Source organism: Rhinopithecus roxellana, chromosome 5 (genome assembly GCF_007565055.1).
Source record: "Rhinopithecus roxellana isolate Shanxi Qingling chromosome 5, ASM756505v1, whole genome shotgun sequence".
Classification (NCBI taxonomy): domain Eukaryota; kingdom Metazoa; phylum Chordata; class Mammalia; order Primates; family Cercopithecidae; genus Rhinopithecus; species Rhinopithecus roxellana.
In genome coordinates this window covers 32380397-32451866 of record NC_044553.1, presented here as the reverse complement: position 1 = coordinate 32451866, position 71470 = coordinate 32380397, and the positions used below count along the sequence as shown (strand labels likewise).

Below are 71470 nucleotides of genomic sequence, written 5' to 3'. Positions count from 1 at the left end.
TAGTCTTTAGACTGAGGCACGAGAATCACTTGAACCCAGGAGCTGGAGGTTGCCATGAGCTGAGATTGTGCCACTGCTCTCAAGGCCTGGGCAACAGAGCGAGACTCCAGCTCAAAAACAGAAAAAAAAAAAAAAAAAAAAAAAAAAGAAGTAAACCATTAGAATGGGAAAAACTGTGACAACCTTGACAGATAAAAAAATTTACTAATAAATATGTAGAGATCAAATATAGATACATAAAGAGAACATATTCGGCTGGTGCAAAAGTAGTTGTGGTTTTGGCATTAGTAGTAATTATGTAAATTAACAGTAATGGCAAAGACCGCAGTTACTTTTGCACCAACCTAGTTGTCTGTATAGGCAAAGGCCACCTTGACAGGCAGTGTGTATAAGAGGAAATCATTGTTAAGCATTTTAAAGGAAAATATTTTGTTTCACTAATAACTAAAGAAATGTAAATTAATCCACTTTGGTACTACTGTTTTGCAAATGTTCAATCAACAAGCTCTTTAAAACCTACCATTTTGGGCCGGGCGCGGTGGCTCAAGCCTGTAATCCCAGCACTTTGGGAGGCCGCGACGGGTGGATTCCGAGGTCAGGAGATCGAGACCATCCTGGCGAACACGGTGAAACCCCGTCTCTACTAAAAAATACAAAAAACTAGCCAGGCGAGGTGGCGGGCGCCTGTAGTCCCAGCTACTCGGGAGGCTGAGGCAGGGGAATGGCGTGAACCTGGGAGGCGGAGCTTGCAGTGAGCTGAGATCTGGCCACTACACTCCAGCTCTGGGCGACAGAGCGAGACTCCATCTCAAAAAATAAAATAAAATAAAATAAACCCTACCATTTTAAAAGTCTACCATTGAATGACTTAGGAACACATTTTGACGCTTTGTTGGGTGGCTATTGATTTGTGCAGTCTTTCTGGAGAACAATCTAGCAACATTCATAAAATAGGGCATTAAAATGGGTTATATCCTTTGGCCAAATTATTCCTCTTATGAAAATTCTTCCCATGGATATATTAATTAAAAGTAATTGCAAAAACCCAATTACTTTTGTACTAACCTAATAATTCAAGGGAGGAAAAAACACATCGAAGCAAATGTTTGCGTAGGGCAAGAACACTCGGGGTGAGGAGAGGGAGGCACGCCCTATAGTGGGGAGAATCTGAATTACCTGGAGGTGTTTTGGGGTTTGTTTTGGTTTTGTTTTTTGCAGCCTACACCTGCCTTTCTTCTTTCCCAAGTTTTCGATTTTGTCCCTCACTCTTGCCTAATTCTATTGGTTAGAAATCCCACTCTACCATTCCATCTGTAACTTAAAACTTTATAATTGAAGTGTTAAATGTATTTTTAAAATTTATTTTAAATATATTCCCAATCTCTGCCTTCATTCTCCGGGCCTAAATGTACCATTATCCTCACATCTAGCACTATAAAATGATTTTCCTGCTTTGGCCTTTATATATGACTATGATTATTTTATACCTGGCTTCGTTTACTCAACATTATGTTCATAAAATCCATCCATCCATATTGTTGCCATTTGTAGCTGCAGGTTCTGTTGGCTTGTTTGTCTGTTTTTCCGTTAGATATTCCATTGCGTCAATATACTACCATTTATTTTTCCAGCCTATTCTTCGTGGGCATTTGAATTGTTTCCAGTTCTTGCTATTCCCTGCCAATAATGCTGTTATAAGCAATCTTGTATGCTTCTTAGTGTCCATGTACTCACATTTTTGTTGGACATATAACAAGGAGTGAAGTTGCTATGACACAGAATACCCCTATGCTTTAACTTTTTTCTAGAGAATGCCAAACAATTTTTCAGTTATACCAATTTGCACTTTCTCCAGCAGTGTATGAGAGTACCCGCTACCCCCCATTTTTGCCAACTTGGCAGGCTGCAGTGCAGTGCATCTCGTTGCGGTTTTATTTTGCGTATTTCCCTAGGGCAAATTTAAAACAACTAAAGTGGGTGGCACGCCCTCTAGTGGGTAAAATCTGAATTACCTGAATGATTCTTTACAGAACATACAGGCTTCCTGGGCTTTCCTCCGCCTTCTCCTCCACCAGCAGTCTCGAAGAATAAAAAGTTGAACATCTTTCACAAATTTATTGTGCATTTGATATCCTCTTTTAGAAATTGCCCCTTTAAGACTCTTGCTTATTTTTCTACTGATTTTTTAACAGCCCCATCGCTAAGATTTTTTATGTTACATTGTAAGAGTTCTTTATAGATTCTGACAAAAGTGCTTTATCAGTTACATGTGTTTCTGCTCACCACCTTTCCACCTATAACTCTTAAATCAGCTGATTTTCACCTCTATAAACACGAGGCTCAATCCAAGTTCAAGTTTGTCATATTCAAAATCGACCAGGAGATGGCGCCCTAGCCTTGCGTCTGAGCCTTCCACAGGCTGTGCCTGGATTTAAACTAAGCCTTCCAAAACATTTTGTAAGGGATGCTAAAGAGATACTGAACTTACAACCACTGTAAACAGATGGTATATAGCTAGAGCTGGCCTCTTGGTGAGAGCAACATATTAATATTTTAGGGGAAAGTGTCCAAAATAAAGAAATAAGCCGGGCGCGGTGGCTCAAGCCTGTAATCCCAGCACTTTGGGAGGCCGAGACGGGCGGATCACGAGGTCAGGAGATCGAGACCATCCTGGCTAACACGGTGAAACCCCGTCTCTACTAAAAATACAAAAGACTAGCCGGGCGAGGTGGCGGGCGCCTGTAGTCCCAGCTACTCGGGAGGCTGAGGCAGGAGAATGGTGTAACCCCGGGAGGCGGAGCTTGCAGTGAGCTGAGATCCAGCCACTGCACTCCAGCCTGGGCGACAGAGCGAGACTCCGTTTCAAAAAATAATAATAATAAAAAAATAAAAAATAAAGAAAGAAATAAAAAGCTCTTTATCACAAGGCAGGAAGCTGGGGTGAGGTTGCCCAGAAACAGGTGAGGACCCAGTAGAATCCATGGAAACGCTCTCTGAGAAGTAACCTACGGGCCGATAAAGAAAGCAGCCCTACCTCGTAGGCCCGGGGATGGCTGTTTCACCGTTTACAAGGGCACCCGCCAGCGCAGTGTCTCAGAAGAGGGTAGAACAGGGGTTTGGTGTTTTTCCACCTCCCTTCCTTTAGTCCTCTTCTTCGTTTTGTTTTCATTCGTTATATTTTGTGACTGCTTGAAACTTCCGTCCTCCTGCTTCCTCCCAGCACCCCCGCCCCGCTTGCTGAATGCATGAATGAATGAATGGCAAGGTCTTAACCTTCTTGAGCTTAGAAACCAGTGCACATAAACCCCACGCTCGAAGGAAGACCCCCGGGGAGAGCCCTAGGTGTAGAGGAGTCTCCTCCAAGAGGGGGCTCGGGCTGGGCTGGGCTGTGCGCTTGAGAGAAAGGAAAGGCATCTGCGGCCGAGGGCCATGAACAAGGGGCCGAGGCACACTGTGGGCATGCTAGGAAGGCGACCCCTTTTCTCCAGCTTTCACAATTGCCTGGCAGGAACCACTAGGTGGACATCGTGAGTGGTTCATCAGCAAGAGCACAGTAACATCAAGCCACAGATTCCACTCATTTCCTGGGGTAGACGGGGCAGGGTTTTTACCGCTATGAGTCACCACCCTGATGCCTCCAAGGCCTAGTGCAAAGAGGAGCACATGCGGAATGTGGTGAATGACGTCATCACTGCTGTTCATTCTCACTGTTCAGAAATGGCTCCCGGTTGAGTTGCATCCCCAAAGCTTTCCTCTGTTTCACCTCTGTTCAGACCCAGTGCAGGCCCCTTGCAGCCCACGGGAATAAAGATGCCTAGAAATAGGCCGTGGCCGCTTGTTCTCTTTTGTTTTCTTCACCGGGGATGATGGAGTAAGCCCACTGTCTGAGCAATGTGGAAATTCCAGCCCTCACGGCTTCACACCTTCAAGGGGAAGGACATTGCACCATGAAACTTCCTTGCTCTAGGCCTGCCAGGGTAGGTTTCCGGGGGGCTGGGTTCTGGGCCGGCACCAGGTCCCCAGGTCCAGGCTAGGAAAGAGCCGGTCTGCTGAGTGGGAGGGGCTGCCTGGGGCCAGGCTCTGCTCCCACTGGGGTTGACCCACACAGGGATTCTGAGACCTGCTGCCCACAACCTGATGCCCAGACTGACGATGTCCAGACAGAGGGAGGGTGGAAGATGGATGCAGGGAGAGGATACAGCCCTGTGAACGTGTCTCTTGGAGTCTGGGCTTTGGAGCCTCTTCCTTTCTTCCTGGCGCTAGTGGTTTGCTGGATCCAGTTTGTACTGCTTGCAAGAGCTAATTGTGGAATTTTCAGAAATTTTGCAGAGCAGTTGTTAAATTGTCATCATTTTAAAAATTAAATTATATTATAACAACTTATGAGAAAATAAGGTTTTGTTTTTGTTTTTGTTTTTGAGACAGAGTCTTGCTCTGTCACCCCAGCTGAAGTGCAGTGGTGCAATCTTGGTTCACTGCAACCTCCACCGCCCGGGTCCAAGTGATCCTCCAACCTCAGCCTCCCGAGTAGCTGAGATTACAGATGCATGCCACACACCCATCTAAATTTTTTATTTTTAGTAGAGACAGGATTTCACCATGTTGCCCAGGCTAGTCTTGAACTCTTGAGCTCAGGTGATCCTCCCGCCTCAGCCTCCCAAAGTGCTGGGATTACAGGCATGAACCACCATGCCTGACTGAAAATAAATTATTTAAAAAGCAATAAATACTCAAAATGTATCACTTCCTAATTCTTGTAGTCCGTTTTGCAATTATAGATATTCCTGAGGCTACTCCTGTCCATTGGGTCTGTAGAGTGGAAATATCGTATGGCAGGTGCTACTGCACACCTCTTCTCGTTCTGCCTTCAGTAGCATCATGGTGGTTGCCTGAAATTGTCCGTGGTGGGAGTATTTGTGTCATAGAAATCAGCTAATGCTGCACTGCTTTCCCCCAGAGCCTGTTGTTATCCATTTAGCAACACACCACTGCACCTGGGCCACAGCTCCCAGAACCTGAATGTGCAGCAGCTGGGACAGCCATCCTTGGGCTTTCCACCTGCTCTGCCAGCTCTGGGCCTTTTTCTCAGCCAGACCAGAGGGAAGGGAAGCAGGAGCAGGGAGGCAGTGGGAGGGAGGGGTGGTATCATGCCCAGGAAACACCCTTGAGCCCACTCAGAGCACAGCTGGGAAGAGCCTGGCTCACTTGCAGGGTGGCAAGACCGATCGGGGGTGGGGCGGAGGCAGGGGAAACCGGGGTTATGAGGAGGGTGACAAGGTTCGTCTGCAAAAATGAAAGAAGTTCAGTGATGGAGCTGAGGGCAAGTGCGGCAGGCTGGCGGCAGGCCGTGCGACGACGCAGCGGGGAAACCACAGGATTTTGCATTCTTCTGACCACAAGAGGAAGGTGAGCCAGAACCCAGCAGAAACAAAACCCCAAGGCACTGGGTTGTTCATAAAGTGCTGGCCCCTCTCCCAGGCCCCTGGTCACCCTGCTGGGTAACGGCACAGGAGAAGAGGCAACAGGACCTCCGGGCCTGAGGTGGCCCTCCCAGTGTGTCCCCGAGTTCCCTGGCCACTCAATTCTCTGCCCCCTCCTTAACAGTTTTTTCTCCAGGTCACTCCCAGCCCTCCTCTCCACATCTCCAGGATGTTCCATTGCCCAGGGACGGGCAGGAGACAGATGCCTTTCTCTATCTCAACTGCCAAGAGGCCTTCTTTCCTCTTGTACTAGTCCTCCTCAGCACAGACCCTTCACAGGTGTCAGGCTGGGGGACGATCAGGTCTTTCCCTTCCCACGAGGCCATATTTCAGACTATCACATGGGGAGAAACCTTGGACGATACCTAGCTTTCCTAGGCAGAGGTCCCTGCCACCTTCCGCAGTGTATGTGTCCCTGGGTACTTGAGATTAAGAGAATGGTGATGATTTTTAACAAGCATGCTGCCTTCAGGCACTTGTTTAACAAAGCACACCCTGCACAGCCCAAAATCCATTAAATCTTGAGTCACCACAGCACGTGTCTCTTGCAAGGACAGGGTTGGGGGTAGGCTCACAGATTAACAGCATCTCAAATACAGAACAAAATGGAGTCTCTTATGTCTACTTCTTTCTATATAGACACAGTAACAGTCTGATCTCTCTTTCTTTTCCCCACACCCAGGATACTCTCAAACTCCTGGCTTCAAGCAATACTCCTGCCTCGGCCTCCGAAATTGCTGGGATTACAGGTATGAGCCACTACACCTGGCCCTGAAATGATTTTTTTCTTTTGGGTGCACTATGTCTAAGACATTGCATTTACTAAACAGTAATTTATCTCTCACCCTTCTGAAAACAAAGCTGTATACACAAATTCCAACCAGAATTTCATTCACTAAACACTAACTGAGCAGTTACTATGCTCAGAGTAACTGAGCAGTTACCCTCATGTGCTGGGCATGAGAGCTGCAAAGGTGAACAGGGCCCCCCCTGGCCTTCCTTCCCTGGCCCACTTGCTGGGGCGAGTCCCATAATAAGACAATCAATCAACAATGCCCTGAGGTAAGGATGACAATGTGGGCGTGTACACCATCCTAGGGGACCACAGTGGGAAACCTGCCAGGTCTAGAAGCCTGGCGTCCTCCCAGCCACCTCTGTCTCCCTCACTCCTGGCATCCAGTCACTCCCTGCACCCCTGAATCAAGTCTCCTTAAACTCTCAAATCTGTGCTGGCCCCTCCAGAGACACCACTGACTTTAGGTCTCAAGTGAACTCTCTGATCCCGGCCGTTCTCCACACCAAAGCCAAAAAGGGATTCGTAAAGGGCAAAAATGACTGTGTCATTCCTCTATTTAAAACCTTCGGTGGGCCGGGCGCGGTGGCTCACGCCTGTAATCCCAGCACCTTGGAAGGCTCAGAAGAGTGGATTGCTTGAACTCAGGAGTTCGAGACCAGCCTGGGCAACATAGTGAGACTCCATCTTGATAAAAACAAAAATAAAATCATTTATTATTATTATTATTATTATTTGAGATAGAGTTTCACTCTGTTGCCCAGGCTGGAGTGCAGTGGCACCATCTCAGCTCACTGCAACATCCGCCCCCTGGGTTCAAGTGATTATCGTGTCTCAGCCTCCCCACTAGCCGGGATGACAGGCCATGCCTGACTAATTTTTGTACTTTTAGTAGAGACGGGGTTTCACCATGTTGGCCAAGCTGGTTTCAAACTCCCCAAGTGATCCACCCACCTCAGCCTCCCAAAGTCCTGGGATTATAGGCATGAGCCACTGCACCCAAAATTCTAAATGATTATAAGAAAAAAACCCAAAACCTTCAGTGGTTCCTGTTGGCCCTGGGATAATGTCCAAACTTATTAGCATGACTTCACAGCCCCTTCTGATCTCACCCACGTGAGGATTATTTCTTTTACTTGTTCCTGTGACACCAATTTAAGTGAACACTTGCTATGTGCTAGGCCAGTGGCTCCTGACTTTTTTGGCACCAGGGATCAGTTTCATGGAAGACAAGTTTTCCACTGACGAGGCAGGATGGTTTCAGCATGAAACTGTTCCACCTCAGATTATCAGGCATTAGATTGTCATAAGGAGAGTGCAACCTAGATCCCTCACACGCACAGTTCACAGGAGGGTTCAAGCTCCTAGGAGAATCTAATGCCACTGCTGATCTGACAGGAGGCGGAGCTCAGGTGGTAATGCCAGCTGCCTCCTGCTGTGCACCCGCTTCCTAACAGGCCAGGACCAGTACTGGTCCTTGGTCTGGGGGTTGGGGACCCCTGTGCTAGGCATCGTGCTGGGTGCCAGGATGCAGCAGTGAACATACACACTGTACCCGCTCCTGGAGCTTGTGGTCTAGCAGGGGATACAGACACTAAACAAACAGTGACACAGATCATTACAATTGTGTGAGTGCAGGAAAAGGAACATTTCCCTGTCAACTTCCTGCTTCAACCACAATAAACTACTCACAGTCCCTGCCTCCTGGCCCTGGCTCAGGCTGGCCTCTCTCCTTCAGTTGGCCACATTTCTCCAGCCCTCTTGGTCTCAGCTCAAGGTTCTCCTCTCTAAAGGAGTCTTTCCTGAACCTCCTAGGCAGTTCCATGGGGTTCTGCTCCCACCCTGGGTCTGGGTCCTACTGAGCCCAGCATGGGGCTTGGCATACTAAATGCTCAGTAAATGTTTGCCGCGCGAATGGTGAACAGGTCCTCTTAATCCATGTGTGAGTGTTTGCTTAAAAAAAATAATTAGGCCGGGCGCGGTGGCTCAAGCCTGTAATCCCAGCACTTTGGGAGGCCGAGACGGGCGGATCACGAGGTCAGGAGATCGAGACCATCCTGGCTAACACGGTGAAACCCCGTCTCTACTAAAAAAAAAAAAATACAAAAAACTAGCCGGGCGAGGTGGCGGGCACCTGTAGTCCCAGCTACTCGGGAGGCTGAGGCGGGAGAATGGCGTAAACCCGGGAGGCAGAGCTTGCAGTGAGCTGAGATCCGGCCACTGCACTCCAGCCTGGGCGACAACGCGAGACTCTGTCTCAAAAAAAAAAAAAAAATAATAATAATAATAATAATAATAATAATTATAGAGATTTTTACTTTGATTTTATATCTTCACAAAAGGTTGGTCCTGGGTGCTGGGTGCTTATAAAAGTAGAGAGAACCATTGCTTCAAATAGAATCCTTGTGAACCTGGGGACTTTCAGGGACTGTGACTAAGATGTGGGGATTGAGGGGTCCCCAAGATGCCTCAGGCCAGCAGGAGGTGTGTGGGGGCTAAGGGGAGGTGAGCCCGCTACCCAGCCTCAGGTAGCCTGTGCTATGGCCACCAGCTCTTCTCTGGGCTCTTGGCCCAGACACCCGACTGACCTCCCACTGCCATCCTCTACCCTTCGGCAGAAGCCTGGGGTCTGCCCTGGATTTAGCTCCTGTGGGCTATACAGTGCTGGGGAGGAGAAGAGCAGCTGGGATCGGGGTCAGGGGGGCCTAGGGCAGCTGTACCCTAGCACTTTTCCCGGGGCCGCCCACCTGGCTGAGGCTGCTCCGCTCCTCTCTGCTGGGTGAGGGGAGGAGCTCCACGCCCCCACCTCCTCAGTATCTGCCGGGGTTTGAGGCTGCACCAGGCCTAGGAGCAGCAAAGGAAGGTGAGCTCCGCCACCCACCCACTCTGAAAAAGCTGCTGCTCCCTCCAGAAGAGACTTTGTCCTGTGTGGGAGTCCCCACCCTCGGCCCCTTATCTACAAAATCCACACCGCTCCCTGAACTTCCTTCTTCCTTGGAATTAGAGAGTTGAAAGATCACCCGGCCCACTTCATTCAGTTTACAGAAGATGACACTGAGGTCTTGAGTGAGGGGTTAAGTACCCAAGATGTCACAGCAAATAATGGCAGAGTCATGATTTCTAACAAACAAACAGAAGAGGCAAGTCCCCTGCCTGGCGGCAGCCGGGGCCCCTCTGCTACGCCTGCTCCTGCTCCCCTGCCTGTTTCTCATGGACTGCCCCATCTTTTGCCTCTAGTTTGAGCTTGAAAGTTACACCTCCAGTGAACGAAACTCACAGGATCATTGCCATCCAATCTTCCTCCTCCTCCGCACCCACTCTCGGCCCTCTGCCCTTCTCACCCACAGGTGGGAGCAAAGCTTGGTCAACCTGATAGGCCTCTTCCAGGCAGGGACAGGAGAAGGGACAGCACAGCAACTCTGAGTCAGGACTCCTTTCAGTAAGGCGTGGTTGCCAGGACGGCCTGAGAGAAGGAAACCAGCCCAGGTGCTCTCTGTTTACCTTCTCAGCTCACAAACACGACCAGACCCTCCCTGGCTGGCAGACTGCCACTCGCCCTCTTGGGCCTTTCTGGGCTCGCAGGTACTGTTTCCTCAGCTCCAGGACCCTTCCCTGCCTGTCCACCCAGCAAGCTCCTTCTCCTTGTATCCTCCGCACTAACACTTCCCTGCTCCCTCCCCTTCTCCTCTTCTTCCTTTGTGCCTTGGTGGCACCTTCTGAGACAATGTTACAAGCATAATAAAACAACAAGGTCATAAATCTGTGTCCTCCGCCAGACTCTCCTCAATGACAGTAATTGTGTGTTTATCTTTACATTCTCAGAGCCCAGTATATAGGAAGCACTCAGTAAAGGAAAACATTGCTCAACAAATCAATATATGGACTCTGGATTTCTTCCAGAGCTCAATTGGGAAGCAAGTTGTAATGTCACGTAAGGATTCCCTTCCGATTCATTTATTCATCAAATAATTATTGAATACTGCTACGTGCAGAGGATGGTGTGGACAGGGTACGGGGAGCGGGGAGTGGGAGGCTGGGGTGGACTCAGGCTCAACTTGCAAGGAGTTTGCATTTTGAAAGTACAGACAAGGCAGAAAAGAATTTGAGTTACAAGAAATGGCTAGCATTTACTGACCACCACTGTTATAAGCAGATTATTGCATTTAACTGCACATTAACCCTATAAAATAGGTACTTTTATTATTAGCCTCATTTTACAGATAAGAAGATTGAGGCTTGCAGAAGTGGAGAGACGTGGCCATGGCACAACTAGGAAGTCACGGAGGCAGGATTTGCACCCAGGCATGGCCCGGACCCCACCAGAATTAATGATGGTGGAGAAGCAATTAACTTCGCCTCAGGAAACTGGGAAGTCAAGGAAGGCTTCATCAAAGAGGGGGCAGTTGAGATGTGCCCTGTAGGACAAGCAGGATTTCCATAGACAGGAAAGTAGCATACCCCAAACTATAGAAAGATCTGGTGTAAGAATTTTAGAGTTTAAATTAGTGGCCCTGAACCTTGTCTGCACACTGCAAACCCCTGGAGGACTTTTAAAAAGCATGGATGCCCACAGGTCCTGCCCTAAAGATTCTGATGTGATTGGTCCAAGAGGCTCTAAATGGGGAGGCAGGAAGGGGCCTGGTGTAAAGTGTGTAAGGTGACACCTACCTGCAGCCCGGACGTTCCCTGGATGCTCCGGGTTCTGTTTGTGGAGCTTTCCTGTCCCCTTGGTAGGGGCCCCAGACAACGTGGGCAGGGCTGGTGCTTCCTCCCTGGAATTCATTCCTTGTCTGACCGTTTGTGACCTTCCTGTGGCCTGGAGTTGCCAAAGATTCCTTGCTGGGGAAATTCCTTGGTTTCCTTGCAAGGGCGCCTGGGTTCTGTAGAAGGAAGGCACCCAGCTTGCAGTAAGCAGGAGCCGAGACCTGCAGGTCAGAGTGAAGACAGCTGATCTGAGGACCCTGGGCAGTCAGTCTGTGTGCTACAGACCTGACATGGGATAGGAGGGGCTGGGACCCCCTCCTCCGCATCCCAGCAGGCAGGCTCCGTGGGGCAAGGGCGGCTGTAGGGAGAGGGCACCTGGCTTCACCGTCACACAGCTTGATACCCTCAGAACAGTGACAACCCCCAGAGCTGGGGGAGCCAGGCCGTGTGGCTGCAGCAGGCAGGGGCTGGATTTCCCCTACTCAGGCCCAGGCAGTGACTCAGGGACAAGTGTTGAAAGCAGACAGTGACCTCAGCTCCCTTGCCCACTGGGGAGTGTCACCGTGCCCCAGAGTCCCCTCAGGAGCACAGACAGCCTGGGGACCAGTGAGATGGAAGTTAGCAGCGTGGTGTCATATGGGGCACACATGACTCTTGCCCTCACCAGCTGGGTGCCCAGAGCTTCCTGTTCCTCATAGAAGTGACGTGAGCATCCAAGGAGGTGACGTTCATGAACATCAGGAAGGTGCATAAACAACTACAACCCCGTCGGTGCCTGCTGCAATCCATGTATTTATATATTATTGTTTTTCACATTTTAATCGGGTCTTATATCCTTTAAGTTTTTTTTTATTATAAATGCCACTGTATTTCCTTTCGAAATACTCCTCAAACTAGCCAGGCGTGGTGGCTCTTGTCTGTAATTCCAGTACTTTGGGAGGCCGAGGTGGAAGGATCACTTGAGGTCAGGAGTTAAAGACCAGCCCAGCCAACATAGTGAAACCCTGTCTCTACTAAAAATACAAAAATTAGCTGGGCGTGGTGGCGTGAGCTTGTAAACCCAGCTACTCGGGAGGCTGAGGCATGAGAATCACTTGAGCCTGGGAGGTGGAGGTTGCAGTGAGCCGAGATCCCACCACCGCACTCCATCCTGGGCGACAGAGCACGACTCCGTCTCACAAAACAAAACAAACAAAAAAAAAAAAAAAAAAAAAAAGAAGAAGAAGAAAAAAGAAAAGAAAATAAATACTCCCCAAAGTGAACCTCTAGGGTACAGTACCTAAAGCTCTGGGTACATATTGCCAGGTTGTCCTCCAAAAAAGTTGAACTAAGTTGCAGTGCTCCTAGCAATATATGATTTGTACCTATTTCCCTATGGCTTTGTCAATGGTAGGTTTCATATTGTTAATTTATTTTTGATAATGGATGTGCAGTGTGGCCTCCAAACAGTTTGAACGGACATTCATGTAATTTCTATCATTGCATAGAGGATCCATCTGCCTACTACAAAAGTTGCTCCTGTGGGCCAGGCGCAGCGGATCACATCTGTAATCCCAGCATTTTGGGAGGCAGAGATGGGCAGAGACTGTTTGAGGCCAGGAGTTCAAGACCAGCTTGGGCAACATAGTGATACCTCATGTCTACTATAAATTTTTAAAAATTATCTGGGCATGGTGGCACCCACCTGTAGTCCCAGCTACCCAGGAGGCTGAGGCAGGAGCATTGCCTGAGCCCAGGAGTTCGAAACTGCAGTGAACTAGGATCTCACCACTGCACTCAAGCCTGGGAGACAGAGTGAGATCCTGTCTCAAAAAAATGGAGGGAAGGAAGGGAAGGACGGGAAGGAGGGGAAGGAAGGGAAGGAGGGGAAGGAAAGGAAGGAGGGGAAGGAAAGGAAGGAGGGGAAGGAAGGGAAGGAAGGAAGGTGGGTCTTTCTGGAATGTGGTCCCTACTAGATGGTAGGTGGGTGGATCAATGTGCAAGCCTTCACCTCAGGGATGCCTCCCTGAAGCCCAGGCAGGCCTCTTGCCTACGCTTCCACAGTCCTGTGACCCTTTCCTTCAGTCACCTTCTCATAGCTGTCATTTTATGTGCATTTGGGAAACTGATTAGTTTATTTCTTCCCCCACAAGACTGTAACCCCATGAGGACCTATTATTTGGCTCACCATTGGATCACTTATCACCTGGTGTGTGCCTGGCAGACAGTAGGCACTCATTTAAATATTTGTTGAAGTGTTACAGCTCTTTTAGAATTTGTCTAGCACGCTTTCTGGTTTTTGCTGGAAAGCCCCCCTCCCCCAAGAAAAGTAATTTAAAAAATGAAACGAAATAAATACATATATACATAAATATTTGTTGAATAAATGAATACTTAAAAATCTCATGAGTAAGTATGCCAGAGCTCAACTGTGGTATGTATCTTTGCAAAAGGATTTGTCACTGGGTTTAATCAGAAGCGTTTAAGGAACACATACCACGTGCCTTGTACGCTGAGGCATGGGGTGGGGGCAGCATACAAAAGTGAGAAGACAAGGTCTCTGCCCTGAAAACACAGGCTGGTGGTGAGTCTGCCCTTAAAACACAGGCTGGTGGTGAGTCTGCCCTTAAAACACAGGCTGGTGGTGAGAGCCATGTGTCTGCTGTGGCTGCTGTGGGGTCTTGCCCTGTTCTCCCTGTAAAGGAAGCTTTGGGGCAAATGAAGCTGTTTACCGATGGTCATGGCAGGATGCAGTCATCTAGGACATCGTAGCCCCCAGGATCAGAACAAGTGTGGCCATCCTAAGTCATAGTCTCCCACAGTGATTTAGAACTAGAGAAGCGGGAAGTTTGGGCACTGGGAAGGATCTCGGAGATGCGCTACCACTTAGCTTCATCCTAGACCCCCAGGCACAAATCCCAGCTCTGCTGATTACAGGGCCCTGGCAGCCAGGCAAAGCACCCGCCTCTCAGCATTCACTGAAAAAGCCTCAAGGGCTGTGGGAGGATTCAAAGGTGCCTGGCACACAGTAAGCACTGACACATGTTAGCTGGTGAGTGATTTCCCCAAGGTCCTGCAGATCGAGAGGAAAACCCCCGTCTCCTGATCTCACAGCCCTCAAAGCCATGCTCATAAAGCTTTTGGTGTAAGTATTCCCATCAAGAGGAAGATGTTTTGGTTTTTTTATGCAAAGCAGCTTCAACTGAAACTGACCTCACCATGGGCGTCTGAGTTTGTTTTTGGAGAGGAGGGAGTGAAGGAGCCACCTCTCCAGGAACTGCGGGGACACACCCAGGTTGCCCAATCCCTCAGGTCAGTGGAGCCAAGTGCCTGCCAGGCCCCTTTCTGGGCTGGAGGGCCCTGGGGATGCCTTCCTCAGTGCCAGCTCCTCCACAGTCATGGGTCTGCAGGGGACAAACCCGGAGAGAACCTTCCCCAGGATCAGCACAGGGCGAGGTTATCACAGGCAGGCCTGGAGTGACCCTCGGGACCAGCAAGAAAACCCACATAGGCCACACTGTCTCTCACCACCCAGGACAGGGCAACGACTGTTCCCACTCACGCTTTGCCTTTGAAGCTGCCCTCACTGCTTTTGAGGGCTCCTGGGTCATAATAATAATCCCGCCAGCCCTGGATGCATGCTGTCCCACCTCGGCTTCCCTCTGGTTTCCTGCACAGTTCTTTCTCCAGATTACATCCCTTTCTGTCTCTACCCCCTCCGTAAATTGGGGTGCCAGGTGCCCCTGTGGTGGTCTCTCAGCCCTTTCTTTCCTCCAGTTGTGGACCTCTGGCTGGAACTCTGTCTGCTACTTCACCTCTTGGGGGACAGTCTGACCCACCCAGTAAACCTTTTCAAGCCAGGGCCTGGTGGGGTGAGAAGGAGGATGTACCCTGCAAGTCCCCCAAGATCTAATCTCACCCCATCTGGTCCTGCTCTGTTTCCCGCTGATCCAACTGTTCTTCCTTTAGGGATAGAGAGGGCTTCAACACAAATGCCTCCTGACACCATGGCTTATAACATAAACTCTGTGCTTGGTTTTCTAAGCTTTGGCCTCCAAAGAAAAACTCTTTCTCAACATACTGCATACAACATATGCATACTGGTTTTCAGACCATGCTGTCAACTATGGCTTTTGAAGCCTCTACATTGAAACATTTTTGTTCTAGGCCAGAGCTGCTCAGTCACCTGTGTATAATAACCCGAGGACGTCACATGCTAAAACACAGATTTCTGGGCCTCATCCCTAGAGACTGAGATTGAGATTCAGTAGATGTGGGCTGTGGCCCCAGAATTTGCTTCCCTCTCAGGTAGTGTTGATGCTGCCGGTCCACCAACTCCACCCAGAGCAGGACTGTCCTCAAAACCTCAGCCCTTACCCCACAGTAAGGAATGCTCCCAGCTTAAAGGGGAGAAGAGGAACGAAGGAAAAGATGCAGGCAAGAAATATCTCACTTAAAACATTTCCAAATACTGACCAACTCCACAGGCTTACCCTTGCAAAGTAATGAGTTCTTTGCAAAGCAAGATTCTGAGAAGTAAGGAAATTTGCCCAGGTCACACAGCTTTTGATTGGCAGAGGCTGGATCCAGGTGCTAACCTGTCTGCTTTGTCCTGGCCCACTGAGTCATTGAATTCATGTGAGATAGATTGTCACTGGCAGAACCATCACTAGACTCTTCTGACATGGCTGATGAGAACTGTCATCTCTGCTACCCACACAGTGTTCACAAATGCACGTGCAGCTATCTCTACACCTGATAAATCCCACTGCTCCCCAGGTTAGGGTGCTGGGGTTAGTGTGTCTGAACAGTGGCCGGAGCAGCCTAGCTGGAAGAGGCATTCGCACCCTTGGGTCTTTCATGCCTGGCTTGATCCTTCTCTCCAGATAGCGTGACCCGGACTGATAGGTCCGGACTGTTCTAGAATATTACTGACTGTGTGAGAATTCTCAAGCACCAAATATTATAAGGAGTAGAAAGCTAAACCAAGGGTTTAGCACTTTCTCAAAGTGCGGTCCCAAACAGGTGTGGTGGCTCACGCCTGTAATCCCAGCACTTTGGGAGGCTGAGGCTGGAGCGTAGATTGAGACCCAGAGTTCAAGACCTGGGCAACACAGTGACACCCCCGTCTCTAAAAAATATTTTAAAACAATTAGCTGGGTATGGTGGTGCGTGCCTGTAGTGCCAGCTACTCAGGAGGCTAAGGTGGGAGGATCCCTTGAGCCCAGGAGTTCGAGGCTGCAGTGAGCTCTGATCAGGCCACTGCACCCAGCCTGGCTGACAGAGCAAGGCCCTGTCTCTAAAAAAATAAAAATTAAATAAAAATTAAAGAATTTTTTAAAATAAATAAAAATGTGTGGTCCCCAGACCAGGAGCATCAGCTTCACCTGGGAACTTGTTCGAAACCCAAACACTTGGATTCCAGCCCCGACCACTGAAGCAACAACTTTGGAGTTAGGGCCCAGCAGCCCACATCTTAACATGCCTTCCAGGATTCTGACGCACAGCTAAGGTTTGAGGACTGCCGTTCTCTGGAGCGAGTTAGCCAGATCCCTAGTATGGCTGGGGAGGCTTTGATTTGGTGGCATGGAGGGTTCCTTGCTCTCTGGGTTAGCTCTGACATTCACCCGTGGAGGAGGAGTTTGTGGAGCACATGGTGATAATCTAGCTGTGAGGTCAGCTGCACACTCCCGCCTCCCTCACTTGCAGCCTTGCCCTAGAGAGGATTTATTGCCAGGATAGTCTTGTTGCTGTGGTAACTCTCTTGCATTCAGGCCAGGCCCTTCCTTCCTCAGTGGGGGATAAATTTACATCACTTAGACACTAGGTAAACTCGATGTCCTTCTCCGTTCCCCAGAGCCCAGGGAAGCCTATTTATTGTCACTGCAGTGGAAGGGCCGAATCACCGCCCCGGCCCAACTGGCCTTGGTGTCTTCTCTTTTCTTTTCTTTCCCCTCCCTCCCTCCCTCCCTCCCTCCCTCCCTCCCTTCCTTCCTTCCTTCCTTCCTTCCTCCCTCCCTCCCTCCCTTCCTTCCTTCCTTCTTTCGAGTTTTGCTCTTGTTGCCCAGGCTGGAGTGCAGTGGCACGATCTCGGCTCACTGCAGGCTCTGCCTCCCGGGTTCAAGTGATTCTCCTGCCTCAGCCTCTGAGTAGCTGGGATTACAGGTGCATGCCACCATGCCCGGCTAATTTTTTGTATTTTCAATAGAGATGGGTTTCATCATGTTGGCCAGGCTGATCTTGAACTCCTGACCTCAGGTGATCCACCCACCTCAACCTCCCAAAGTGTTGGGATTACAGGTGTGAGCCACCATGCCCGGCCGGTATATTTCTTACAATGTTCATGAACTCCCAATTTTCTGTTTTAGGGAAAAAGTAAATTGAATGTTATATATGGGGTCGGTGTGGAGGAAAAGTTAAATATTAAATTTGAATTCAATTAAACATGGACACAAACAATGATCACCAATTCCCGGAACAGGTTGTGTGAGTCTCTTGAGGTGTTCATCCAGCACTGTTCGGAGAAATCTCTATTTCAATCTACTCCTGTAGGTTAGTTATTGAAAAACAATAGACAACAGCAAAACAAGTTCACCTTTTTGTGTTCCTTGAGCTCAGTCATTAAGGGCCCTCATGACTGGGCCTCATGCCAAACAACTAGTTACAAAAAGAACTAGGCTTCCAGACCACGCTGAAGCTTCATGAGACCTCTCCTTGTCTGTGCACGGACAAGTGGCCGACCCTGGAGCCCAGGCTGTTGCTTCCCAATCTGGTGGTGAATCCTCCATAGTCTGGTGAGTGTGAATATCCTTTCCCTTCTTCCTTTCCCACTGCAATTTGCATATTATATCGATCTGCTTAGTATCTGTTTATTATTATATCATTTGCTTATTATATCTGCATTGCCATTTACATGAGATAAAGGTTGTTTACCCTTAAAGGTACTGTGTGTATGTCTTTTCTTCTCCCTTCGCGCGTTTCCCACACAGAACAGTCGGTACTTTATATGGTATTAAAAAATTATGCTAGCCTCTGTTATTTCTGGAAGTGACACAGCAAGTACATGTGGGGCAAATTTGTGTGTGTGTGTGTGTGTGTGGGTGTGTGTGTAGGAGACATAACTCACATAAAATTCATCCTTTTAAAGTGTACATTTTGGTGGCTTTTAATTTTAAAAGTAAATGGTACCACAGGAGAACTTTCTGGAGTGATAGAAATGTTCCACAGCTAGTTTTGCATGACTATTCCATGGGGCCATACAATTATCAAAATTCTTCCTTAAACTGAACAACTGAGGCCTGTTCATTTTATTGTATCTAAACTACATCTCAATTTAAAATAGTAATTTTTAAATTATTACATTAAAATGCTGTTTTAACTCAAATTTAATGTAATTAAACATTCTTTAATTAAATAATTTTTAAATAATAATTTTAAAAGCAAATGGCACTACTTTTTAAAAAATCTGGCACAATTAAAATGTGGGAAACATACAGTGGTTGACTCAATGAAATAGTCTCCAAATTAACAAGCAAACAATATTGTATTTTTAGTAGAGACGGGGTTTCACCACGTTGGCCAGGCTGGTCTCGAACTCCTGACCTCAGGTGATCTGCCAGCCTCGGCCTCCCAAAGTGCTGGGATTACAGGCATAAGCCACCTCGCCCGGCCACTGGCCTTATTTTTTAAAATAGTATGCCCACCCTCCAAATAAGCAATAGCCTATTATACATGCAATATATGTAATAGAATGTCTTATTATATATTCACCAGGGGAATGAGCAAGTTGGTTTTAACATGTCTGCAAGAATTATAACATTTGGGATTTTCCTTCATTTCATTCTAATTTTCATCTTAAGCTAGGTAGTGTACAAACAGGCAAGTGATATAGTAAAACATGACTCAGACAAAAACAAAAAACAGCCTTAGTTTCTACAGAGAAATGAGGTAATTATCTGAGGCAATTTTCTAAGCATGGGAAAAAGACATTTTAAGGGCCAATCATACTAGAAAAACGAATTCCATTCCGAGAAAGAAAATAAACTTTTATCTGAGGAATGCTTTAGTTATCGGGCCCAGAGAGGCATTGAAATGTGACAGAGTGTGACAGCAGTCACATCCTTGAGCTAAGTGACTACCTCTTGAAGCCATTTGCTATGTGGGCTCTAGACTAATGCCAAGCAGCCATAAAATGCCATATACTGGACACCATCGTGCACACCCTGTAGTTCAATAATGTACAGTTAATCATTAATCAGTGTTATTTCTATAAACCAATGAGCACTCCTGTCAAACAACTTTGTCAGCCCACCTTTTGTTCCCTTTTGCCCTTAAAAACCTGCTTGCAGCAAACCCTAGCGGGAGCACTCTGTAAGACAACTGGGAAGTGTGTCCCAGGCTGCAGTTCTCAACCTTGGCCCCAATAAACTCTCTCTGTTAATTTCACCTCAGTGTCCTTCTTTAGGTCGAAAATTCTTACGGCTATCTTAGGTACATGCACTCAACTCCATTTCCTTATTCAAACCACAGACCATTACTTTTGAATGTGAGAATATATGTAATTACTAAAATATGCACATTTATTTATTTATTTTTTGAGACAATAGTCTCGCTTTGTCACCCAGGTTGGAGTGCAGCAATGCAATCTTGGCTCACTGCAACCTCCACCTCCTGGGTTCAAGCAATTCTTAGCGTCCCGAGCAGCTGGGATTACAGGTAAGCGCCAACACGCCCAGCTAGTTTTTTGTATTTTTAGTAGAGACGGGGTTTTCCTATGTTGGCCAGGCGGGTCTCAGATTCCTGGGCTCCAGTGATCCACCCACTTGGGCCTCCCACAGTGCTGGGATTACTGATTGTGAGCCACTGTGCTGGGCCTTATTTCTAAGGAGATATGTATGTTTTTGTTATGTCTTTTCTGGTTGTGAGATCATCTATATGTGTTATGTGTGCAGGGGTTCTTATTTTAAGCTAGGTATCTATGTAGATGAGAGTGAATATGGGATGCATTTATCTACAGCTGTGTGTGCACTCTCTCTAAAAGGTATGTAACTGGGGCATTGTGAACCAAAGGTGGGCCAGGAGTCACCGGCATAGATTTCAAACAGAGCTGGGTATGCATGGATTTGAAACAGGCAATGCTCCCACTCATGGAATGTAATCATAAACACATATGGCAGTTTTATAGTGATAATCTCCTTTTTTTCAGACAGGGTCTTGCTTCGTCACCCAAGTTGGAGTGCAGTGGTGCAATCTCGGCTCACTGCAACCTCCACCTCTTGGGTTCAAGCAATCTTCCCACTTCGGCATTCCGAATAGCACCACTGGCATGCTTCACCACACCCGGCTAATTTTTGTATTTTTTGTAGAGACAGGGTTTCACATGTTGCCCAGGCTGGTCTCGAACTCCTGAGCTCAAGCAATCTGCCTGTCTCAGCCTCCCAAGGTGCTGTTATTATAGGGATAATCTTTATTTTTTTATTTTTTTATTTTTATTTTTTTAAGGAAGAAGTATTCCCTTCTGTTCAGTACTTACTGAACAGCTAGTTCATGTTAAGCACCATTTTAGGAACTTTATAGCTATTATCTCCTGTAAGTAATCAGTAATACTAACCTAAACAGGTATGAACTGGCCCCGGTTTTTTTTTTTTTTTTCAGACAGAGTCTCACTCTGTTGCCCAGCTTAGAGTGCAGTGGCGCGATCTCAGCTCACTGCAACCTCCGCCTCCCAGGTTCAAACAATTTTCCTGCCTCAGCCTCCTGAGTAGCTGCGATTACAGGCATGTGCCACCACACAGGGCTAATTTTTGTATTTTTAGTAGAGACGAGGTTTCACCAAGTTGGTCAGGCTGGTCTCAAACTCCTGATCTCAAGTGACCCAGCCTCAGCCTTCCAAAGTGCTGGGATTACAGGTGTGAGCCACCATGCCTGGCCTGAACGGGCCCAGTTTTTTTTGTTGTTTGTTTGTTTTGTTTTTTTGAGATGGAGTCTCGCTCTGTCTCAGGCTGGAGTGCAGTGGCACGACCTCGGCTCACTGCAACCTCCACCTCCCAGTTTCAAGCAATTCCCCTGCCTCAACCTCTTGAGTAGCTGGGACTACATGCGTGCGCCACCACATGTGGCTAATTTTTTGTTGTTGTTATTTTAGCACAGACGGGGTTTCACCATGTTGGCCAGGATGGTCTCGATCTCCTGACCTCGTGATCCACCCCCCTCGGCCTCCCAAAGTTCTGAGATTACAGGCATGAGCCACAGCACCCAGCCCCACTGGCGCAGTTTTATAGTTGAGGAACCTGAGGCTTTTCTAAAACAACGTAGTAAGTGGCAGAGCAGCCTGATTTCTGAGCCTGTAATTTCTTTCTCTACCACAAAGTCTCAACTAAAATGTAAAATAATTTCTTCGAGAAAATGAAAAATGATAAGCTCTCACTCCAGTTTCTAGTGACACGGAATGTGATATTAACTTTTTTGCTCAGAAAGCATCCTATTTGATTTGTATGTAGAAGAGAATTCCAGATGTTTGCTTAAAGCTCAACACCACAAAACTGAAAGGATTCCGGGCTTTGGTTTCACTGCAAACAGCAGCAAGCTCTTGACTGGGAAGAGCATTTCCTCCTCTCTGGGCTCCTCCACACCACATCTCTCCTCAATCCCCGTGATAGACGGGTCCTCTTTCTCTGCCTGCCTCTTACAGTCTTCATTTCAGTCTTCATTTTGCTCTAGAAGCCCTCCATAGGCCAACTCATCCATGCCCCGGTTTTGTCCCTCTTTCACCTGTTTCCAGGTGTAGCACCTAGATGGCTCTCCAGGCTCTCCAGTGAACAGTTTCAAAGCCTAACTCATTTTCTTCTTTATCCCCTCCTCCCCACATTCCACTTTTTTCTCCTGCATTTCTTTTTTATTATTATTTATTTACTATTTTTGAGACGGAATCTCACTCTGCTGCCCAGGCTGGAGGGCAATGGTGTGATCTTGGCTCCTGCAACCTCCACCTCCTGGGTTCAAGCGATTCTCCTGTCTCAGCCTCCCGAGTAGCTGGGATTACAGGCGTGCACCACCAGGCCCAGCTAATTTTTGTATTTTTGGTAGAGACGGGGTTTCACCATATTGGTCAGGCTGGTCTTGAACTCTTGACCTCAGGTGATCTGCCCGCCTCAGCCTCCCAAAGTGCTGGGATTACAGGCATGAGCCACCGCGCCGGCTCTCCTGCATTTCTATGTTGGCTTTCTTAGGGATGATAATGGTATTCTAGTCAGCTAGAAAGTCGTTTATCTTAGGCAGTGAGTACATGCTTAAATTTTTAGGGACAAAAGCCTTATATCTGTAACTTGTTCTCTTTTTTTTTTGAGACAGGATCTTACTTGGGTTGCCCAGGCTGGAGTGTAGTGGCACAAGATCAAGGCTCACTGCAGCCTTGACCTCCCAGGCTCAGGTGATCCTCCCACCTCAGCCTCCCAAATAGCTGGGACCACAGGTGTGTGCCACATCTGGCTCATTTTTGCATTTTTAGTGGAGATGGGGTTTCACCATGTTGCCCACACTAGTCTCAAACTCCTGGACTCAAGCCATCTGCCTGGCTTAGCCTCCCAAAGTGTTGGGATTATAGGCATGAGCCACTGCACCTGGTCTCAACGAGTTAATTTTTGAAAAGCATACATATACAGGGAGATACAGCAAATGAGGCAAACTGTTAATTGATAAGAAGTGTGAGTATCCATCTTTCAACTTCTCTGCATATTTGAAAAATTTCAAAATAAAATATTTGAGGGAAATGCTAAGAACACAACAAAACCCAAATCTTTTGAAATTTAAGCATCAACATTGCTTTTGACCTCTCTCCCTCCCAAACCTGCAGAAGAGTACCTCCCATTGCCATGTTCGCACCACATTTCAATCAGGTTTGTGTTTTAAAGTTGAAAGCCACAGTCATCCTTTGAAAAACACCCTATACTTTGCTCTCTTAGTTGACCAACTATCACTAGGCTGTAAATGTTTATTTGTGCGAGTGATATTACATTCAACTTTAGAAGCTTAAGCAAATAAAAATGTGCTTCCCAATTGCTGCATGTAATTCCTTGAGATCAACTGTCAGAGACTTTCATCTGAGATGACTTGAGGTGATAAGGAAGCAACAGAAGCTGGCAGCAGTCTTGCTTTAATCCTCTCAGAGTTGCCAAGTTCCCGGCAAGACCTAGTTATTTTTTTATTGCTGTGAAGGTAACGCTGGAGCCCCCAAAATGATACCCCAGATGAAGGCCGCAGAAGCAAAGTTTCTCTGCCCTCCTGTCTGTTGCCCCTGATTCTCCCCCAGGTGAGCCATAGAAACTAGAATTCCTCTTCTCCAAGGCGGGTCATAGAAGCCAGAATCCGTTTACCTGAAAGCCAGCCATAAAACCTAAAGACATTGCTCTTAAATTTCCCCCACCTTTCTATGTAACAGCTGGCCATAAAGAAATTAAGACACTCATTCCAGAGGGAGCCTACCCCCAAACCTGGCAGGGGGTAATGCTGCAGACAGACCTTGGTGAGCTTCCCCATGAAGTCTATTCTAATAGCATTAGGACCATACCCTTTTTGTCCCTATTTCTACATTGACTTTTCATTGAACATAAGCATAAAAATGAATAGTTTTCCCTGTATCTTTGGGTCTTCATTCTGAAGGCTACCATGTCAAGTAAAACTGTAAGTTTGTTATGCTTTTTCTTGTTAACCTGTCTTTTGTTATAGGGGTGTCAGCCATGATCCAATGGAGAGGAAAGGGATCACTCCTTTCCTCAAGTGATCAGGCGGGTGGATCACTTAAGGTCAGGAGTTCAAGACCAGCGTGGCCAACATGGCAAAACCCTGCCTCTACTAAAAATACAAAAATTAGCCAGGTGTGGTGGTGGTGCATGCCTGTGATCCCAGCTACTGGGGAGGCTGAGGCATGAGAATTGCTTGAGCCCAGGAGGTAGAGGTTGTGAGATGGTGCCACTGCACTCCAGCCTGTCTAGTCAGGGTGACACAGCAAGACCCTGTCTCAAAAAAAAAAAAAAAAAAAAGAAAAAAGAAAAAAAAGTTAATGAACTTAGGTACCTACTTAGGAGAACCGAAAATATATGGCCACACAAAAATTTGTACATGGCTGTTCATAGCAGCATTATTCATAATAGCCAAAAAGTAGAAACAACCCAAATGTTCGTCAACTTACCAATGGATAAGCAAAAATGGCATATCCTTACATTGGAACAGTACTGTCAGAAAAAGTAATGCAACACTGAATATAGACATGGCACAACATGATGACTCTTAAAAACACTATACCAAGTTAAAGGAGCCAAACCCAAAGGTCACAGATTACATGATTCCATTTACATGAGATGTCCGGAGTGGGCAAATCCGTAGAGGCGGTTTATTCGTATTTCCCTGGGGCTGGGAGCAGAGGGATTGGGACTAGGGAAATGACTGCTAATGGTACAGAGCTCTTTCTGGGGTGAGGAAAACGTTCTTGTGAATATGCTAAAAACCACTGAATTGTGCAATTTAAATGGGTGAATACTATGGCATGCGAATTATATCTCCATTTTTAAAAGAAGTTAATGAAAAGTAACTTTCTTGTTTCATCTTTAAAGACAGTCAGGGGAGCCCAGGGGGTGTGCTGGATATGAGTGTGTCTCTAGCCTTCAAGTTACCATTGGCCAGAGGGAAGAGTGGCTCCAAACTCTGAAGGGTGCTGGCAAGGTTCCCCACCTTCTCCTCCCCAGCCCCCACAGGAACATCACAGTATGGCTTGGCATCTTTAGGGCAGATCTCAGTATGCCTTGCATTCCAGTCCACCTCCAGACTCCCAGCACTTCCTCCAAGATCAATCCTCATGTGAGTCTCCAACCTCATCCCCACTTCATTTTCCTCATTGTACTTACCATCTTTTATTCATATCCCACCAAATTTTGGCTTTGTTAGCTATACTGCAAACAGTAGGTGCTCAATAAACTACTAGTGAATGAATGAACTTGGGGGAAAAAATGCTTACGCAGAAATCTGTACTGGATGTTATTTAAAAGATGAAATTTAATGGTTCAAATGTATTTTTCTCCCATAAAAATATTTTCTCTTCCATTTAAATATATATCTAATCTTTGAGAAATCTTGCACAAATGGCATTTTATTACAGACGATCTAATTTACAAAGCTTTATAAATTTTAAGAAAAATATTCATAGGTCATAAATAAAAATTTCAATATGCAACATTCAAATTTACAAGAAAATAAGCACAAACTTTTAGACAATGCAGTTATTGCTGCACTCCTTTAATTCCTTATCTGGAGCCCCAAAAATGTAGACAAACCCTAAAAATGCAGCAGAAGCATTTCCGCACACTGGTGTCCAGAATCTAGTTTGTGCAGAAATGTTTCCACTAGATTTATAGAGTACTCTTTGGAAGAAAGAGGAAAGGGCTGGTCATTTGGTCACCCTTTGGACCTTTTGCAACTCTTCAATGGGCTTCCATTGTTGGTTGATTGTTATAAGCTGAAGGGAAAAAAGGAAAAAAAAAATTGTGTTAAAAATTTGACTTTCATTTGCATGTCCCTCTTTGGGATTTGTCCACACTCTCCTTCAGAAAAAGCATCATCATTGTGTTTGTACCTACCTCTTTCCATCTCTAAAACATGCACAAAATAGTAATGGGAGCTTTTTTCTATCAGCCCATCTTTTTAAAAAGCCCTTGGGTTCCTAAGTGTCATGCAATCACAGGGAAAGATCAAACATATGTGCCCTACTTTCACTTACCAGTATCCAGATTTTTAAAAGACAGAGTCTTGCTGTGTTGCCCAGGCTGGAGTGGAGTGGCACAAACTCACTGCAGCTTCTGCCTCCCAGGTTCAAGCAATTCTCGCGCAGGAGCTGGGTTTACAGGTGTGTGCCACTACGCCCAGCTAATTTTTGTATTTTTAGTAAAGATGGGGTTTTACCATGTTGGCCAAGCTGGTCTCGAACTCCTGACTTCAAGTGATCCACCTGCCTCGGCCTCCCAAAGTGTTGGCACTACAGGTGTGAGACACCGTGCCTGGCCAGGATGCAGATTTTTAAGTTTGCCATGTGTTATGTGAGCTGTAAGTTCCAAGTGTATGTGCTCCTCACGAGTGGATAGACAATGCTCCTGGCCTAGAGGAGGCTCTTAAAATTTCCTCTACTCGATGAAGGCACAATTGATCTAAGTTACACAATAAGGGTAAGGTACTAAATCTATCTTGCTGACAAAGGTGCTAAGGTTTGGGCAAAATGGAAATAATTTGTTTTTAATTTAACAATACCTTTTGCGGTATAGTAGGGTCCACAGTTTCCCAAGGTTCTGGATTTCTTTTTCGATCAAGGCTAAAATTAGTAGAAAGCCAATTAAACATTAAAATATGTGGATTTAAACCAACACTGACACTGGGTCTATAAACGTGCTAGGGACAAAACCAATCTCATACTTAGGCATTTGTCTACTAATGATCAGGAACCATCAGTAGTAACTAAAATTGATGGAAAATTCTCTAAGGGAGTTTGAAGGTGTGGCTCAAATATTAAGCATCAATTCCTCTAAAGGGTAGGAGGTACTCTGTATTCTCTTGATGGGGCTACATTGCGGAAAGATCCCACAAACCGAATAACCATGGGAGTAAAACTGCCAAGCCAAGGACATGCAATAATGTTCTTATCTCAGTTTGTGGGAGGGGCAGGTTGACCTCTGCAGGTGGTGAACTCCAGGGCTCTAGGCCCTTCTGCCAGCGGTTACAGGACTGCCCTCTCCAGCCTCCATCAGTTTCAAGTTTATCTTTTCCTCATATTCCAGGATACATGTTTTTGTTTTTTACTTTCTTCTACCCAAAATTGAGATTAGGTTCATCCTAGCTAACTGAATCTATCAATTCTACCACATTAGTAAAAATCTAATAAGCTAAATTTTAAAATTGTAATTAAAATGATTGCTTTATTGTATGTATATATCTCCCAAAACCACTGAAGAACTTTAAATTTCAAAACTTAAAAAAAAAAAAAAAAGAAGCTTTACTTCACTGCCAGAGAGTGGAGGGCCAATGGGTAAAAGAATAAACACAAGAAATAAACTAATTTGATTAATATCATGGGTTTTTAAATATTTTGTCTTTCTTCTTTTTAAAATTTTTTTCTAATTTTCATTTTCTGACTCATTGGTAGACAATATCATGAGTTTTCCGATAAAAGATGCTTTTTAACCCTGACTCCCAGTTCACAATTTAGCATTCTTATGCATGGGAAAAAAATAGGAAACTTCTATCGTACATTTCATAAACTAAAGGTCAACCAAACACTGCCAAAAACGTTTTTATAAATTGAGACCTACTCACATCACATCGGTTTTCCAAAGAGAATACACAGCAAAAGACGAGGCTCCACCCGCCGCCACACTCGTGAACAGCACCAAGGGAATGAGCTAACACACAACAGGTGGAGGGGACACATTCGGACATTTCAATATGAAACGTTTGAAACAGCCAAACAGCTATATTTATCCTATACTTTCTTCAAAATCTGTGCCATCTTTTCATCTTTAAAAATTAAAACTTTAGTCAAGATTTTCAATTGTTTTAAAAACTTACTTCCTTCCTTTTCATCAGGAGTTGGAAAAAGCTCATGATGACTTCAGCGAAGAATTGCCAAATCTAGAAATTAACAAGCCAAAGTACTGATCACCTGGTGGGCGCCAAACCGTCCACCGCGCCCCGCAAGCCAACCGCGGGCCGGCGCGTCCGCGTCTCCGCAGATGACAGACTCACCTGGACGTGGAGCGGTGCGCACGGATGATGGTAACGCCCGGAACCGAACGGGCGGGCGGCCTCCCCACCTTATATATAGCAACCACAACCGCCCCGGGTGGGCCGGGCTAGCGCGCTCTGGTCACGCGCGTGGGGCGGGGAGCGAGCGGGAGCTGACTCGCTTTCCCCGTTGGGCACGCGGCTCCCCGGCGCCCCCTGCAGTTCATTGTGCGGCCGACGTGAAGCGTCCGAACGCGGGCGCTGGCGCCCCCTGCCGCTCGCCGCGGTCTTCCTTACCTGCCGACCCCGGTAGCTCTTGGCCACCACTGGCGCTTGTGAGGAGTTTGAAGGTTTGGGGAGTAGGAGGTGGAACCCCTAAGAGGGGAGCGCTGATAGCCAAGACCTGAGGGAAAACCAACTCTTCTAAAAGGGGATCCGGGCCTGGCGCGGTGGCTCAGGACTGTAATCCCAACACTTTGGGAGGCTGAGGCAGGAGGATCACTCCTGGCCAGCCTGGCCAACATGACGAAACCTCTTCTCTACTAAAAAAAAAAAAAAAAAAAAAAAAAAGAATTAGCAGGCGTGTTGGTGTATGCCTGTAGTCCCAGCTACTGAGGAGGGTGAGACAGGAGAATCGCTTGAGTCTAGGCCTTTGAGGTTGCAGAGAGCCAAGATTGCACCACTGTATTCCAGCCTGGGCAAAACAGCCAGACCCTGTATTAAATAAAATACAATAAAACAAAATATTTAAATAAGCAAATAAACAAACAATAAAAGGGGGTCCGGAAAAATGAGCCGCAGACCCGAGGGTCCCGGGAGAGGCTCCCCGGTGCAGGTGGGTAAATTAGAATTAATCCAATCACATTAAAATCTCCAAAATGTGGTGCTGTGCACATATGGAGATCATTAAAATTAAATTGTAAAGTTTATTTCAGAATAACTCCCAGGGCGTCCTGACTTTTTCCGCTAAACAACAACAAAAACAAAATAAAACAAAAACCCGAGGTTGAGGGAAAACAAAAGAATCAGCTGGGGAGGTTGTCAGGAGAAGCTCTTTCTGCAAACGACCCTGCCGGCTGACTTCGTCCTTGGGTTCCCTCCTAACTCTCCCCTAAGCCAGCAGCCTCACCTTGCAGTTTGCCGTGTGGGCTGCAATGGTAACAATTTCACAGAGCCAGGGGCTGTGTTTAGTAGAGACAGGTATATATATATATCTTGGCTCACTGCAACCTCTGCAGTGAGAAATATCATGTTGTCTGGAATTTACTTTAAAATACTTCCACTAGGCCAGGTGCGGTGGCTCATGTCTGTAATCTCAGCACTTTGGGAGGCCGAGGTGGGTGGATCACCTAAGGTCAGGGGTTCAAGACCAGCCTGACCAATATTGCTACTAAAAATACAAAAAATTAGCCGGGTGTGGGTGGGCGCCTGTAATTGCATAATACCAGTTACTCGGGAGGCTGAGGAAGGAGAACCACTTAAACCTGGGAGGTGGAGGTTGCAGTAGGTCAAGATCACGCCATTGCACTCCAGCCTGGGCAACAAGAGCAAAACTCCATCTCAAAACAAAAACAAAAACACTTCAACTAAAAAGCAAATTATAAATATTTTACAAAATAATAATTATTTAATGTAGGTGATAGGTATGTGTGGGTTTGTTATACTCTTATTTTTATGTATGTTTGGAAATGTTTAAAATAAAACATTTTTAAAATTCACAAATTGTAGGTAGGTAGTTACAGATATAATTTGTCCATATAACCTTTAAGATCTGCTTATTCCTATTTGCAGCAATAAAAATTAAACCCAGAAAGCGACATTTTTCTTCCTTTTCATAATGCCTGGGTATATCAAGCTTTTGAGAGATCAAAGTCAATATGGAGTTTCCCTGATTCAAGAGTTATAACACTGTGCTTTGGGTGACTCATTTATATTTTACTGTTAAAAATATTAAGGCAAATGCAGCAATTTTGAATTATGTACTCAATAAATTCTGTTGGCCAGGTGCCGTGGCTCAGGCCTGCAACCCCAGCACTTGGGGAAGCAGAGGTAGGAGGATCACTCAAGGCCAGGAATTTGAGACCAGACTGGATAACATAACATAGCCAGACTCTACATTTTTTTTTTTTTTTTTTTTTTTTTGAGACAGAGTTTCACTCTTACTGCCCAGGATGGAGTGCAATGGTGCAATCTCAGCCCACGGCAACCTCCGCCTCCCAGGTTCAAGCAATTCTCCTGCCTCAGCCTCCTGAGTAGCTGGGATCACAGGCACGCGCCACCATGCAAGGCTAATTTTTTGTATTTTTAGTAGAGACAGGGTTTTACCATGTTGGCCAGGCTGGTTGCTAACTCCTGACCTCAGGTGATCCACCTATCTCGGCCTCCCAAAGTGCTGGGATTACAGGCGTGAACCACTGTGCCCAGTCTACAAAAAATTTTAATAATTAGCTGGGTATGGTGGTGTAGGCCTTTAGTCCTAGCTAGTTGGGAGGCTGAGGCAAGAGGATTGCTTGAGCACAGGAGCTTGAGGTTACAGTGAGCTATGGTTGTGCCACTGCACTCCAGCCTGGAGTGAGACAGAGTTTCACTCTTATTGCCCAGGCCAGAGTGCAATGGTGTGATCTTGGCTCACTGCAACCTTCACTTCCTGGGTTCAAGCCATTCTCCTGCCTCAGCCTCTCAAGTAGCTGGGATTAACAAGCATGTGTCACCACATCGGCTTTTTTTTTTTTTTTGTATTTTTAGTAAAGATGGGGTTTCACTATGCTGGCCAGGCTGGTCTCGAACTCCTGACCTCAAGTGATCCACTCGCCTTGGCCTCCCAAAGTGCTGGGATTACAGACGTGAGCCACCGCGCCCAGCCCAAAACCCTGTTTCTTAAACGAACAACAACAAAAAACTGTCGCCAAAACAAATACAGTTGACCCTTGAACAACCTGGGGGTTAGGGGAACTTACACACCTCTGCTCTCCACACAGAAATCTGCATATAACTTTTGACTCCCCCAATATTTAACTACTCATAACCCAGTATTGACCAGAAGCCTTACTGATAACCTAAACAGTTGACTAACTCATATTTTGTTTTTTATATAAAGTTCTTACAATAAAGCAAGCAAGAGAAAATAACAATGTTATGAAGAAAATCATAAGGAAAAGAAAATATCCTTCTTTTTTTTTTTTTGAGACGGAGTCTTGCTCTGTCTTGCTCTGTCTCCTGGGCTAGAGTGCAGTGGCAAGATCTCGGCTCACTGCCACCTCCACCTCCCGGGTTCAAGCGATTTCGACTACAGGCGCGCACCACCATGCTGGCTAATTTCTTTATGTTTTAGTAGAGACAGGGTTTCACCATGTTGGCCAGAATAGTATAGTTCTTTTTTTTGAGACGGAGTCTTGCTCTGTCACCCAGGCTGGAGTGCAGTGGGATGATGTCAGCTCACTACAACCTCCGCCTCCTAAATTCAAGTGATTCTCCTGCCTCAGCTTCCTGAGTAGCTGGGATTACAGGCATAAGCCACCGTGCCTGGCTGAGAAAATACATTTCTATTCATTTAGCAGAAGTGGGTCATCAGAAAGGTCTCCATCTCTTCGAATTGAGTAGGCTGAGAAGGAGGAAGAAGAGGAGGGGTTGGTTTGCTACTTCAGTGTGGCAGAGGTGGAAGAAAATTCACATACAAGTGGACCCACGCAAATCCCAGCACTTTGGGAGGCCGAGAGGCAGATCACCTGAGGTCAGGAGTTCGAGACCAGGCTGAACAACATGTTGAAACCCTGTCTCTACTAAAAATATAAAAATTAGCTAGGTGTGGTGGCGAGTGCCTGTAATCCCAGTTACTTGGGAGGCTGAGGCAGGAGAATAGTTTGAACCCAGGAGGCGGAGGTTGCAGCGAGCCGAGATCATGCCACTGCACTCCAGCCTGGGCGACAAAGTGAGACTCCGTCTAAAAAGTAATTAATAATAAGTGGACCCAAGGAGTTTAAACCTGTGTTGTTCAAGGGTCAACTGTATGTGACTCAAGAACCTTCAGATTTTCTGCCCTTTTGCCTGAGGTTGTGAAGTCAAGACCCCAGAAAAGAAGTTTGTCATTCAGTTCTTGAGCAATAAGAACACTTCCCACTCCAAAATGTAATGGAATTCATAGCCTCACCACTAGCAACTGGAGGATAGACATGAAATTAGGGTCATCCCTGCCCCCAAACCCTGTGTACTGGCCAGGGTGCCCAGAAGGCACCACCAGGCCAGTACTGCCTAGGTGACCAGAATGAGAAACAGGCACATCACAGCCCTTCAGACCCTGTCAGCCCCCAAAGAAGTCCACTCAGGACACTAACCAGCATCACCTTCTGTGGCTGCCCCAGAGCCCATAATCCCTTGGAGGGGGGTCTTCCCTACCCACCCCCAGTTACCAGCAACTTGTAGAGCCTTTCTCTAGCTACTACCACCTAGGCTTGCAGGGGCAGGGAGACATGGCTGCTTGGTTCCTACCCCAGAAATTTAATTTTTTTTTTTTTTTTTTTAAGATGGAGTCTCGTTCTGTTGCCCAGGCTGCAGTGCAGTGGCGCGATCTTGGCTTACTGCAACCTCTGCCTACTGGGTTCAAGTAATCCTCTTGCCTCAGCCTCCCAAGTAGCTGGGATTACAGGCATGAGCCATTACGCCTGGCTAATTTTTGTAGAGACAGGGCTTCACCATGTTAGCCAGGGTGGTCTCGAACTCCTGACCAGCCTGAGTCAGGTAAGGTGATCTGCCCGCCTCAGCCTTCCAAAATGCTGGGATTACAGGCGTGAGCCACCATGCCCGGCCAGGAATTTAGATTTTAATCAGCCCAGCTCGGGTTTTTATGAGAAAAACAGAATATTTCATTATTAAATATTTTTTGTTGAAATTCTTTCTCCCTGTTCCTGATTGTGGATGTGTTCATCCTGACACCTCATCCTTCAGTGGCTGCCTTATGACCAGGCTTATAACACTGGATTTGCTGAATTTTGGGGGTTCCAGGGATGTTCTATATTGTTTAAGGTTAGTCAGCCTAGAAAGTGGCCCAGAAAGCAGTTTGAGTTCAGTTTATAGGGAAAACTGTTTACACTTCCCGGTATACCAGAAGAAAGGTGTTAGAAGCTGGTGTTTTAATTTTCTCGCAGATCAAGAAAACAGCTTTTGGAAGTTGCCCAGAGTCATTCTAAAATCAGATTGGAACAGGATCAAAGACATTCTTGATCTCATTTTGTCATCTATTGAGCATTTATGCTCAGGAAGCTTCCAATGTTCTGCTGAGAAGTTAGAGAGTCCTCCCTCTATATCTGCAGGGAATTGGTTCCAGGACCCCTCTCAGACACCAAAATCCACGAATACTCAAGTCCCTGATATACGATGGTGTAGTATATGCAGGTTGCCTACATATGTCCTCCTGGTTATACTTTAAAAACCATCTCTAAATAACTTATAATACCTAATATAATATAAATGCTATATAAGTAATTGCTACACTGTTGTTTTTTATTTATGATTTTTTAATTTGTATTTATTTATTTGAGACAGAGTCTTGCTCGGTCACCCAGGCTAGAATACAGTGGTATGATTTTGGCTCACTGCAACCTCCGCCTCCTGGGTTCAAGCAATTCTCCCACCTGAACCCAGAGTAGCTGGGATTACAGGCGCACACCACCATGCCCCAGCTAATTTTTTGTCTTTTTAGTAGAGATGGGGTTTCATCATAGTGGCCAGGTTGGTCTTGAACTCCTGACCTCAGGTGATCTGCCCACCTCGGCCTTCCAAAGTGCTGGGATTATAGGTGAGAGCCACCACACCTGGCCTATTTTTTATTGTTGTATTGTTTTTGTTTTTTCAAGTATTTTCAACCCACATGGTTGGTTGAATCTGCCCATGTGTAACCCACAGAGAGGGAGTGCTGACTTTAATTACAATTTAAAAAGACATCTTCACATCAGCTCAGCTTTGAACAAGCATGGTTGCTAAATTACCAGCCTACTAGAAACTTTCTGGAAAAGAAAGACATCTAGCCCACAGCTAGATGTCTGAGTTAAGGGGTTCAGGCCAGGGTTTGTCAGCTGCAGGATGGCTGCCTTGTTCAATAAGATCAATAACCAACAAAGAAAATATATAGTAAGAATTCCGGTATGTTTTCTAGGTATTTTCCTATACTCAAAAGCAAAGGTCAGTGTGTTAGAATAATTTTAATTGAGTATTTTATACCTATAAATCAGGTTTTTTCCTTAATTATTCCCAATAGTCCTGGCTGCACTCAGCAATAGGAAACTTTCCAGTAACTCCTTAACATTTTTTTTTTTTTTTTTTGAGACGGAGTCTCGCTCTGTAGCCCAGGCTGGAGTGCAGTGGCCGGATCTCAGCTCACTGCAAGCTCCGCCTCCCGGGTTCATGCCATTCTCCTGCCTCAGCCTCCCGAGTAGCTGGGACTACAGGCGCCCACCACCTCGCCCGGCTAGGTTTTTGTATTTTTTAGTAGAGATGGGGTTTCACCATGTTAGCCAGGATGGTCTCGATCTCCTGACCTCGTGATCCACCCGTCTCGGCCTCCCAAAGTGCTGGGATTACAGGCTTGAGCCACCGCGCCCGGCCACTCCTTAACATTTTATGACTACATACATTTCATGCAGTAGTCTCTCATCGTACACTCTACTTCTTTTGAAGCACTTCTTACCATTGTAATTAATTCACTGACAATTTGTCTGATGCCTGCCTTGTTCACTGGATGTTCCAGCACCCAGCTTAGCACCTTGTGAGTGGAGAATGGCCTACTAAGATGTTTACCAGATATTGTTAGGTGAGAAGATCAAGAGTTATGCAGTATCATTCCTTTCTGGTTCTAAAAATTATCTGTACATGCGTGAAGGACTGGAAGGTTAAACACTAAAGGAATTTTTTATGTTTTTGTATTTTCTAGTATTCTAAATTATTTTGTAATAAATGAAAATAAAAAGTACATGTAACCTGTCTCTTTAAAAACTTTAAACTACTTGCAACTACAAAAGGAAAAATAGCAATATAGTGGAGAAACCAGACAATACTGCAAACAAATGATCAAAATTAACATCAATAATGTACAGATGTCATGTGTCTTCAGCTGTGATACTCTGAGAACACAATGCCCCTATGTATGCTCCATTGGTAACACATAACCTGAATCTACCATGACAAAACATCAACTACAAGTCCAGGAATGAACTGTTCAATAAAATAATTGGTCTATACTCTTCAAAAATGTCAGGGTCAAGAAAGATTGAGAAACTGTTTCAAGTTAAGAGGCTAAAGAGACATGGTGACTAAATGAAATGTGTGATCCTAGACTGGATCCTGTAATGGGGAAAATTATCACATAGGACGTTATTGTGACAATACATGAAATTCACTGGATGATAGATTAGAATACTGTGTCAGTATTAAATTTCCTGAATTTAGTCATATAATAACCTTATTTGTAATAAATACACACTCAAGTATTAAGGGGGGAAGGGGACATTATGTATATAATCTATTCTCAAACCACTCAAAAAAAACTGTGTGTGTGTATGTGTATATGTACAAGGGGTGGGGAAGACAGAGAAAGCAAACGTGGCAAAATGTTAAAAATCAGTGAATCTGGGTTTGAGCACATAAAAATTATTTGTACTATTTTTGCAACTTTTCTGTAAGTATGAAATTATTTCAGGGTTTAATAAAAAAGCAATCACCCAAAACCAACCACCCCTTACAATAAAATCAATACACACATACTTTCTTCCTAAATTACAGTATTTTATTTAATATGCCTTTTAAAAATAAATGAGCCTTAGCTTATCAGACACAAGGTTTTGTGTTTTTTGGTTTTTTTTTGTTTTTATTTATTTACTTACAGGAAATACAAACAAATTCTAAAAGTGTGAAGTTGCAAACGACAGGCAAGTTCGCATTTCAATTAACGTGAACAACTGAACAAGGGTGTAAGGTGATTTTTAAATACCTTCCAAGTTAGAAAATCCTCCTTTCTTAAATAAGTTTTCATATAAAGCCAAGTCCTTGCGACTTAACGATGGTTTTACAGTCTTAAGTGATTTTAGAAAGTGCTCTTGTTTCACTGTAGTTGTGTCTAGTCCATTTTCTTGCAGAGCCAGCAAAGCAGCCTATTAAGAGACAAGCAATAGAAAACAATTTCTTTTTGCTTTCTTTTTTGAGACAGATTTCGCTCTTGTTGCCCAGGCTGGAGTGCAGAGGCGCGATCTCGACTCACTGCAACCTCCACCTTCCAGTTTCAACCCATTCTCCTGCCTCAGCCTCCCGAATAGCTGGGATTACAGGCGTCTGCCACCACACCTGACTAATTTTTGTATTTTTAGTAGAGATGGGGGTTTCACCATGTCGGCCAGGTTGGTCTCGAACTCCTGACCTCGTGGTCCACCTGCTTCAGCCTCCCAAAGTGTTGGAATTACAGGCGTTAGCCACAGCGCCTGGCCTCTTTTCTTTTTTTTAACAATATATGGTAATACTTTAAACTCTGAATGGAAAATCTCAGCCTCACTTCATAGGATTCTAATTTTCATATCACTAAAAATATTATGCTAAAAAGGTAAATAAGGTGATTAAAAATCCACTTTGTATAGCACAACCTCTTACATTAAGGGGAAAAAGAAAGCCTTACATGGGAAGAAAGAAAAAGCAAGTTGTATATTAATGTATATTTTATGAGCCCACATTACTTTTAAAGATGAGAGAATATCTTCTTGATGGTGAAGTAGGGAAGAGTCTTCAGCCAGCACTTGTTATAAAGGAATAGATGAAACACACACCCTGTGACCCAGCCATTCTCCTTGTAGCTAAGCATGTTTACAAATAGACAGAAGTAGACATGGGAACTAAGAGGCATGTACAAGGCTGTTCACAGCAGCATAACTCATAATGGCAAAAAAGTAGAAACCCAGATATTCCAAAATAAAAGAATGGATAAACAAATATAGAATATTCGTGTACTAGAATATTATAAACTATGTTACACACAAAACCATGATGAATTTCTTTTTGGGTTAAAGCACCAGACAGAAAATAACATATGCCACATGCTTCCATTCATATAAAGTTCAAAAGCAGACAAAACTAATCCCCACTGTTGGAAGTGAGGACAGTGGTTCCCTTTTGTGTGTGTGTGTGTGTGTGTGTGTGTGTGTGTGTGTGTGTGTTTGTGTGGAGGGGACAGAGTCTTGTTCTATCACCCAGGCAGAAGTACAGTGACATAATCATGGCTCACTACAGCCTTGACCTCCAGGCTCAAGTGATCCTCCCACCTCAGCTTCCTGAGTAGCCGGGACAATTTAAAAAAAATTTTTTAGAGACATGGGATCCCCATGTTGCCCAGGCTGGTCTCAACTCCTGGGCTCTGATGATCCTCCTGCCTTGGCCCCAACAAAGTGCTGGGATTACAGGCATGAGTCACTAAGCCCAGTTCTCTTTCAGAAGAAGGTAGGAGACAGAGGTTGGGAAAGGACCCAAAGGAAGATTCTGGGGTGTTGATAATGTTCTATTCCCTGACATAAGTAGTGATTATAAAAATGTGATCATTTAATTCAATGAACTGTACCCTTATGATCCGTGCATTTTTCTTAATGTTATATTTAGTAAAAGTTTACGAAAAACTTTTTTCGTAAGCCTGTACCACACAGGCTTTTAGTAAATACTGCTGAGTGAATGAAGATTTGAAAAGATGAAGAAATGTTTTGAACCACAAATTTCTTCACTAATTAACTTACTTCTGTGCAGAGGTTTCTAAGATCAGCTCCAGAAAAAAAACAGGTTTCTGCTGCTAGGTTTTCTAAGGAGACATCAGGACCTATTGGCATGTTTTTTGTACAGACTTTTAAAATAGAAAGCCTGCCCTGGAACAAAATAAAAAACAGTATTTTAAATCTTACAACATTTATGTTTGATACAACGATTTATTAAAATATTTTTAGCTTGAGTTTTCTTTCACATTACCGAGAAAGTATATACAGGGGTTAGAAAGACTAAGTCATCAATGGCCCGTATGACAATGGTAAAAATCATGACATCATAAAAAACTTATGAATCTCTCTCTTTTTTTTTGAGATGGAGTCTTGCTCTGTAGTCCAGGCTGGAGTGCAGTGGCACGATCTTGGCTCACTACAACCTCTGCCTCCTGGGTTCAAGTGATTCTCCTGCCTTGGCCTCCCGAGTAGTTGCAATTACAAGCGCTTGCCACCACACCCAGCTCATTTTTGTATTTTTAGTAGAGACGGCGTTTCATCATGTTGGCCAAGCTAGTCTCAAACTCCTGACCTCAGTTGATCTGCCCGCCTTGGCCTTCCAAAGTGTGGGATTACAGATGTGAGCCACCACGCCCAGCTGAATCTCTCTTTTGGGTACAAATAATACTATTAGACATGGCTTAAGAAGCAAATACATGAATTATCAGATATAACTTAAAGGTATAACAGATAATACATTTTATTTTTCTTTTTTTTTGAGAGAGTCTCGCTCTGTCGCCCAGGCTGGAGTGCAGTGGCCGGATCTCAGCTCACTGCAAGCTCCGCCTCCCGGGTTTACGCCATTCTCCTGCCTCAGCCTCCTGAGTAGCTGGGACTACAGGTGCACGCCACCTCGCCTGGCTAGTTTTTTGTATTTTTTAGTAGAGACGGGGTTTCACCATATTAGGCAGGATGGTCTTGATCTCCTGACCTCGTGATCCGCCCGTCTCGGCCTCCCAAAGTGCTGGGATTACAGGCTTGAGCCACCGCGCCCGGCCTAAATTTTATTTTTCTATCCCTTCAAAACTTGATAAAAACTCAAGGAACAAAAAAATTCACTCTGTGCCTTTCGCCCTCCCTGTCAGTGGCTCTGGATGTTAACGACAAAAAATGTACTGGTTGACCATGATACACTGCATAATCTCTGTAATCTCAGGTTTCTGCATTGTACTTTAAGGACAACAAATTTACTGGTTGACCACGATACACAGCATAATCTCTGTGATTTCCACCTTCTGCACTGTACTATAAGGATGCTGACTCAATCTTCAAAGCTCTTTTAACACTTTACGATTCCTCCACTCTAGTTGCAAAATAATGCTGAGTTGACTCTGTATTTAGAGTCTGCCACAACACATACAATAACCACCTTACATTTAGGCTTATGTTTCTCTGTGAACAGGATCAGAGTATCCAACAAAGGCAGATCAAAATTATGATGCAATGAAAGGAAGGAAGGAACGAAGGGAAAGAAGGGAAGGAAGGAAGGAAGGCAAGGAAGAAGGTAGAACCCAGGGTGAGTAGAACACCATGGACACCTATATCCAGACTGGAATTCCATTCTGCTGAGCTCACACAGAGTAAATGTTTACAATGATTACCTTGTGATCTGGAGGTGGGATATAGATGATCTTATCTAATCTTCCAGGTCGTAACAGGAATTCCATTCTGCTGAGCTCACACAGAGTAAATGTTTACAATGATTACCTTGTGATCTGGAGGTGGGATATAGATGATCTTATCTAATCTTCCAGGTCGTAACAAAGCAGTATCTAACACATCAGGTCTATTTGTTGCTGCAACAATCATGACACTTCGGTTAAAAACTTCTTGAAACTCTGAGGGCAAACACACAACAAAAAGTAATTTCAATCAGTTGTTAATAAGTTTTTAAAAAATTATAAATCAGAAGGCTATTTAAATTGAAATAGGGATATCCTTTTCTTGGGACCAGAATGCTTACATCCCCTTTCCAGACCAGCTTCTTGATATCAAGATATCCCAGAAACAAATCATTAATCGAAGAAGTACTTTGTGTGCATGGCTAAGGGAGTACCTAAGAGACATTCTCCATATGAAAACTTATGAAAAGCCTTATCCCAAAGAGGAGAACACTCATCTGGTGACTTGAGTGCACCTGAGCCTCCAATGAAGGATTACACCTTAAACGGGCTACTTGAAAAGACAGATATGTATGACCAACAGGTGGAGATATATGGTTACAGAAAAGTCTTGACTCTCATATCCCTAAAGAGTCAAAGATTTACTGGACTTTTTATTTGTCTGTGAAATGACAATCTAAGTTGCAGGTATGCAAATCCTGGATAAAGAAATGTCTGAAAGCAGACAGAGAAAGGCTTTACACATACTAAGCATTCAAAATCATTTGTTGAGTAATCAGGCAACTCTCCAGTGACATAATCCCTCAAAGTACTAAGGTCCCTATGTTTGCAAGTATTTTAGCAGATGCTGGGTGAATACCTGTCAGATGCCATAGAAGGAATTCCTGTATTATGGAATGATTTGATTAGATAACCTCGTGGGTACCTCCTAATTCTAGTATGACATGTTCCTAAGGAGTGTATGCAACAATCCCATGCAACAATTTTAAAAATAGGAAATGAGTGAGAACAAGAAAGGAATAAAAGAAAAGAAAACGTATCAGGGATAATTTAAGGATACCAAACTCTATCTGGAGAAGAGACTCAGAAAGAGAGGGAGGGGACTTCCAAAGGCCATTTTAATTCATTAAAACCAAAGAAACCCATTTCTCAAGAAAACTGGAAATTTTCCATTACTAAGACTATTGGAAATAGTATCCTTTGTCATTCATTCATTCATTCATTCCTTCATTCATTCATAGATGGGGCCTTGCAATGTTGGCCAGGCTAGTCTCAAACTCCTGGTCTCAAGCAATCCTTCTGCCTTGGCCTTCCAAAGTGCTGGGATAACAGGGGTGTGCCACTGTGCCCAGCCTACATAAAAATTTTTAGAAAGAAATGAATACTGGTTTCTTAGGACATGGAAACAAGAATAAACTGCCTTCTCTATTAGCAATAAGAAAATTATATTTCTCATTCTTAGGAAAAATAAAATTTACATTCTTATATTTAAGATAACTTATTATAAAGATGTACCTCACCTTTTCTAGCCAAATCACAATTTTTATTAGCTCTAAAAGCCCTAACAAAGTCAAACTGAAATTATAATAAATCCTTCTACGAGATGAATTCAGCGTAAGTAAAGCTATAGCATATATGCATTCTATTTAATGTTGGCCTGGATTTTAGGTGCATTCTGGCTAATAAATACCTCTTCATTTTTCAGCTCCTTGTATTTACCCTGTTGACTTGATTTACTTCCTCTTCTCTCTATTGCCTTAAGTCCAACACCATCTAATTCATTCAGGAGAACAGAAAGAACTCGTTCTTGAACATCACATCCTGTCTTGCTGGCTGAGCGAGCTCCCAAGATTGAATCAATTTCATCCAAAAACACAATTGCTGGAGTACTTGCTCTTGCTTGTCGAAATATCTTTTGTTAGGAAAAAAATATTAAAAAGCTGTATGTTATACATTAGTCATGTGAATGTATGCTTTCCACATAACTATTTACAATTCTGTTTTTGAGACAGTCATGCTCTGTTGCTCAGTTTGGAGTATAGTCGTGCAATTTCAGCTCACCGCAACCTCTGCCTCCTAGGCTCAAGCAATTCTTGTGCCTCAGTCTCCCGAGTAGCTGAGATTATAGGTGTGCGCCACCACACCCATCTAATTTTTTTGTATTTTTAGTAGAGATGGGGTTTCGCCATGTTGGCCAGGCTGGTCTCAAACTCCTGGCCTAAAGTGATTCACCCACCTTGGCCTCCCAAAGTGCTGGGATTACAAGCATGAGCCACCACACCTGGCCACTATTTATAATTTTTAAAATATATTAAAAAAGATTCTGAATTCTAGGAATTGGGGAACGAGTAAATAAAACAAGAAACAATGGAATATTATGTAAGAGTTAAAAACCGTATTTTCAAAGAATTGATACTATAGAATTTCAAAAGTGGTAATATTAAGTTTTAAAAAGCAGGATAAAGCTATAGATATATAAAACCTACTCTTGATTTTATTTAAAACAGAAAAAAAAGACAAAGGAAATTCACCAAAATGTTAACAGTAGGTAGGAGGATTATGAAGGATTTCATATTTACACTTTCCTATATTTTCTAAATTTTCAATAAACATGTATAACTTTTTTAACTGGAAAAAACACTAGTAATATTTTAAAAAATGTTTGTCCATAAGAAATGAAATAAAAATTCAAAAGTAAATTTAAACATATGGGGAAATAAACAAACCTGAGACAAGAATTTTTCTGAATCTCCAACAAATGGTGCAAACAGATCAGCTCCACTCACTGAAACAAAAGAGCAGTGGCAGCTTGTGGCCAGGGCCCTCACCAGAGTGGTTTTAGCACATCCAGGGGGCCCATAGAGGAGAACTCCCTTCGGTTGTATCAGGCCCATCCTAACAAATTCCCGAGGGAATTTCAGAGGCCACTCAATGCTCTGAAAGTACACAAAAAGAGAAGAGTTGTTTTAGTGTAATAATAAAATGTCAAATCATCCAGTAAATTCATTTGTTCATTTAACAATTCTCAGGCTCCTGTTATGAGCTGGAAACAGTCCATTCTCCACACTGCAGAGATCTTATAATTTGAGTCAGGTGACATCACTTCCTGTTTAAAATCCTTCAATGATTTACTATTAGAACGAGAATAAAATCCAAATTCAAACTCCTTACTCACCACAGCTGACAAGGCCTTATATAATCTGACTAGCTCCTAAACACTTAGTTTGTTCCCATCTCAGAGCCTTTCCTTGCCTTCCTCGCTTTCCTCGCTGCCTGAACGTTCCCCTGAGATCTTCATGTGGCTATCCCTCATCACTCAGGTCTCAGCACAGATGTCAGTTCCTTGGAGAGGTCTTTCCTGACCACCTGGTTAAAGCGTAACCCCCCCTCCTCCTACTCATTCTCTATGCTACTGCCCATCCTTTACTTTTAAAGCACTTATTCACTATTATTATTTTTCCACGTTGGGTTTGTCATTCTATTCTGCTAGAACATAAGCAAAGCTCACCTTAAAATCCCCAGCACCTAGAATGACACCGACCCAAAGGAGGCACTCAGTAGTAGTAAACTGAATAGTGAATGAGTCCTCATTACCTTTAAGGTAAATGGTTTTTAGCCATTTTAATCATTATTTTACAGATGCAAAAACTCAGGCTTAAACCAAGTTAAGTAATGGCGTTGAAGTGGAGATAGGAGCCAGATCACAACAGGCCTTGAAAGCTTTAGTCTGCACTGAGGAAGCAGTATGAAGAATGGACTGGAAGGAAATGAAACTAGAGGCAGGGAGACCAGTTAGAAGTTTCTTGCAATGATTCAGTCTACAAAAATAAGGCTGGAGTGTCACAAGTAGTGAAGATGGTGTGGAAGGGATGGATATTTGAAACATACAACAGAATTGTACTTTACATAAGGACAAAGTTCTAATGCTATGCCTTTAGAAGACAGATTTCTGACTTAGGGGATGGGGTGGCTAGCTGTATTAACTGAGGTAGGGGATCCAAGTGTGGGGGCAGAGCTGACTAGCTGAACTTTGGACATGCTGAGTTTGACATCTCTGGGGTTATCCAGTAGGCAGGCAGTGAAGTAGTTCTGATGATCAGAAGAAACGTCTACTCTAGATATACAGATTTCTGAGTCAACAGTTTTCAGGGGTCAGTTGATGCTGCGGACATCAAGATCATCATAAAATCACCCACAGCTCCAACAAGAGGACTCCGGGAGCCTCTTGAGCACTAACATTTAAGGCAGGGGAGAGGGGTGCCCAGAAAGGCAGAAAAGCTTAATGTCTCAAAGCAAAGGAAACAGAGTGCTTCCAAGAGGAAGGTGTGGCTAATTTCTCTCATGCATCTTGTAAAGATTAAATAAGACAATGCATAAAAAATATTGGCACCTATATAAATGCTCTTATCCATGGACTCAAAAATTCTAGGGTTCACTGGAGATAGAGCTCCTGGCTAAGATGAAAAAATTATAATTATTACTTATATATCAGTCTGTTATGTGTGTGGTTAGAGAAACCTAGTTCATTAGGGCAGGATCACATGTAGGCGAATTGGCAAAATCAATTTCTGAAACATTATGTAATGCAGGTGAGAGGATCTGAAGAGTTGTGAAATCCACTATCAGGTAGCCATCTTGTTCATTTCAATTTTGTGCTTTTACCAGTCCCTGTACTGCATCCATTTAATGTCTTTTAGATCAGATATCCAGGCAAACTAAGGCCTTCCACCTATATTTGGTACAGCCCAAACTAAGAATTTTTACATTTTTAAATGCTTGAAAAAAAAATCAAAAGAATATTTTCTGACATGTGAGAATTATATAATTTCAGTGTCCATAATTTTATCAGAATACAATTACTCATTTACATATGGTTTACAGCTGCTTTGATGCTACAATGGCAGAGGTGAGTGGTTGTGAAGTTTAAAACATTTACTGTGTGGCTCTCTCTATAGAAAATTTGCTGACCCGTTTTAGATTACAAATTGATTTTTCTTTTTTTTTTTTTTGAGATGGAGTCTTACTCTGTCCCAGGCTGGAGTGCAGTGGTGCGATCTCAGCTCACTGCAACCTCTGCCTCTTGGGTTCAAGCGATTCTCTTGCCTCAGCCTCCCGAGTAGCTGGGATTACAGGATTGCGTCACCACACCAGGCTGATTTTTGTATTTTTAGTAGAGACAGGGTTTCATCATGTTGGCCAGGCTGGTCTTGAACTCCTGACCTCGTGATCCTCCCACCTCAGCCTCCCAAAGTGCTGGGATTACAGGTGTGAGCCACCGCGCCTGGCCTATACGTTGTTTTTGTTTTTTTGAGATGGAGTTTCATTTCTGTTGCCCAAGTTGGAGTGCAGTGGCGCGATCTTGGCTCACTGCAACCTACACCTCCCGGGTTCAAGCGATTCTCCTGCCTCAGCCTCCCGAGTAGCTGGGATTAGAGACACGCGCCACCATGCCCAGCTAATTTTTTGCATTTTTAGTAGAAACGGGGTTTCTCCATGTTAGCCAGGCCGGTTTCTAACTCCTGACCTCAGGTGATCTGCCTGCCTCAGCCTCTCAAAGTGCTGGGATTACAGGCGTGAGCCACTGTGCCCAGCCAAAATTGTTTTTTATATTTTTTTGAAGACACAGGATCTCACTCTGTTGCCCAAGCTGCAGTGCAGTGGTGCAATCATAGCTCACTGCGGCCTCCATCTCCTGGGGTCAAGGCTCAAGTGATCCTCCTGAGTAGCTAGGACCACAAGCAGCTGCCACCACACCTGGCTAATTAAAAAAATTTTTTTGTAGGCCAGGCATGGTGGCTCATGCCTATAATCCCAGCACTTTAGAAGGCCGAGTTGGAGGACTGTTTAAGCCCAGGAGTTCAAGGCCAACTTAAGTAACACAGTGGGACCCTATCTCTACAAAAAATTAAAAAATTAGCCAGGTGTGGTGGTACGCACCTGCAGTCCCAGCTACTTGGGGGGTTGAGGCAGACGGACTGATTGAGCCCAGGAGTTCAAGGGTACAGTGAGCTGTGTTTGTGACACCATACTTAGCATGGGTGACAGAGCAACCGTGTCTCAAAAAAAATTTTTTTTTGTAGAGACAGGGAGTCTTACTATGTTGCTCAGTCTGGTCTTGAATTCTTGGCCTCAAGAGATCCTCCTGTCTCCGCCTTCTGAAGTTGTAAGACTATAGGTTACACACTTTTTCCCCCCCCCAGACAGGGTCTTTCTCTGTCGCCCAGGCTGAAGTACAGTGGTGGGATCTCGGCTCACTGCAACCTCCGCCTCCCAGGTTCAAGTGATTCTCCTGCTTCAGCCTCCCGAGTAGCTGGGATTATGGGCACCTGCCAGCATGCCCAGCTAATTTTTGTATTTTTAGTAGAGACGAAGTTTCACCATGTTGGCCAGGCTGGTCTTCAACTCCTGACCTCAGGTGATCCACCCGCCTCAGCCTCCCAAAATGCTGGGATTACAGGTATGAGTCACCGTGCCCAGCCTTAGGTTATGAACTTTTTTTTTTAAATAGAGACAAGGGCTTGCTATGTTGCCCAGGCTGGTTTTGAACTCCTGAACTCAAGCAATCCTCCTCCCTTGGCCTCCCAAAGTGCTGGGATTATAGACATGAGCCACCACACCCAGCCTTAGTTATAAACTCTTTAAAGCAAAAACAAAAAAAGAGAGGGTCGAGGTGGGAAATTATAAAAACCAATTTAGACATCCATAGAAGTCCAATTAAATAAGGACCGAAAAGCAATCATTGGATTTAGATGTTAGGATCACATTAGTGACAGGAGAAAGAGTAGTTTCAGTGCAGTATGTTGTCATCATAAATGCACAGAATGTTAATCTGTAATATCCTACTGGATTAAGTAGATTATCTGTCTTACCTGTTTTAACTTCAGTTTTACATCTTCAAGGCCACCAATCTGCTCCCAGTCAACAGGTTTGATATCCATCAATCCAATGACGCTTCGAAATGATGAGGGTTGAATATTTTTAAAAGCTTCAAGGAAGTCTGTTTCATCAATCACAGGATTGTCCTGGTTCTGAACAAATACACCCAAAAAAGCAAAATTAAACCAAAAATTAGGTTGGTCTTTTTTTATGGCACAATTCGTTTTTTAAATCTTCTTTTGGATTTGTAATTTTGTTATCATTATAAAAACAATTTATATAAATAGTACAAAGAATAAATGTCTCCCTGCCAATTCCCGCCAGTTAATTCTTCCCTGAAAGATGTCAACAGTTTCTTGTGATTCTTCCAGTATGTTATGATAATAAGCATACAAATGTCCTTTTAAATAGATACACAAATGGAACCATACTATATCGACCTGTACTTTTCTTCTTTCACCTTTTCATGTCAACTACTATAGTTCTTTTCATGTCAACTAATACAGATCTTTTCATGTCAACCAATACAGTTCTACGTCATTCTTTTTGAGAATTCCATAATACACTACTGAATTTACCCCAGCTACACCTTTCTGACAAACATTAGGTCATCCCCAGTCTTTTGATATTAAAAACAAAGCTGCAACTGAAAAAGTCTCTGTGCTCGTGTTCAAGTATTTGTTTGAGACAGGGTCTCACTCTGTTGCCCAGGCTGGAATGCAGTGACATTATCATAGCTCACTGCAGTCTCCCAGGCTCAAGTAATCCTTGCAACTCACCCTCTGGAGTAGCTAGAACTACAGGTGTGTGCGACCAAGCCTGGCTAATTAAATTTTTTTTTTCTTTTTTGAGACGGAGTCTCGCTCTGTTGCCCAGGCTGGAGTGTAGTGGCGCAATCTCGGCTCACTGCAAGCTCTGCCTCCTGGGTTCACGCCATTCTCCTGCCTCAGCCTCCTGAGTAGCTGGGACTACAGGCGCCCACCACCACGCCCGGCTAATTTTTTGTATTTTTAGTAGAGATGGGGTTTTAAAGTGTTAGCCAGAATGGTCTCGATCTCCTGACCTCGTGATCCGCCTGCCTCAGCCTCCCAAAGTGCTGTATTACAGGCGTGAACCACCATGCCTGGCCAAAAAATAATTTTTTTTTTTTTGGTACAGATGGGGTCTCCCAATGCTGCCCAGGCTGGTCTGGAACTCGTGGGCTCAAGCAATCCTTCCACCTCAGCCTCCCAAAGTGCTGGGATTACAGGCATGAGCCACCATGTTCAAACTCATGTTCAAGTATATTATGTAATAATTTCCTCAAAGTAGAATTACTGGGTTTACAAGTACACACATACACATTGACAGCTATTACCAAATTGTCCTCTAAGGAAGCTGTATCAATTTACTCTCCTTCAATAACATGAAGCTGTGTTCTCTCCACACCTCTCCAATACTGGACATTAACAAACTCTCTTTTTTTTTTTTTTTCGCAGAGTCTCGTTCTGTCACTCAGGCTGGAGTGCAGTGCTGTGATCTTGGCTCCCTGCAGCCTCCGCCTCCTGGGTTCAAGTGATTCTCATGCCTCAGCCTACCAAGCAGCTGGGATTTACAGGCATGCGCCACCACACGTGGCTAATTTTTGTATTTTTAGTACAGATGGGGTTTCCCCATGTTGGCCAGGCTGGTCTCGAACTCCTGACCTCAAGTGACCCACCTATCTCGGCCTCCCAAAGTACCGGGATTACAGACGTGAGCCACTGTGCCTGGTCCATTACCAAACTCTTAAATGTCTGCCAATACGACAGAATAACCAGTACTCATTCATTACTGTGTTAACTAAATTTCTTCAATTCAGAATGAGGTAAAGGGAATATTGGAATTAGAAAAATTGCCTTTTTTGCAATCATGATATTAAAGGCTGTTATGAGCAAGAATTGGATGCTACATTGAGGGGAGTTTATTCTTTTTTTTTTGAGACGGAGTCTCGCTCTGTCGCCCAGGCTGGAGTGCAGTGGCCGGATCTCAGCTCACTGCAAGCTCCGCCTCCCGGGTTTACGCCATTCTCCTGCCTCAGCCTCCCGAGTAGCTGGGACTACAGGCGCCCGCCACCTCACCCGGCTAGTTTTTTGTATTTTTTAGTAGAGACGGGGTTTCACCGTGTCAGCCAGGATGGTCTTGATCTCCTGACCTCGTGATCCGCCTGTCTGGGCCTCCCAAAGTGCTAGGATTACAGGCTTGAGCCACCGTGTCCGGCCTGGGAGTTTATTCTTTTATGAGACAGGGTCTTGCTCTGCTGCCCAGGCTGGAGTGCAGTGGCATTGAGGCAACAGCTCACTGAGCCTCGAACACCTGGGTTCAAGTGATCCTCCTGTCTCAGCCTTGAGCAGCTGGGACTATAGGCATAAGCCACTGCGCCCAGCCTGAAAGTTTGATGAGGAGCAGGATATCTCCAAGTGTCTCCCCATAGATTTCTCATTAGTGGCAAAGGGAAAAAATAGCAGTTACACAGTGGAGAAAATGCACACCACCTGAACTAGTTGACAAAAATTAGCATTACCAATGAGGAACCAATGAACACCCTGTGCCTCTACATGTGAGGCTCTAAGGACGCAATACTACACATGACCATACTGTGGTGACATACAGGAACACTGCTGTTCTTAGGAAATAGACATTAAAATGTTAAGGGATAAAATGTTATGATATATGCAACCCATTCTCTCAAATGGTCCAAAATAAATAAATACTATGGGCATATAAATACATATATACAGAGATGAGACAGAGAAAGAGAAGAGGAGGAGAGAGCGCAAGAAAGAGAGCAAAAGAGAATGATAAAGCTTATTTGGCAAATGTTTAAAATTGGTGAATTTGGATAAAGGGTTTAGTGGAAGTTCTTTGTAACTATCTTGCAACTTTCCTATATGTTTTAAATTATTTCAAAATAAAGACAATAATTTTAAAAGAAATCAAGGTTGAAGATTTTTCGTGTTTATTGACATTCCTTTTATTGTCAACTACTTGTTCATATCCTATTACCCATTTTCTCTTGGACTGTTGGTCTATTCTCGCTGATTTGTAAAAGTTCTTTCCAAATCATGGAAATTGCACTGAAAGTATTTTTCCTACTCTGACTTTATAGTATTGTTTTGCCACCCCCAAATGGTCAAATCAGCAAATAATTTCCTTTAGGGTTTATGTTATGCCTAGAAAAGTCGTCTTCACTCTCGGGTTATATTTTGGAGACTCTTTACACTCTCCTTGATCATTCTAGTGAAACACATTTTTGTTAGTTAAAAGGTCCTCAAAATTTTATTAAAAATGTCTGTACTGTATTTATTAAAGTATTTGCCCTCTTATATCTAATTCTAAACATCTAGTTGGCCACAAATTCCCATTTTCAAAAACAACCAGTCTTGTCTTATTTGTGAACTGATGTGAAGTGAATCTGTATGTATAGAGCTATTCCGTATAGTATTCTCCCAAAAGTGTTAACAATTGTCATCTCTGGAAAGTGACATTTCAGGTAGGCAGTTCTTTATAATTTTCTATCTTCATTTCTCATGAATAACGCTATCACATACTTAAAAAAATAGCCTTTTTAACTGGCTGACAGTATCAGATGTTAGGTGTCTGATGTCCAAATACTAACTAATCTTTAGGTAACACCAACTAGTATTTGAAAATCTCATTTATAGTTCCAGATCATGTGTGTACACATTATTTTACTTGATTCTTTGGGCAAATACATTCTTTCCCCTCTGTGTATGTGTGAGTGTTAAACTACATTTCTAATCCTTTAATAGGAATACTTCACAAAAAGTTTAACAAACTGTAAGGTATCCCTTATCTGCCCTGGCATAGGTAGAGGTAGTGGAAGCCCCTCAGCTGGTGGGGGAAAGAATAAAAGATGGAGCCAGTACCTTCCCAGTTGTCTCTGTCCCTTCATCCTTTTTGCCTTTCTTCCTTCCACTTCCCCTTGGTTGTTTCTGAACTCAGCCATCAACTGTGGTAACTACACCTGAGCAGGCCCCTCCTGAAGTAGCAGTGGGCTCCACCCTGGGACGACAGCAGCTGACTGGGCCACCTAAGTCAGAGGTGCTTACGGTCAAACCTGGAACTTCAAAGCAGAGGAAATCCTAAATGTAAATCTCCCTTCCATCTCCTGCTTACTCTTATTGTCTCCCTCAAAAGACATGTATTCTCACACCTTTACACATAGAACTTTAAAACTTCAAGCAGTTTTGGTCTAAACCTACAAGATGAAGACTTAAAAGATCACTAGAAGATCACATAACTCCTCCCCACCTTCGGTGTAACTGTAGAAATAAAGGAAAGGAAGTGAGGCAAGGTATAAATTATTTAGGTAAAAAGGCTTTTCAAAATTTAGGATAACAAATCATTCTTTCGCATTTTAAGATGAAAAGACAATTTTGATGTTACAAATGAGATTGAAAACTCTGTTTCAGAATCCTTAGCCTGCTGAAATCAGTTTTTTCCTGAACGGGTTTAAGGATTCAGGACTATTTATTATATACAAAATACTGGATTTTCCAAACAACAATGTTGAAAAGTATTATATTTAATCTACTATCTTAAATATTGTTAGGAAAGGTAGTCATGAATTACAGACCTGCAGGTCAAGGACAAATTTAAATACAATTCCAAGTGCCCAATCTTCTCCTAGGTTAGAAAAGTTTATGTCTCCCACTAGATAACTTATTAACACTACAGGGAAAAACAGTATCTTGACAATGGAGAAATCTCACAGACACCACCTTATCCAAGAAATCAAAGTTAACTTCACCAGTGATAGAACAGAAACATATCATGTGCTGCCTAACAGATGCAAAGAGAAACACACAGGATCATTTCTATTATATTCCTGCCCAAAATGCAAAAACTGAATTGAATCATGAAGAAACATTAGTCAAACTCAAACTGAGGAATATTCTACAGAATAACTGACTCTTAAAAAGTTATGGTCATAGAAGAAAGCCTGAAGTATGATTCTAGATTAAGGCCTATTTAAGTACAAGTACTGTGTCTGTGTTAATTTTCTCAGCTTGATCATTTGTTTGACTTTGTACAAAGTCCTTGTTTTTCAGAAAGATACACTTACGTTTTCAAGGGTAAAGGGGCATCACGGATGTAGCATATTCTCAAATATTTCATTATATACATGTATATATAAAAGAAAATACACATGAAGAGAGAAGAAAATACACAAGAGACAATGATAAAGCAAATGTGGCAAATGTTACATTTGGAGAATCTGGGAGAAGGGTATATGGAAAATCTTTGTACTGTTTTTGTAACTTCTAAGTCTGAATTTGCCTCAAAATAAAAAAATTCAAATAAAAAAAACTCTTTGATTCTTCTGGGGATACATTATTTCTTGGCTGCTCTGGGCTTCAGTACAAGGGAGTTACTGTAAGAGTAGAGAACACATTTACTCAGTAGACCCAGAGGACTCAGCCCTTTATCCCCACCCTCAATCATATACTATTTATATAGAGTTGAGATGTAAAATGTATAAGCAACAGCTGTGGAAGCTATCAAATGTTCTAAGGAAATGTACTCACCATTTTTTTTAACCCCCAAATTAATCTGTTACAATAACAGATTAACACAGATGGTCATAAATTAACGCTTCTTACCTTCTCACTATGAAGGAGAGCATGCATGGCAGCCTCCCTACAGAGTGCTGTCAGGTCGGCACCAACATAGCCAACTGTCATTTCTGCAAGAAGGCCCAAATCAACATGACTGGAGATGGGCATCTTTGAGGTAATCGCTTGCAGAATTTCCTTTCTTTGTTTAAGTGTGGGAGTCCCAATGACCACCTATATGCAAAGCAAAACAACAAAAAAAGAAGTTTATAGTTTAAAATATATTCTTTTTAAAGTTATCTCATGGATGGAGGTAGACAGCAGAATGAATAGCAACCAAAGACTGGGAAGGGTTGGGGGGTGAGGGGATGAAGAGAGGTTGGCTCATGGGTAGAAACATACAGTTAGATAGAAGGACTAAGTGTAATGTTTGATAGCAGAGTAGGTTGAACATAGTTAACAATAATTTCTTGTATATTTCAAAATTGCTACTGGAGAGAATTTGAAATATTCCCAACACTCAGGTAAGAAATGATAAACGTTTGAGGTGATGGATATCCTAAACACCCTGATTTGATAATTACAAACTGTATGCAGGTACCAAAATATCACATGTACCCCAAAACATGCACAATTATGTATCAATAAAAATAGATCCATTTAAAAAGTTACTTCCAAAAAAATTTATATGTGTGTGTGTGTGTATATATATATATACTATGAATTCATTTTTGAGACACAGTTTCACTCTGTTGCCCAGGCTGGAGGGCAATGGGCACCATCGGCTCACTGAAACCTCCACCTCCTGGTTCAAGTGATTCTTGAACCAGGCGCCTCAGCCTCCCGAGTAGCTGGAACTACAGGCACGCGCCACCGTGCCCAGCTTATTTTTGCATTTTTAGTAGAGACGGGGTTTCAGCATCTTGGCCAGGCTGGTCTCGACCTCCTGACCTCAGGTGATCCACCCACCTCAGCCTCCCAAAGTGCTGAGATTGCAGGCGTGAGCCACCAAGCCCTGCCAAAATAATAATGTATGTTTTCTATGCTGATAAACATGTACGACAATTTAGTGAACCATTTTGGAACTAGTACTGTGCACTTTACGTACAGCTTAGATTCTGAATATATGAAAATCCTAATACTCCAGGAGTAACACTGGCTAGAAAGTTGCACAATGAAAATTCTATGTCATTTAACAAGTTTTTGTTATTTTTAACAACACACAAAGTTCTAGAAGCCAGGTATAGATAGCTAGGTCCCTGCTCTTAAGGACACAAAGGTACTAGATAGTGCAAGGAAGAAATCCACTCAAGTCTTGAACTAACTAAAAGAGTGTAATTATCATTTCTCTTTTGAATCCTATCACAAAATACAAATATCAGTCACTAAATTTCAAACTATTCTTTAGCATTCAAGTCAATTTAGGACCAAAGCTTATAAAATAGGACGGCTCTGAATATTCAACTTCCCTGACAACTCAGGGAGCAGTTGTGGGTATTTCCTCAATTGTGGGATAGGGTGCTGGTGTTATGACAAGGAATGAATAAATCCAGAAGAGTTAATGCCTGCTTCCATTTAGTTCTTCCCCGCCTTCTCCCTTTTTATTTCAACACACTTACTTCTTGAGGTTATCCTTCTTTAAATTCTCATTCCAAAACATGAGTTTAACATGCGTGTAGGTGACCAAAATTCTCTTAAGAATTAACATTACTGATTATAGGACCTGCACAAAATTAATCCGTAATGGCCACCCCGCTTCCCAAAACAATTAGACTCTGGGGAAATACAGATCCTGACTCACAGGTCCTGACAATCTGACTCTGGGGAAACACGGGTCCTGACTCACAGATCATATATGGGCAGAGAACGTGTTCTCTGCATTGCAAAGAGCCCCACTCCAACCTCACCGATGCTCAAACCCAAGAGACAAACGCCTCCGGGGCAGCCAACTGGCGCCAGAAAAGGCCGAGGTTCCACCGACAGTGGGCCAACCCGCCAAGCCTATTCACCTCTCGGTCAAATCTCCCGGGTCTACGCAGCGCTGGATCTAGAGCGTCCGGCCGGTTGGTGGCTCCCACAACCACGACCTCGCGGTCCCCACTTGCGCCGTCCAGCAGCGTCAACATCTGGGCCACTACGCGGCTCTCGGGTGCTCGACCGCCCCGCCGGGGACACAAAGCGTCCACCTCGTCCAGGAAGAGGAGGCTGGACCCGCGGCTGGCCAGCTCCCGGGCGCGCTGGAAGACCAGCCGCACGTTCTCCTCGGTCTCCCCAGGCCGGGAACCCTGGAGCGCGGGGGCGCTGACTGCCAGCAGCTCCGCACCCGCCTCGCGCGCCACGGCCCGCACCAGCTGGGTCTTGCCCACTCCGGGGGGCCCCGCCAGGAGCACCCCGCGGGGCACCGCTAAGCCCAGCGAGGCCAGGGCGCGCGGGTAGCGGAGCGGAAGGTGGAGGAGCTCCCGCAGCGAGTCGGCCGCCTCCGAAAGACCTCCCAGGGGCACCTCGGGCTGCGGCTGGGCTTCCGACGGAGGCTCCCCGCCAAGGCCGACGCGAGTGTGAGGGGTGACGAGCCCAGCGGGATCGGGACTGGGCGTTCCGCCGACGATGTGCAAGGCAGCCACCGGGCCAGGAGCGCCCGGCGGAGCGACCACCACGTGGCCCAGGGAGACAGGTCGGTTTCTCAGCAGCTCCTGCGCCGCCTCCAGCACCTCGGCTGTATTCGGGGCACCAGGTGCGCCCGCCAGCTCTCGCAACACCGGCCACACGGAGACGCGCCGCAGGGGCGGACAGGGCACTAGGAGGAGGTGGCTTAGGCTGAGACTCCTCCGGGATTTCGGCGCCCCGACCGCCGCCCCGGGACTCGCGCACAGCGGGTCCAGCTGCACAAAGCCGTTTGCTCCGTCCCGCCGAGGCCAGACAGTGCAGAGGCAGGAGCCGCCGTCGGGTAGCGAGATCTTCACTGCCGAGCCCAAGCGCGCGCCCAGGGCGTGGAAGGCGGCCGGGCCCAGCCGGCAGCGCTGGGTGCCCCGGTCTCTAGCGTCTAGGGGTAGCAGCTTTAAGAGAGGCCCTTCAGGGAAGGGATCCGAGTCCAGAGCCATCGCACACAGATCAACCAGGAGAAAGAAAAGCAGGGCAGGAAATCCACCCGGCCCATAAGAGCGGAACACCGAACTCGCAGGCCGGAAGCAGATGGCGCGCATGCGCTAGGGAAGACTGCGTTGCCAGGCGCTGAGTGAAGGCCGAAAGGGCCAATGGGAACATTAGACAACGCATTTATCCCTGGATAGAGCGTTGGTGTCCGCTTTTGTGAAATCGAGTTGCCCACCCAAGAGCTTTGCCGAGATGGTTTTCATTACAGGTGTCTGGGAGGCGGCCTAAGCTAACTTCACTAGGTCATTAAGCATGTACTTTGGTGGTTACATATATTTTGGAAGCTACCGGCGTTACATTCTCTTTTCCTGGCCTTCGAACTGGAGCATCAGTACTGCCGCTGTTGGAATAGCAACCTAGAGACTTTGCTATTTTGTGAACAGACGCCAACTATCCCCATGGGCACAGAATTTTGGGTGCTCTGGTGCAAATATCTGAGGTGACTTGGTGTAGCTGAGAATACAGCCTTGGGACCTTAGATAATCGGCGTTCCAATCTGGGAGGTCCAGGCACAACCCTTCCTATGGCAAAGCACCAGCATAGCGGGAGGGAAGCACACTGTGGCACTTTAAAATCCCTTGTAGAGAGGAAAGAAGAAAAACTAGGCTACCTGATGGATTTGAAACACACTAATAGTATATTTGTTCTGATTTCTGATATTCTTTTGAATATTATTTGGCAACAAGTTATCACTACTTAAGTTCATGCGATCAATGCCTGCTCTCTAATTGGGGCACAACAGTGTTGAGTCCTGTATTAGAGGCGATACCTATCTACATTATTAAGACAACTGCCTGCTGGGTTTTTTTTTTTTTTTTTTTTTTTTTTTCCACCTGCTTTCTGCCTTTCCTCTCCCTTTCGCACAGGGAATTCCTTTTTATCAGCTGGAATACATTTTCTATCCTTCTTAATTGCCTTTAAAAAAGAACTACAGATATTCAAAGACAAGAAGATACACCTTGTTTTTATTTGACTTACATCTTCCTATCTCTATTTTTCCCACTTTCACCGCAACCCAAATTTGTGAGTTGACAAAACTGATATTTAAGAGTTCTTAAGTTGCTGGGGAAGTTTGTTTGTTTTTTATCTATGCAAATAATCAATTACAGACTGTGTAGTAATATCTTATCAATGGGAAGTACTGTCAGATCTGGGATCTTAAGACCAATGCCAATTCCTGATCTCATCCTATCCAAACTTCATGGCAGACATGACAGACTTCTTGACTCCACAGTAACTTATCTGGTCTCTGCTGTACTTTTCTGCTTAAATCGATTCTGGAACAACTTAGGGATCAGAAAATAGCAGGAGAAGGTCTTGAAATGGGTAAGTCACCCATTACTTCCTGTTTTCTTTTTATCTCTTAATCCCATTGGCTTCAGTTCTTTTTGGTTTTGGGACTTTTAAATAAGAGCTTTGCATTTTCTGGAAAAAAAAAAAAAGCCATCATTTTTACTTACTCCTAAAGGTGTGAATAACATGCCTATCAAGTTATTTTACATGTATCTTGTACAGAAGCCTGTACCTCATGGAGTTCCTGAATAGTTCCAAGAAGTTTTGAGGATCTGGGAGAGGGAAAGAAGACTTACTGAGGACATGATAACTGTCTTAAATATGTAAAGAGATCTCATGTAAAGGAGTTAGTAGATTTACTTACATTTACAATGCAGAAATGGCCAAGAAGTAAAGGTTTAATGGAGTGAAATAACCAAAGCCAACACAGGGAGCCAATAAAGTTAAATTGGCCTTACAGTTTTCTGAATTGGTGTAAAACAGAGTCACAAACTATGCTATTAGGAATATGATGAGGAGGAAACTACATGTTGCTTTGGGTTGGTCTAAGAGGCTGATTTTATACAAGGTCAAACAAGAACCCTCTGACCTTATAGAATCCATATGCACAGGAAATATTCTTTCACTTCACTCTTTCCCTAAAAGACGCAGTCTTTACCATAGGTCGCAAACAAAAGCAACAAGGAATTCTGTTACTGGGCCGTCAGCTCTTACCCACTCATTCTAAGCAAAACTGTAAATGTCTTTCCCAATCAACCAGTAAAATCCATTCTGTCCCTTTAGGTCTAACCATTTGCAACCCTATGATTTCATCCATATTTATTACTGCCATTCAGTGACATAATCTCCTTGTGGTAAACCATTCTTTTTATTTTTAAATTTTTATTTATTTTTTAGACAGTCTTGCTGTGTCACCCAGTCTGGAGTGCAATGGCGGGATCTCAGCTCACTGCAACATCTGCCTCCCAGGTTCAAGCAATTCTCCTGCCTCAGACTCCCGAGTAGCTGAAATTACAGGTGACTTCCACCACACCGGGCTAATTTTTTGACTTTTAGTAGAGATGGGGTTTCACCCTGTTGGCCAGGCTGGTCTCAAACCCCAGGCCTCAAGTGATCCACCTGCCGCAGCCTCCCAAAGTGCTGGGAGTACAGGCATGAGCCACTGCACCTGGCCTCCTTGTGGTAAACCATTCTAATGGGACTTGTGTGGCTCTTTTGCTTAGTTGTTTTTAATCTGACCAGAGATTTGGTAATTCTATGAATTGAAGAACATCTGTTAAAGCACCAGAATTGAACCACTAGAGGGAGTCCAGAACCAACTAAGCCTGAAGGCTACAGGATTGTTAGGACATTGGTGTTCTCAACTGTGGTTTCCGACTCGATTTTCCCAGGATCCTCACCTAGATGTATGAAGCCATCTGTTGTCTCTATATATTAACTGGCTTAGTCTGTTCAGGTTGCTGTACCAAAATACCACAAACCAGGTAGCTTATAAATAACAGCAATTTATTTCTTACAGTTCTGGAGGCTGGGAAGTCAAAGACAAGGCACTGGCAGATTCCATGTCTGGTAAGGGCCCACTGTCTGGTTTAGAGACAGCTCACTACCCGCGCATGGTGGAAGGGACTAGCTAGCTCTCTCATGTTTGTTTTATAAGCACACTAATCCCATTCATGAGGGCTCCACTCTCATGCCCTAATCACCTCCCAAAAGGCCCTGACTCCTACTACCATCATCTCAAGGGTTAAAATTTCGACAAATGAATTTTGTGGAGGACACAAATATTGAGACCACAGCAGTAACTGACTTATTCTCACATAATTTTCACATGCCTCAAGCCATGTAAAACTCAGTTTCTAAGTTAAAATTTAATTTCTGTGTTAAGTATAAAAATGAGACCCTTCCTAAATCCAAAATTTAGTGGTAGGTCAAAATCCAAACCAATGGAATTCATCTTGCTATAGCCTAGAAATATTTCTAGCTTTAAATTGTTTCAAATAGCTTTGCCAAACAAAATCTTTTGTGAGATTTTCCCAAAGATACATGTAACGAATAGTTTCTCTTTATGTCCTTTGCTGCTTTCAAGGTTACAATCTAATTTTTAATTAACTATAAAAATTCTTAATTAGCTTTAAGTCTATAATTCAAAAGAAATAATTGGAACCTGTTTATTCTTGAGGATAATGATCATACATGATTTTTGTCCCTTCAGCATATTTTATATATATATATATATATATATAAATATATATTCCTGTACATGAAAAAAATCTAAAGAAAATGGTTAAACCAGTAGCATGAGTCATCTGTAGCTTAAATAATGTTAATCTTTCCTGCATTTCCATTTTTGTATTATGTTCAACCCTAATATATTTGAACATTAGCAATGATTATGAGTTGTAACAGATAAATAGAGATTTGTTTAGCCACCCTTGAAAAAGCATGAGTTTCAAATACTTTCATCTCAATAGGCTCATGTAGATATAGTAAGTGATTTATTTCCACAGATACCTAATATGCCAAACCTATGTTCTTATCTTAAAGTATGTAATGAAAATCCCCCCAAATAGGACATTGTTAAAATTGTTCTTTAGCATCTTCCATCTTTACTCTTTATCTTGTATCCAGGTTAGAATTAGTCTTTAGAGTAATTCTAGATATAGAATAAGCTATAGAATCCAAAGAAGGAGGATGAAAACATTTGCTGGATTTCAAATGACCTGCAGACTATGGTTCATAGAACATCATTCTGAAAGTCTATTCTTGCACATTTTCATGAAATTGCTTGATTGATCATTTTTTTAGAAGTTAATTTTAAGGTAATTTTTCCCTATGATGTTGATTCACACTTTTCAACTTACAAACATAATATATATTTATTAAAACAAATATTTATTGAACATCTACTTCTTGCTAGTTACTATACCAGAGGCTGAGTATTTGGTGGCAAACAACAACAATAAAAACACGGTAATCCTTGCCTTCATGAAGCTTATAGTCTACTGGGAAGTCAAACATTAAAGAAGTAAACAAGTGAATAAATCTAATAATTAAAGGTGATGAAAATTGCTTTGAAAGAAATAAACAGAAAAGGGCTACTTTAAACAGGTATTAAGGATAATTGTTTTTCCCACTTTCATACACCGCTCAGCCACTCAACACAGCACTTCTGACACCAGGTGTTGGTTGGGGGGTTCCCCACATATCAAGCAGATTTTCCCACAGACACTACCTAGTGTCCTCTGATTCAATTCAGTGCCGAGACTGTCTACCTGGAGATAGCATCAGACTCCACAGGTTCAGGGCCCAGTCCCTCAAGACTACCCCCCACTTCAGATGCCAATCACAAGTTCCAGGTTGTGACCTGTGCTTCTAACCAGGGACAGGCTGTAAATTGGGCTTCCCATGACTCCCTTCTTAGGTTCTATTAATTTACTAGGACGGCTCATGGAATTCAGGAAAACACATTACTTACATTTACTGGCTTATTAATAAAGGATGTAATAAAGGATACAGATGAACAGCCAGGGGATACAAAGGGTGAGATCTGGAATGGTCCTGAGTACAGGAGCTTCTGTCCCCATGGAGTTGGTATGTACCACATTCCAGGCACATGGATGTGTGTTTGCCAACCTGGAAACTCTCTGAACCCCATAGTTAAGGGATTTTTATGGGGCCTTCATCATGTAGGCATGATCGATTATTAACTAAATTTCCAGCCTCTGTCCCCTCGCTGGAGAATGGAGGTAGGGGCTGAAAGCTCTAAGTTTATAATCATGGTTGGTCTTTCCAGTGACCAACCCTCATCTAGGAGCCGGGCAAGAATTGCCTTGGTAGAACAAAAGACTGCGGCTATCACTCAGGAAAGTCCATGGGATTTAGGAGCTCCATGTCAGGAACGAGAGCAAAGACCAAACATTAGAACCAAAGATTCTCCTAGCACCCCTGTAACTCAGGAAATTACAAGGGTGTTGGGAGCTCTAGGCCAGTGACTAGAGGCAGAGACCATATATATATTTCTTATTTCACAACAGGAAAGGAGAGAAGGCCTCTGAGGAAGTGACATTCCAGCTGAGACCTGAAGGGTAGGTAGAACCAGGCAGAAGAATTAGAAGGGGAGAGGGGAGAGGGAAAAGCCTGTGCCAATGTCCTGAGATTGGAATATGCTTTTTGTGTTTAAGAAAATAACAGAAAGTCAGTATTATCTTTACCACACTTTTATACTTTTGGCTTTTTTTTTTTTTAATGAGACAGTCTCGCCCTGCTGCCCAGGCTGGAGTGCAGTGGCATGATCTCTGCTTACTGCAACCTCTGCCTGCTGGGTTCAAGTGATTCTCCTGCCTTAGCCTCCCAAGTAGCTGGGATTACAGGCACATGCCAACACGCATGGCTAATTTTTGTATTTTTAGTAGAGACGGGGTTTCTCCACGTTGGCCAGGATGGTCTCAATCTCCTGACTTCGTGATTCGCCCACCTCAGCCTCCCAAAGTGCTGGGATTACAGGCATGAGCCACCACACCCAGCCCAAATACTGTATCTTAAGATTGACTATACCATACCTTTGGAAACTGTATGCTGCCAGCTTATCTAAACATTCATCTACTCTTTTCTATGCTTACCGTCAGTAAGAATTTGTATTACTTTTATTGGATCATTGCAGAAATGTCCTAATTAAACTCCATCCCTCTAATCTCTCCCTAAATTGTGACTATATTAATCCTATACTTTGGTTTGAGGATTATGTCTGAGTTATATTAAATCTGAAAATTTAGTTTATCTAAATGAATTTTAGAATGTTCAAATTTGTCTTAAGCGTTGACCCAATATTGTATAAGATCAGATCTTGGGGACTGAGCCAGAAAGAAGACTAGGCTCCAGGAACAAGGAAGATACTGTCCCATGGTTTATTCATAGCAACTTCAAGGACAGTTTATCAACCTTCCTTGATCTCTTTCCCTCCTCCAAAATAAGTATTCTTGCTCTGAGTTTCCTTGATACCCTGCGCGTGCCTCTTAGAACAATGATCATATTGTGTTTTAGTTGTGGTATCCTTTTCTTTCTGTCCTTTAAGGACAGAAAACGGGTCTTGCTCTTCTCCAGGTGCTCTGTACTTACCACGGTACCTAAAGGATTTAAATGTAAAATCAAGATATGTTGAATGAATTAATGAGTAGCAGCAAGGCTGGATTGGTAAAATGGGACTTAGTCATGGAAAGCCTTGAATGCCATTTATTTATTCATTCTGTACCAGGAAATGTGCGGGAAATGGGAGGGAATGACATCCAGAGCACTACAGTACAATGGCGGACAGGGCAGAGTTAATGGTATTCTCTCCTCCAAGTACACCCTTTACTCCAGGTCATTCATTTATAAAGCCTTAATGCAAACTGAACTTCCCTCCAGGAAGATTTATTTCACATCTTTGGTTCAAACTGCTCTTGTCTTAATCTGAGGTCCTGTAGCACTGTCCATACATTTATGCATCTAGTTGCATTCTGTTTGTATTGCTAGACAATTGTTTAAAGTGACTTTGTATTATTTTTCCAGTGAGATCTTTAAGTGCTTTGGGAATTTGTACCTCTTTTTTCTAATCTTTTAAAATTTTTGCTCCCCATCCCAGCATTGAGCAAAATGCTAGGTGTTTAATAGTTAAGTCTGTCTGTTTCCTCAAATACTAGAAATTCACTTAGTTTTTATTTGAATATAGGAGAATGAGCTTGAAAAATCTAAAATTAAAAAAAAGTTGGTTTGGGTTTTATACCTACGGTATATTAGAGCTGAGAATTTTCATCTGCTATAATAACTCTTAGATCTTTAGAACACTCAGACTTGTCTAGTAGTTGACCTAATATTAAATATGACCTGTTCTTGGGGACTGACCCAGAAACAAGACCAGCCTACAGATAGGATAGAGACTGTCTGCAAATGGTTTATTCATATTAATTCACAGGTATCCATTTCATCAAAGTTTCCTCTAGTGCTTTGCTACACCCCATCCAAAAAATGGGATGAAGTCTCTAATTTCTTCTTTCTAAGGTACTAAAATCAAACAGAGGAGACAGAAATATCTCTTTGCTGTACTGTTATATCTCACTGATGGACAAGATCTTGCCAAAACAATGCAAGCCCTGAGAGAGAGGGGAGAGAGAGATCTCATGACCTTTTAGCCTTGGAATGGGAGGGCTGACTCCAAAAGAATCGATCCACTGGGTTCCAAAATAACAAAACCGAAGACAAAAGGATGAAGATACGTGTTCTGAATCCTCTCAAACTGAGCAGATAGGGAACTTTGTTTAGAATAATTACATTATTCACACCATCCTTAGTACTGAATGTTTCATTTGTCCATTGAAATGAAGGTCACTGTTTCCCTCCCACACCCAAAAAAGTGTGGGAGTAGCCATGAATGCCTAGGCATTTTTCAGAATTTTCTTTGTCCCACTTCTTTCTAGCCCTGCAAACTTTTCTGACTTTGAGTGAACTCAGTATGTTTCAGAACCATGAAATCGTGCCTGACCTGCCTGATGCCTTTGGAATGAAGTCTTGGCAAACACACTACCCCCAGACAGAATTCAACAATTCTTCTTCTGGTTTTCCTCAACATGTAACCTTCCCACCTTTTTAGCATTTGGCTTAATTCTGCCTTGAGTTAGTTGTTTTCCTATCTGTCTTTCCTCTACTTCAGCAGTCTCCAACCTTTTTGGCCCCAGGGACCAATTTCGTGGAAGACAATTTTTCCACAGATGGGGTGTGGCAGGGGGATGATTTTGGGATGAAACTGTTCCACCTCAGGTCATCAGTTAGGCATTAAATTCTCATAAGGAACGCCCAACCTAGATCCTCTGCATGCCAGTTCACAGTATACAATAAGGTTCACACACCTATGATGATCTAATGCAGCTGATCTGACAGGAGGTGGAGTTCAGGTGGTAATGCTCGCTCAGCCCCGCTCACCTCCTGCTGTGTGGCCTGGTTCCTAACAGGCTGTGGACTGGTACCGGTCTGTGGCCCAAGGGTTGGGGACCCCTGCTTTACTCCCTCCTAAGTGTAAGAGTCGATGCTATGTGTTAGACATCTTTGATCTTTCATTTTACCTTCTTCCAGCAGGGGCTATAAATGCTACTGGCTTGCTGTATGGTCTTGAGGAATTCATTTAACCTTTCTAAGCCTGATTGTTAAAATCTATGAAATAGATTATTGTGAGATTAAGTGACATACTACAGGTTGAGCATTCCTAATCCAGAAATCCAAAATTCAAAATGCTCAGCATCAAAAACTTTTTGAGTCCTGACATGATGCTTAAAGGCAATGCTCATTACAGCATTTCAGATTTTGGATTTCTGAATTCGGATATTGAATCAGTAAGTATAATGCAAATATTCCAAACTTCAAAAAAATCCAAAGTCCAAAACCCTTCTGCTCCCAAGTATTTCAGATAAGGGATACTCAACCTGTATGACGTTCATTGTAATTATTATCACCTATCTTATCAGGATGTTATGAGATCATTTATGGAAATTTCTTTTGAAGAGTAAAAGCTCTATTGGCATGTAATGTAAGGCTCCACTAAACAATAAATTAGCTACACAGATAGAGTACCAGGTACAGTTATGTTTACATGTATGATCTCATTTAATCCTCCCAATAACCTTGAGAGGTTGGAACTATTTTTTTTTAATTTATAGTTGAGAGAACTGAGGTGCAAAATGTTCAGTAACTTTCCCAAGTTCACACAGCTAGTAAGTGGCAGAGCTAGGATTCAAAACTAAGTGGCCTGGCTGGCTCCAAAGTTTCCACTCTCAACCACTACACTATGCTATGCTATAACCAAATCTGGCTTTGCAAACTACACCCACTAATTAATAGTTATGTGACCTTACACAAGGCTTTAAAACTTTACACCTAATTTTAGTCATTTGTAAAATGGAGATAAAACTAATGCGTACCTCATAGGTTCATTTACCCAACAAATATTTCTTGAGCTCCTACCATTTGCTATACGCTGGGTATACCACAATAGCATGATAACTAAATCCATGTAATGCACTTGCCTACTGCCAGGCACATATTAAGTGGTCAGTGTTAATTATTATTTTAATTAATAGTAATAAGCCAGTGACCTCTCTGAGACATATTTCCCATTCCTTGGCTAGAGATTGTTCTAAGTCATCACCATATAGCTGTTTTTTACTGATCCCCTAATTGTATTTGACGTTTTCAAGTTGTATTTGAAAAACAAGAAAACAGCAATACAAGCATCTTGCAGGGCTCAACAGAGTGGCTACTTCGAAGTGGATCTGACACATAGTAAAGGCTAGGCAGGGCGTGCAAAATATGCTTACTGCCAAGGAACATGAAGTACATTTGGTGAATGTGAAGATATGAAGATGACCAAATATAATGCTTTGGGAAATGTGTGGTGAGGTCATCTTAGGAAACAAAGATGTGGCCCCACATTACATCCCTAGTGATACATAAAAAAAAACCCAGCATCCTACTTCTCAGAATCCATCTAGGAATGAATGGCTTGTGGTGGGCGCTCTTCTGTGCTGTGCTTTGGTGCTCTCAGGATTCATCCTGTGTTTACCTACCCCATGTTCTGTGAGAGCCAGAAGTAATTCGCTATGTTACATAAGAGACTTTGTAGCCTGCTGGTAATCAAATGAGATGATATGTATGAAATCATTTTGAAACACTACACACACACAAACACACACACGCACACACGCAGAAGGTTTTCTACAAGAGTGTTGTATCATGTAGAGAATGCTCACTGTGGGAACCAGATATGGAAAGTACTTTCTTCCTCATTTCGAAGCTTGCTCTCAGCATCTTTTTCTTCCTTACTGGCACTAAGTTTGCCTTCCTGTCCTGACTAGTTCCCCTTCTGCACATTTTAGTTCCTAATAATAACAGTAGCTAACATGTAAGTGGTTAAGTGCTTTACATGTATTAATTGATTTAATCATTATAACAACCCTATGAGTTACATACTGTTATTATCCTTATTATATTTGAGAAAGCTGAGGTGCAGAAGGGTTAAGTTACTTACACAAGGTCATACAGCTTAAATTGTAGGGTCAGGCTTTAAAGCTGGGTAGTTTGGTTCCAGAGCCCACACTCTTTATTATGATGCTGTACTGTGTTTTACTCTGCCATAGGGCCTGCCACTGTCTGAGGTACACATTTGCCAACCTAAAATCTTTTCTATCCTTTTATTTGTCATGTTTTTTTTCTTTACCAGAAGAACTTGAAAATTTTTTAGGCAGCAATTGGCAGTTTTTCTCTTTACCTTCTACAGTTCAATCAATGGAAATCATTTTTTACTAACACCAACTCTAATATAAATTTGTTACTCAGTTATGAGAAATGCAGAATCTTACCAAGTAGTATAATTCATGCTACAAACTTTTATCTTTAGTAATTGTCTGGGGCAACAATTCTGCACAGTGTTAACTAAACCACTGGCTAGCTTATAAACACAAATCTATTCAAGAAATGAGGTCAAAATCTCAGATATTTTTCTTCTGCTGATTACTTGGTTTAAGATAACATTCAAGCTACTACTTGCTCAACGGTTAGGCACGAAGTTGGCAGAATCAGCTCTCTTCATGGCATTATAAAAAGAGATGAGCGTTGTTTTTGTTGTTGTTGGTTTTTGAGACAGAGTCTCGCTCTGTCACCCAGGTTGGAGTGCAATGGCATGATCTTGACTCAATGCAACCTCCGCCTCCCGGGTTCAAGTAATTCTCCTGCCTCAGCCTCTAGAGTAGCTGGGATTACAGGCGCATGCCACCACGCTCTGCTTTTGTGTGTGTGTGTGTGTATTTTTAGTAGAGATGGGGTTTCACCATGTTGGCCAGGCTGGTCTCAAACTTCTAACCTCAGATGATCCACCCGCCTCGGCCTCCTAGAGTGCTGGGATTACAGGCGTGAGCCACCGTGCCCAGCCTAGTGTTGTTTTGAAACGTATACAAAATACCTTTCTAAGGTATTAGAATAGAATGGTGTGAAACTAGGACTTGAACAAAACGTTGAGATAAACTAGTTTGTACAAGTGGGTGTGGAGAGATTAAGTGACTTGCTCAAGGTTATCCAAGTAGTTAATGATCAAGCAGTGATCTGCAGGTCAATTCCGATCTCCACATCTGCATGCATGATGCACTGCCCTGAGCACTGCACTTCTGACTGGAACTGTCTCAGACAGGCTGCGTGGACATCCATACGGTGATGTGAAAGACTTCTCAAAGTTGAAAAACCTTTATTAGTTGCCCTAATAAAGGCACTATATTTCACTCAGGAATCATATACTTCATTTTATATTTAAATAAGTAGATTCTATGTATCATATCAGCTTAATTTGAAAGAGCTACGAGTTTGGCTGCTGTTGCTTAAATCCTAAAGGACAGACTTCTGCTTGTGAGAAAATAGTAGCAGAAACAATGTTATAAAATGTGCATTGATGCCGTCCTAAAATCCTCAAGTGCAATTTTAGGGTAAGAAGCCTCAGGTTCTAGAAGTGGACCTTCTCTCCACACAACTGATGATAATACTAGCTTATTGTCATTTTGATGTGATCTGGATACCTCCTTTCACCGAATCAAAGGAACCATAGCATCAAAGGTTATTCTCTTAAGGAAAAGAATTTTCATTCCTTTCTTTGGTTTCTATTAGAGGAATATGTTTTTAATTTTTGTCACCTAGCTCCTTCTTTTTGTAACATTTGACCGTATTTAACAAACAATCCATGTCTAGAATATTTTGCAGCATGACAGAAAAGCTCCAACTGCCTTAGGAACTCACTGGCCCTGTCAACAGCCAGACCACAACATTTGGTGTGTGGGATTCCCTGAGTCCTTGCTCAGTGTGTGACCTGTGGACTGGCAGCATGGGTATCATGTGGGAGGTTGTTAGAAATGCAGAATTTGGGCGGGGCATGGGGGCTCACGCCTGTAATCCCAGCACTTTGGGAGGCTGTGGCAGGCAGATCGCTTGAGCCCAGGAGTTTGAGACCAGCCTGGCCAACATGGCAAAACCCAGTCTCCACTAAAAATATAAAAATTAGATGGGCGTGCACCTGTAGTCCCAGCTACTCGGGACGCTGGGGCACGAGCATTGCTTGAACCCAGGAGGTGGAGGTTGCACTGAGCTGAGATCGCGCCACTGTACTCCATCCTGGGCAACAGTGCGAGACTCTGTCTCAAAAAAAAAAAACAAAACAAAAATTAGCTGGGCTTGGTGGCAGGCACCTGTAGTCCCAGCTACTTGGGAGGCTGAGGCAGGAGAATGGCATGAACCTGGGAGGTGGAGCTTGCAGTGAGCTGAGATTGCGCCACTGCACTACAGCCTGGGCAACAGGGCAATACTCCATCTCAAAAAAAAAAAAAAAAAAAAAAGAAAAAGAAAAAGAAAAAAAAGAAGAAAGAAAGAAATGCAGAATCTTAGGCCTGAATCAGAATTTGCCTTTTAACAAGCTCCCCAGGTGATTCCTATATGCATCCCTGGATGCCTTCATAAGAATACCTATTGCTTCTTTCTAGTCTAGAAGTGAGGCTGAGACTTTCTCTACCCCTCTCCCAAGATAAAAACCTTAAGTTAAGAAGTCAGTCTGAGCAATATGGCGAAAACCCATCTCTACAAAAAATACACAAATTACCTGGGCATGATGGGATGTACCTGTTGTCCCAGCTATGCAGGTGGCTGAGGTGGGAGGATCACTTTAGCTTGGAAGGTGGAGCTTGCAGTGAGCCAAGATTGTGCCACTGCACTCCAGCCTGGGCAACAGTGCCAGACCTTGTCTAAAAAACAAAACATAACAAAAAGCCCCACACAAACAAGAAGTCTTTGTTTATTTGGGGGCATAGCTTCATTAATTTTGTTGGATAGTTATCAACCATAGAAATTTGGACTGGAAGAAACCTTAGAGGTCATCAAGTTCAACCATCATCACTGCTGTGAATTTCAGTATAAAGACCAATGTTTGTAAAAAGGTTAAATTGTGTTCAGGTTATTCTGTTCAATGTTCAAGAAGATAAAAAGTTTTTAATTCATGTTAGAAAGGCAGCCATACAAATGGGAGAAGTATATATACTACCAAATTATATATATATATATATATATTTTGAGACAGAGTCTCGCTCTGTCACCCAGGCTGGAGTGCAATGGCGCGATCTCCGCTCACTGCAAGCTATGCCTCCCAGGTTCACGCCGTTCTCCTGCCTCAGCCTCCCAAGTAGCTGGGACTACAGGCGCCTGCCACCACACCTAGCTGATTTTTTGTATTTTTAGTAGAGATGGGTTTTCACTCTATTAGCCAGGATGGTCTTGATCTCCTGAGCTCGTGATCCACCTGTCTCGGCCTCCCAGAGTGCTGGGATTACAGGTGTGAGCCACCTCACCCGGCCCTAAGAAGTTTATATATTTAAAAACTTTTAGTGTTAAAGGAAAAAGCTTCAGTTATCTGGAAAGTTTATTGATATGAAATGTCTTGGCCATGATGATATCCCCTAAGGAGAGTTTTATCTTTTAAACTCATATTCCAACTATTTTATATCTGCCAAGCATTACTGTCTTACACAATTATAACTTTAACTTCCCCAACTAAGAAAATTATTACTTATCAAACTAAATTTTCCATAAGGAGAGGAAAAGAGATCAATCTTCCTTGCAGAAGAATTCCAAGCAATATATGTATGTAAACCCCTCTTCCTTTCCAGGGCTGTTGGTCTTAGTGACTCAATTCCAAAGAACAAAGTATGAAAAGGAAAAAAACACCAACTTTACAGAGGAAAAACCTGGCAGACACTACCTTAAGCAAATGACAGGGTTAATACCATCAGTGATATGATAATATTACATACTATCTGACATGATGTGATGAAAAGGGCACTTCATCTCTGCAGTATTCTTTCCAAAACTCCATAATGCCAGTCCGATCATGAGAAAAACATAAACCCAATTCAAAGGATAGACTACAAAATACCCAATTAGTATTCCTCAAAACTGTCAAGGTCCTGAAAAACCAAAGAAAGACTAAGATACTGTCACAGAGCAGAGGTAATCACAGAAGACATTACCACTAAATATAGTGTGGTATCCTGGATTGGATATTGGAACAGAAAAAGAATGTTAGTGGAAAAACTGGTAAGATCCAAGTAAAGTCTGGAGTTTAGTTAATAATGATTTATAGTGTTGGTAGCTTAGTTTTGGCAAGTGTATCATAGCTGTGGAAGACAATAACAGGGTAAACGGAAACAGGGCGATACGTGTACAGGAACTCTGTACTATCTTTGTAACTCTTCTGTAAATCCAAAAACAGATAGAAAACAAAATTTCCCACAAACTCATGAAAATTATTATTATTATTATTTTAATTTTTTTATTAGTATACTTTAAGTTCTAGGGTACATGTGCATAATGTGCAGGTTTGTTACAAATGTATATTTGTGCCATGTTGGTGTGCTGCACCCATCAACTCGTCAGCACCCATCAACTCGTCCTTTACATCAGGTATAACTCCCAATGCAATCCCTCCCCCCTCTCCATAATAGGCCCTGGTGTGTGAAAATTATTTTAACATATTAAAGTACAGATAGACTTCCACAAGTTTAGAAGGCCAACTTGTGCAAAACACCTACTTTCAGTATGCACACTTAATCAGTCTGGCATAGTGCCTCACGCCTGTAATCTCAGCACTTTGGGGGGCCAACTGAGGCAGGAGGAGCACTGGAGCCCAGGAGTTCAAGACCATCCTGAGCAAAACAGCAAGATTCTGTCTTTAATTTTAAAAAATTAATATCATATTCACACTTAAAGCCCTTCTTGAGGCGTATAGCACCATTTTGCTAGACTCAGAAGTTTAAAGTTTTCAGATTTGAATTCCCAGAGTGTAAAATCAGATTCTGTTTTCCAAAAGTTCATTTAACTCTTGAAAAAAGAATTGCACTGAGATTTTATCTCAGCAGAGTTTGGTGAATTTTGATGAATCATTTAGACTTCTTGGGCCATGGTTATCCCAACTACAAAATAAGGTCCCTCTTAGTTTTAAAATTCTATAAATATGCCTCTCTCAAACAATGTAAATATTGTTTTAAAGTGAGGTACAAATTCCAAGGGAAAAAATAAAACTTTGACTAGGCAATTGATTCCACAAACATTTATTAAGTGACAATCACTGTGCTAGGTACGGGACCTGTAACCCTTGCTCTCCAGTGGTCTGGTGAAAGAGAGAGAGATAAACAAGCTGTTGCAGCCTGTGTAGGTGCTCTAAAAGAAGTATGAACAAGGTGTGCTGTGGTGTACAGGAAGAAGTTGCTTCACTCTTCCTGGAGATGTTATTTTGGACATAAAAACTAGGAATACCATGAAATAGTAGTACTGTTTGATCTAACCAGAGTCAGTGAGGAATTAGTCCTATGCTAGTAAACATTTATCTTCATTGGCTGTTTGTAAATATCTGGGAATTACTGGATTTCCCCAGTGATAAACTGGCTGCAGAGTCAGAAATTTGGTTGCTACAGTGTTGTGCCAGAAAAGTACAAGTGTCTCAAGTTATAGATGCATTCTCTTGGGAATGTCTGAAATCTGTCCCCTGAGATCATTTAATTGCTGTCACATTAACAACATAACTTTCCAGAAAAGGCAGTGTGCTGGCTGTCATAGTCTGTCATTACTAAATCAAGCCTTCATAAAAAACTCACGCCTCACAGGTCATTCCATCTTATAGCTGAATGTTTCTAGTTTAGCTTTTGCAATATATAGTCTTACATGGTCTTGGTATTTAGTTTTGCTTTTAAATTCTGAATAGCATGGTAAACAGTAATTTAGAGTTCCTAAGCAAAAGTTCAATATTCGATCCTACTTTGATTCTAAGCTTGCAAATTCTGAATAGTTCTATTTGAACAGACCTTTCTTTAGCAGGGACAACATGACTATGGAGGACATTTTGTCACTTAAATGACCATGGGTGGAGGAGATGAGTGCTTCCTTCTGGGATGCTGCCCAAGACAAGTAAGAATATTCGAGAGGGGTGCAGAAAACTGGCGAATGTTCCTTCTCCAATTCCCAGGGCCCAGCTAGAGAAGTGCCTTTTGCTGGGAATGATAATTCTGGAAAATTCCCTACCAGCAACAAGTGAGACAGACAAGAGTGAAATAGCAAGCACAGACTGAGAACTCGGCAAAGTGCACAACAGTGAGATAGGCAGAAGTGTCTTCCCACGCTAATCTCCCTGGTCCTGCCAGATCACAGCGTGTATGGACATGAGACGAGCCAGGTGGCTGTGGGAGGTTTTCTCCCAGAGCAGTATCTACAGTTTTCTTAGGGCAGAGCTGCAAGGGAAAATATCTTGTGACAACAAGAATTGTTTCTAAGCAGACACAGGGCCCTTTGCTTCTAGAAAAAAAAAATAGCCATTAGGGTTTTTTTCTGATTATAAATGTAACAATAT

The 71470-nt window shown here is 43.5% G+C and overlaps 2 protein-coding genes and 1 non-coding gene across 7 annotated transcripts; 1 reads left to right on the top strand and 2 right to left on the bottom strand.

Annotated features, from left to right (window-relative positions):
• The first annotated feature begins 13209 nt into the window (after positions 1 to 13209).
• LOC115897841 lies at positions 13210 to 13271 on the top strand. The gene has a single exon (XR_004057621.1). It is a non-coding gene; the product is annotated as a U7 small nuclear RNA (small nuclear RNA).
• Positions 13272 to 24960: 11689 nt separating this feature from the next.
• Positions 24961 to 27894, bottom strand: C5H15orf48 (chromosome 5 C15orf48 homolog). The gene is made up of 5 exons (XM_010352955.1): positions 27736 to 27894; positions 27559 to 27621; positions 27307 to 27392; positions 26248 to 26308; positions 24961 to 25462 (listed from the first exon to the last, which is right to left on the bottom strand). Exons 2-5 carry the CDS (start codon positions 27592 to 27594, stop codon positions 25394 to 25396), a joined length of 252 nt encoding a protein of 83 aa, XP_010351257.1. The 5' UTR covers positions 27595 to 27621; positions 27736 to 27894; the 3' UTR covers positions 24961 to 25393.
• A 7576-nt stretch (positions 27895 to 35470) lies between these two features.
• SPATA5L1 (spermatogenesis associated 5 like 1) lies at positions 35471 to 54780 on the bottom strand. Of its 5 annotated transcripts, none has more exons than XM_010352954.1 (8): positions 53589 to 54780; positions 51628 to 51813; positions 45976 to 46134; positions 41833 to 42042; positions 40826 to 41018; positions 39192 to 39322; positions 37470 to 37595; positions 35471 to 35852 (listed from the first exon to the last, which is right to left on the bottom strand). In XM_010352954.1, the coding sequence occupies exons 1-8, from the start codon at positions 54777 to 54779 to the stop codon at positions 35685 to 35687; spliced, it is 2364 nt and encodes a 787-aa protein (XP_010351256.1). In that variant the 5' UTR covers position 54780; the 3' UTR covers positions 35471 to 35684. The 5 variants fall into 5 exon arrangements, 3 of the variants coding, with proteins under 3 accessions (XP_010351256.1, XP_030787305.1, XP_030787306.1); XR_004057458.1 differs by having other exon boundaries at positions 35479 to 35852; positions 40797 to 41018; XM_030931445.1 differs by lacking the exon at positions 51628 to 51813.
• Between the last annotated feature and the right edge of the window lie 16690 nt (positions 54781 to 71470).

Bases quoted from the DNA above. Each gene is read 5' to 3' on its own strand.
- SPATA5L1 (XM_010352954.1), bottom strand. From the start codon at position 54,779: ATGCGCGCCATCTGCTTCCGGCCTGCGAGTTCGGTGTTCCGCTCTTAT. The intron at 39,323-40,825 runs GTAAATACAAGG...GTTTGCCCTCAG, and splicing joins AAGTAAATCAAGTCAACAGG to AGTTTCAAGAAGTTTTTAAC. The intron at 35,853-37,469 runs GTAAGTTAATTA...GTCTCTTAATAG, and splicing joins TTAGAAACCTCTGCACAGAA to GCTGCTTTGCTGGCTCTGCA.
- C5H15orf48 (XM_010352955.1), bottom strand. From the start codon at position 27,594: ATGAGCTTTTTCCAACTCCTGATGAAAAGGAAGGAA. The intron at 26,309-27,306 runs GTGAGTAGGTCT...TACTAATTTTAG, and splicing joins CTTTGGAAAACCGATGTGAT to CCTTGATCGAAAAAGAAATC. The intron at 25,463-26,247 runs GTATTGTTAAAT...TTTTCCCTTCAG, and splicing joins ACCCTACTATACCGCAAAAG to CTTATAACAATCAACCAACA.